Below are 62,862 nucleotides of genomic sequence, written 5' to 3' on the forward strand. Positions count from 1 at the left end.
TTCTACCACAACAATCATCGGGACAAAGATGTTTGTACTTTTATACTTTTATACTTTATACTACCATTATAACTGGTACCTCGGGCACTTCAAAGTGTTTGACACAGAGACCAACCTCTGGCTGAGCGCACCATCTGTACAGCAACTTCCAGACGTGCCCTGGATTCATTCAGCCTTTGCCTACAATGGAGAGCTGTACATAATTGGTGGTAGAAACTACTGTAGCCAAACCTCCAGTGATGTGTGGAAATTCAACCCAGAGACCTTCTCCTGGACGAAGGTTGAGCCCAAGGGGGAAGAACCAGGTCCAATGTATGCCATGTGCTGTTGCAACCGTGGGAGATCGTGTTGTTCTCTCTGGAGGTGATAACCTGTACATCTTAGACTTCAATCCTTGCATGAAGACGTTATGCAAGCTAGCAGTAATGTAGTACGGTCTGGAGCAGTCAGAACTCCCACACAACATCAGGTGGGAACTAGCAGCCATGCCTACCAACAGCAACAGAAATAAAATCAGTCAATGAATAATTATTGAGGATAAAAAGTGAGGACAGTAACTGCAGGACGCCAATGGTGATTGGCCGAAATGTGCTGATGTATGATGATAAGAGCGCCCCTCACAAGAGATCTGGCACTGATCTGGTGCAGTGTGTCAAGTGTCTTGATCGGGGAGACTTGTGACACAAATCCGGAGGAGGACCCGGGGATCGAACCAGAGAGGGTACCTTCCCGTTCCCAGATGAGTGTCCAGTGCCGTCCATCCTACCTTCTGAGCCATTGGCCGCCCCCTATAAGCAGGCCAAATGTCTCAGGTTCACAGTCACTGCCCCACTGACCATCTGTCCATGCATGAGTCAACTGGTGAAGCCAACTGACCTGCCTCTTTAAGCACTTTCAACCATGTTTTGGGAATGTCCTCATTAAAGCCAGAATACCAGATCTACAAGCTCACAAAGTGTCGTGCGGTAGTGATGCATTGTGTGAGCTTGTAAATCAGCTATATTTAGCTTATTTTATTAAATAGGGCTTAAGTGGTTAACAGTACTGCTCTGCCGCCTGTAAACCCTGATGAAAACAGACATCTTTGACCCGCTGTGAGAGGCCGATATGACTGCATTTAATGCAGACAGGGATTTCCTGCCGCCCACATTCTTTCAGTGTGATGGAAGAAGAAGGCGTTTGTGACCTCAAAAAACAAAAGGGTTGATGTTAAGTATCATTTTTTTCCCACCCTCTCTGCACATGAGAGTGATTTGAATGCAACGGGAGGCCGGTGTTGCCAGGTTTTGCGAGGGAATTAAACAAGCAACCCAGGTCTATGAGAACAATCCCAAAAGAAGCCCTTTCAATACTACAACACTGGCTATTTGAAAGTGCATGATGCATTGTTAGCTTGTAGGTCAGCCATTTTCAAAAGAAAATTTGAAAAACGTGGAATATTTTTTAAACATTAACAACACAAGTCGTGTATAATGGGGGTCCCTGTCACAATACATTTCCAGATGGGGGTCCGTGTAGTGGACAAATACATCAATGTGGCGTTGTTGGCTTGAAAATGGTTGATGAGATCCACTGGTTTAAAGAACACACACACACACAAACACAAAATGCAACCACCAATATTTACAAGCAACTTCCCAGAACAATAAGCCCAACGTCGCTCATAATGTGCGGTCATGGCAACGCTGAACGAGAGGTCAGTGCAGAGAAGAGTCACACAGTCAGCATACACTGCATCGCTGCCAAGCAGAAACCACAGCCGCTTCAACTCACCAGGAAATGACACAAGGGGGGGAGGGGGGGGGGGGGGGGGGTGGGGGGGGTGTCGTGTTCTGTTCTGTTGTGCACAGAGGCGGACTGAGAGGCTGTCGAGACACAAGACGCCAAAGAAGCCCTATGTGGTTTTGTTCACAGAACACAGAGCACCGTTACATGGAAGTCATGGAACTAACATTTTAAGTATCGTTGGCCACGCTCTACACGTGGATGGATATATCCCACGCTGCCTGCACTAGCACTGCAACAGTGGGAGAAAAGCATTGCAGTGGTATAGAATATGCTGCAAGGCCAACAAGCCTACGCAATGTCTTTATGCAAAACAGAATAAGCATTACCATCTGCCTTCTATAGTAAGTATAATATGTATCATGAGTGGCCAAAACGTGGCGATGTTGCACAGACACGTGAGCAATTGCCATTTATGTTTCAAATCGGAAACAGCCGTTGTTGTGGTCTACCGACAACACAACAATGACATCTGTATGATACAGTCACTGTACATCATCCATCCACCTGCTATAGCGTGCTTCCTGTTCCTGTTAAGGCGAGATGAAACAAGATGCCTTCCGTTTCAGACGGTTGGCACACAGTAGTTCGGTTCACCAGGCAATGACAGTGCCAGTATAACATCTGCACAGGCAAGGAGCGAATGGACAACAGCATTCCGACCGGCGATATCGCGCTAAAAACTGTCCTGATATGGAGCGTCAGCCGCTGCATTCCGACTAGAGATGTCCCGATACTGTATCGTTATTGGGAAAGTATCGTATCGGCACTTATTTGGTCATATCGGTATCGACAAATATGCCAGTCTAACCACCGATCGAACACAGGGTTAAGGGGTTGACACTATGGCAGGTAAATAAAATGTTGGGGCATGTGGAGTTTGCTTTCGAGTTGCCCAAACTGCAACTGCACGTTTGAGTGAGGAGTCTGCTATAAACACAACACGAGATATATAGCTAGATAACTATAATAAACACTATTCCCGGTCAGTGGACTACAAAATAAGATATTTATTTTTGTTATCATTATATTATTCTCTGGTATCGGTATCGGCCAACACAGAAATTGTGGTATCGGGATCGGATCGGAAACGAAAAAAGTGTATCGGGACATCCCTAATTCCGACATAGCCCGAACCAATCAAATTAACTAAAGGGGTGTATAGTCACAGACAATCCACTGACCACCGTCAGTAAATATGCCCTTTGGTTTCCAAATGGTGTGACGCGAAACCTCGCTCAAATAAGACTCTGCAAGCGAATATAGGAGGGGTGGACGACGTGGCTGCACGGCGCATTGTGACTCGCGGTACATCAGGACAGTCTCATTGAAAAACATGTCTTCAAATGAGATTTCATTGTTGGATCGCATCGCTGGCTGTGTGGATGGGGTGTAACCCAGACAGACACCAGGCAGGAAACTACTGTTTATGTTTGGTAAAGGGCTGGGCAACATGTGCACAAGTTGGTAATGAGGGGTTTACACTATACAGACAGCCTATATAAACACAAGATTAAGAATAATAAGACTAAAACTGCCAACAAATAAAATGAGCATTTTTGCACAGAAAAACTCCCAATCTGATGCTGCCTGGAAGCCGTGGGTCTACATCCAGGGTTTGGCAACCTTCATAGTCGGCATGCCACATCAATGTTAAGTTCAATTACGAAACCACGTCATCAACATTACATAATACATTTCCAAAGGATTTCGATTGTCCAAATATAAAGTACATAACCTTTAAATTGTTTCGTTTTGTGTTATAGTTTCTTTCACATCAATACATAATACATTTCCAAAGGATTTCGATTGTCCAAATATAAAGTACATAACCTTTAAATTGTTTCGTTTTGTGTTATAGTTTCTTTCACATCAATACATAAATAATAATAACAATAATGATCATTAGACTCAGAGCACTAGCCCACCCCAGTCAGAGTTCAGAGGTTGAATTAATGTAGAATTACAGAAAGAAGAATACAGATGCTTTGAATTAATGTAGAATTACAGAAAGAAGAATACAGATGCTTTGAATTAATGTAGAATTACAGAAAGAAGAATACAGATGCTTTGAATTAATGTAGAATTACAGAAAGAAGAATACAGATGCTTTGAGGGTTTGTGTAAACACAAACATTGAATTCCATTGACAATGAATGGCCAGCTTTGAGTGTTTGTGTAAACAAAAACATTGCCTAAACACAGACATTGAAGACGATGGTGAGGATGCAAATTGTGATTGGCCGGAATGAGATGATGGGAGAAGTGAAATTGGGTGGTTGGTCGAAATGAGACGATGTATGATGACGTAATGATGATAAGAGCGCTTGGCCCTCACTTCACACGGGTGTGATTTTCATTAGGATTATACCAGTGACGATAACCCTCCCGTGTGCCAAATAATGTTGGCAGTTTTCCACCCACTTCATGGGGCCAATCCAATGGCGGTTCTTCTGCATAGACTTCTATTGGCGAATAGTGACAAAAGGCCTGAACCGGAAGTTGACAGAATGTATTGGAGTCTATGGGCTTTATAGTGACAAACGAGTTTACATGAACCACGTGACCGGGCAGTTTTCTGCCCCCTCAATGTCATAACTCTGTCTTACTCTATGGCTCTGCCACGGTTGCCTACCCCTGGTCTACATCATGGCCGCGAGGGGGGGGATTGGAGGACAACACAACCGAGGCCAGAGCAGAAGCATTGATCCCCCGGCCTGCTCAGTGGCTCATGGCACGTGTGGCACAGTGGCATCATGTTGCTGCCAACAGTTGTATTGTCTTACAAAGAGAGGAGAGGAGAGGGAGGAGAGATGAGGGGGGGGGGGCAGTCCCATTGTGAAACCAAAACATGAAGGAAGGTCACCAGTAGCAGCTTTAATTCAAAGCCATGCTGGCACAGTGTGCTGCAGCTCACGCCTCACGTGCACCCAACCAGGCTGCTGAAGAAAGGAAAATGCAGGTCCTTCATAGTAAATAAATAAATAATAACCAATTGTCAAATACGGAGAGTTGACATTTCTGAGGAGTAACAAAAGTCCTGTTTGATATGGGCAGAAAGCCGTGGGTTGAACTCCAGAGACCCCGATTATTATAATGTATGTATTCCTCACTATCACCCCCCCCCCCCCCCCCCCTCCCCATTATGTATCGCCTAGCAACAGCTGCGTTGCTAGGGATATGGAACCGTGTTATCAGGCTGTCATGGGCTGGTTCTGTGGTTCATCATTCTTTTATACTTTAATGTTTCCAGCAGCACCAGTCCAGTCCAGATAGTTAGATTTCTCTCCATGCACTTCCCAAAATAATCTCTGCATTCATCAGAAGAACACAGTGACGTGGCATACATACAGTAACAGTACGAATACGAGGAGAATTTGAGGAGACCGTCATCAAAACTTTTAATCGGACGGAACACTGCCTGCCCTGTATCAAAACTGGAGTTCCGATCCGAGTGGATTGGAATATGATATCCATTTGAAACCAGACCCCACAAATAGCACAATATAAGGGTACTAGCCTATCTTATTTCTGTCTGAACTCTGAACACATTGGTGGTGGTGGTGGTGGTAGATCTCTGCGCGTGGCGCAGGCAGCTCCAATGTGTTTTGCTGTTGAACTTGGATGATAAACAAACAGCCAAACAAACTGCGCTGATCCAATTTCACCCATGCTCATGCAAAACAACAGAACACATTTTGGACCCGCAAAAACTACAACAATCTACAAAACTACAAACAACCGCTGCATGGCTTCCTCTCTGACAGGCAGCTACAATGTATCCAGATGCACACACAGCTCTATGTCAGGTTGACAGGCAGACAGCAGCTACAACACGACTTGCAACAAAGTAACCAGTCCAGTCCTCCAGAGCTGATCTCATCTGCTAAAGCGATCGTCAGCAGCGACGCACGCACGCAGCGGCACCTTGTCTTGTCATATTCTGTAGTACGATAGTGGTGTAGTGTAGTCGCTTGCCGAAAATAACTATCCCCAAGCCAACCTTACAACCGTCGCTAATGGTTGGCTTGATGTGATGTGGATAGTTCTTTTCAGGCAACCGACCGAACCGACACTGACAGCCCTGTCTGTCTACGCGCGACGGAGAATGTATTTACTATCATGACAACAACAAGCGATCGATCTTACTACTTACTTTTATGTCTGCCGACACCCCACGACTGTTTGGCTATACTGGGGCTCCGGATGATCGCCCTTCCAGCCGATTTTAAAGCGTCCATGGCGGCGGCGTTAAATCCACAACGGAGGGGCAAGGGAGCCCCGACAAGCGTCCGTCTGCGTCTCTCTCTGCCGCCAAACTTTTCCACTTGTTTCCCCCCTCGCCTCGGCTCCGCACACAGACAGACACGGCTCTTCTGGATCGATGGATGGATTAACATGTCCGTCCCCGACTCCCCTCTGGGGCGGTGTTATTTATGCAAATTAACCGGATAATGTAACGTTGACGCGTGCGTGTTGTTTTTTTAGTGAGGGGATCACGCGAGCCCGCAGCAGAGCTAGTGTGTGTCCTCTCAGGCGGGCGGTGCTTATACTAGTATACAGACCAAAACCATTCCATTCAACACGACACGATCATTTGAGCATCTCTGCCGGCTGGGAGATGTATTTTCTTTTTTTCAAACCCTTTTCTTTTTTTTCTCTTTTTATTTATTATTTTTTTAATACCTCAATATGTCATGTGGATTTATTGAGAAGGTTACTATTGTTATTTCTATTTACTATGTACTAGGCTTACTACTAGTTTATTACTTGTTATTTTTTTTATTTACAATTGTAATAAAACTAGTTTTATGTTGTATTTAATTGTTACCCTTATAATTATTATTAGGCCTACTATATTTTTCCCTTTTTTTGTCAATGGTGGTTGGTCTGGGGGTAGAATTTTAAAAATGAGGGAAGGGGAAAAGCCACTTATTGTAGTTGACAAAGAATCTGAATTAAGTTGTCTGTGCATTTTTGTGTATGCCTGTACCTGTCCCTTTCATCTTAAAATGAAATACAAATATATATATAAAAAATAAAGAAGGTTACTATTGTTTTGGTTCTTTCACAAAATACTGAAAATATATCTATAATTAAATAATAGGCTATACATTAAATAACCATCAGTAGTGACTGTATAATGACTGGCTTAAACAAAGCAATAGAACTATAGCTAGAACAGTCACTCAGTGAGTTCAGCTAAATACACACCCCTTACTGTAATGCAGGGCAGGTGTCTGCAACCTTTTTGAAATGAAGTGCCATGTTTTTATATTCCAGAATCTAGAATGTTGTCAACATACATTTAAATCGTCCATGAATATAACCTAAGCCATCTATCTCCCACTCCTCCCAGACTCACTCCCCAGGCAGAGTTTGAATTAATGTAGAATTATGTGCAGGATGTCATTTACATCCTACACATGTAATTATTTGACATTTTTTTAAATAGTTTATTTTAATCCACACTTACGCCAGTACTGTGCCAGTGACCGGTTTAAAAGTAAAACCAGGATAAGACGACAATTATGCCATATAGGAGGATATTCACAATATCACCATATCCAACAATCAGATGATATATATAGGCCTATAGGCCTACCGTAATAGCCTCATATCACAATATTATACATTATCCATATACGGCCCAGCCCTAATCCTATAAGTGTATATTTGTTTCCACCTGTTCACTGCGATAAGAGCAATAATGGGTTAGTCCAGTGGTTTTCAACCATTTGCACATCAAGCTCCATTATTTATTCGTCATTTGAGCCACGGAACCACCACTTGATGACATTTAGCCTTTCAGACCCAAAATGTAGAATATTTTGTTGTCGTCGGATACAATGTTGTCCCATGCTGTATTGAGGTTGGTACCATTAGGAGAGATAACAGGCAAACGTTGATCAAAATGGCAATTCTTCTCTTCTTTCTCTAATTGTGTAGACTTCTTGTAAATTAAGTAATGCAGATTGCTTTAACTCTTGAGAGCATAACATGAACCCGTAAGGTGAACCAAGGTGACAGGTCCATTTGGTTTCATGTTACGCTCTCAAGAGTTAAAGATCTATAAGGGTCCATTTGGTTACCAACTATTCCATCATTTAGCTGGGGACCACTGGGAACCTCCTCAAGAACCACTGGTGGTCCCCCGGACCACTGGTTGAAAACCACAGGGGTTTGGACCCTCGGCCGGGTCATACCAAAGACTGTAAAAATGGGACCCCAATGCCTCCCTGCTTGGCACTCAGCATCAAAGGAGTTTGATTGGGGGGTCAAATCAACTAATCAAATGATTCCCGAGTGCGGCACGGCTGCAGCTCAACCCTCCTTGGCTGCGGTTCGATCACCACTGGCTGGTGGCTGGCATCTCTCTTAGAGATAGGGTGAGAAGTTCAGTCACACGAGAGAGACTCGGAGTAGAGCCGCTGCTTCTTCGCCTGGAAAGGAGCCAGCTTAGGTGGTTCGGGCATGCCTCTCGGGTGTCTCCCTAGGGAGGTCCCCGCGTTGCCCCCGCGACTCGACTACGGATAAGCGGTTGAAGATGGATGGATGATACTGTATCTTGGTGTAACAATGTAACATGTTTCACCTTTGTTCTCTGGACTGGTTGCATAGACCCCCGAGATCTGGTAGAGCAAACTACCCGAGCCTCAACAAGTGGTAACTTTATTGTTCCCAGGTGTAACAACTCAGACAGTCTGCCTTCTCAGTAAAGGGGCCAAACCTTTGGAACTCCTTGCCTACGGTTCTAAAACTAGAGACGGACGGTCGGTAACGTGTTCTACAGAGGACTCAAACTATGGTTGAAGTCAAATCAACTGTGCTCACATGTACAGTATAGTGTCATGACTTGTTACCCGAATGATTATGTTTACTTTTGTATTGTTGTAGGATAATGTAATGGGTATTGTAATTTTGTTGTAAATATCATTAGTATGTATTCCCAAGTAAAGTGTTTTATAAAAGTCTCCTGTGGACAGGTGGTGTAAACTAGCACATGTGCTAACACACTGCAAACAATGCATCTACAAATTGTACAACTGTGCAATGAGCAATGTAATTGTCATGGCCAAATAAATAAACATAAACATAATTCAGGGGTGCCGTGTGGATTAAACAGTTATTTACAGGGGTGATCTGAGCCCAAAGGTTCTCAAGGGGGTTCTCAATGAGAACCCCTGGCCATGACATCTGTATCTGTCTATAATGAACTTCTCTGAGCTGTCATCAGCACACACTGTTAATGTCTCTCTCAGTAAGACGACAGTACATGACATATTGATGCATAAAACATTTGGATAAATTACCTTTACAGTATAAAGCAAAGCAAAACAGAGTTATTCTGTAAGGGACAAACTGATGTGCACTTACGATACGATACGATACAACTTTATTGTCAGCTTGCACTGACATTTGTTTTGCGTCCATGACGTCACCGTTCAAGATACAGACAAGACATACGCAATACATTACAAAAGATACATTACAGGACACAAATCACAGAAGCAGACAGGAACAAGAACAATAGAACATATCCTCTTGGTTTACCGATTTTGGTTTAAAAGCATAACAGACTGGTGTACAAAATAATTCTTTAGCCTGTTTTTCTTATATTCAGGGACTCTAAACCGCCTCATGGAGGTCTCGACTCTGTTGATTACTGTTTGAAAGACAAAATAATATAAATGTGCTTTCATTATTCATAGTTCTAATCTTTTGAAGCAGTTGTAGATGCCATTATTCTTTTCATTTCATTCACGTGCACACACAGTGGTTCACATGAATGAAACACCCTCTGAAGCCAATTTTATATTTGGTGATAAATAATTCATTTTTAATGGCCATTTCTCTGCCCTATCTCTGTTTCCAAAAGGAAGGGTGTTTGATCAGGGTATTTCCTACCGTCCTTAAACACGAAGAGAAAGTGGAGAATGACCTAGGGCAACTTTGACGATGGAGAGGGCCACTATATTTCCACACTCACTCCAGAGGGGCCACAGTGCATATTACTGTCATAGCAAAAGTAGCAGATCTACAAGCTCAAAACGCGTCGCACTGCGGCGTGTTTTGAGCTTGTAGATCAGCTATTTTTTGCTATATTTGAATTGAAAACCTGAATAATTCTTTGCTATTTTTGAATTGGAATCCTGAAAAAGTTACATTTTTATTTAATTTCAAATGCATTTAGTTATAGTTATGTTACCTTTATGAATTAAGTACAAATACATTGGACATAAAAAAAGACAATAACATTTTAATACTAGTAGTAATTAGCTGAAATCAATACTATATCAATGTTCGGATATTGACCTGCGGGCCGCATTAAGTGATGGTGAGGGCCGCATGTGGCCCCTGGGCCACCAGTTGCCCATGTATGTCCTACACACATACAGAATCTCTAAATTATAGATCAGATTATAGATTATCTCAGATGGAACCAATCACACAGTTGAATTTGATGTAGATTATTATTGCAGTGCAATGACCCTAACCCTAACCCTAGTCCAGACAAGTAGTTAAGAAAAACCTGTTAATTTTATAATTTCAAGTGCTAAACTCTGTCAAACAGGAACTGGAAAGTGAAATAAAACACTCAGGATAGAATGTAAAACCAGCACTGTTTATATTGTGACAGATTATGATTCATCTACAAACATGGAGAGAAAAGTGAGGAGTTTTCTATTTGTACTGTATGTCTTGCTGAAAACGTTAATTAAGGATATTTGGAGGGGAAACTGAGGGAATGCTGAGTTAGCCTTAATAGAAGGCATCTTTTATGCATTTAAATTGACTGTCGTCCTTGGCCCTTATCTCAGAACATTCGATGTATTATCATCCAACTCGAAATGAGCGACAGCTCGTGACTTTGTTTCTTTTTTATAGTACTTTGTGTATCAGTCCATCAAATCATCACACAGTCCGTGCGATATCTGTGCTGCCGGGGGTTGAAATATTCAGATTTTGAGAATGAGGGTTGACTCAACCCTCATTCTCAAAATCTGAAAAAGTTTGGGAACCACTCAGGGGTAGAGTGGCTGGATGGTAACCACAAGGTTGCCAGTTCGAACCCGGGCTCCCCCAGAGTTAGTGTCGAAGTGTCCTTGAGCAAGACACTGAACCCCTAATTGCTCCTGATGTGCTGGTTGGTGCCTTGCATGGTTTCTGCTGCCATCGGTGTATGAATGTGTGTGTGAATGGGTGAATGTAAATATGTAATGCACAATCTATGTAAAGCGCCTTGGATAAAGGCGCTATATAAATGCCCCATTTACCATAAAGAGCTTGCTCAACCCGGTTGAGCAAGCTCTTTATAGCAGTGCTTCCCAAACTTTTTCATGTCAAGGACCCCCAAATTGACACTCATTCAGCCCGCAGACCACCATTTGAAAACATATGCCAGGGACCCCCATAAGAGAATATTTTTACGGCTCTAGCAGTGATTGTCAACCCCCAGTTTGACATGATTGGTCTACGGACCCCCCATTTAATGGCATTTCTATCTCTGGGACCCTCAATTGATTTATATTGTAAAATCAATGTAAATTTAACTCAGAGTGTATAACCAAATGGACACTCTTAGAGTTACAGACCCATAAGGGCCCATTTGGTTCTAAACTCATTTAGCTGGGGACCCCCTGGAACTCCCTCAAGGACCCCTGCTGGGGGTCCACGGATCCCACTTTGGGAACCACTGCTTTATAGCATTATTTAATTGTTCAACAGCCGCAACACCGTTTACCTATAAGCTCCTGTGGCTCTGAGAGAGAGAGAGAGAGAGAGAGAGAGCCCAGAAATATGGTTTTCATGGCACGCTGCGATAAGATTGTGTGGCATTGGGAATTTATGTATGACATTCCTTTTGTTGGAGCCAAATAGGATGTTGTAATCATGAAAAGGACAAAGTGGTTCTCGGCTGAATTAATCACTGGAGAGTCTCCGTTATAGTGGAGGAGCTTAGGGGGATATTTCGCGCTAATTCGTCTAAAAGCGCCATATTTTGCACAAATGTAGCCCATGAAGGCCAGTATTTTAGACTAGGTTTCACTGTTAACAGGGGTTACAAGTCTTGGTAATGTAGGAGGTGGGTGTCCTTTCTTTTGTGATTCTTTAGTTGATGTTAGGTAAGAGACCTGTGTTTGTTTTGTGTTTGGACAAGGTAAGCATAGTTTTCTTTTAGTTCTGTAGTCTGTACAGGTGCCCACCCCTGCATTATATGTAACTGTGTAACTTGTAAAAAAAAGTCACTGTACTTTGGCTTTTCAACTGGTGTTGGCTGACTGTAAATGGTGCATTTATATAGTGCCTTTATCCAAGGCACTTTTACATAGATTGTGCATTACATTCACCCAGTCACACAAAGTCACACACATTCATACACCAATGGCATCAGAAACCATGCAAGGCACCAACCAGCACATCAGGAGCAATTAGGGGTTCAGTGTCTTGCTCAAGGACACTTCGACACCAACTCTGGGGGAGTTAGTGCCTCTCTGGCAGCGGTGGCCGAACGGTTTGCGGAGCGGTCTTGATACCGGAAGGTCGCCAGTTCGTATCCCCGGACCGGCACGTTAAAATTACCACCGCTGAAGTGCCCTTGAGCAAGGCATTGAACCACTACCATGAAATGTTCTATGAGCAGGGCCTGGCTGTAAACAAGTATCTGATGCTTAGTCCAGTTACCCTGGGTAAATATAGTAACTTTGCTTTGCTTTGCTTTGGTTAATGTGGCCCCACATTAATGGTCTTTCAGTGCCCTCTGTTGGCTGACATTGAAGTGGCAGCCAACTCAATTTGTAACCTCAATCTAAAATATCCAAAAATCCATTCTCTCGCACGCACGCTCGCACGCATTGGCACTGATAGTACATAGTAGGCTACAGGAAGAAAGGAAAATTATTAAAGACGTAGGGAAATGAAAAATACGTTTAGAGTATCCGTGGTCATCATAGCCTATGGTAGCCTATGATCATATCATGCTATGATGACCATTATTACCTATATGATTCATAGGTCATACAGGTCTAACAATATAATGGGACAATTTACATTTTTGTGTATTTTTTAAAGTCCAATTTGTTTGAATTACTTCCTTTGAACGAAAGTGTGCTATGACGTGTCGAGGCCAGAAAGAATCTTGATTTCAGGACTCTTGGTCCCTTATTGTATCTGTCCGCTTTTTCTTCCTCTCCTTCTTCCGCCAAAAATAGCAGTTTTTTGGGGAGCAGTGATTTTGGGCCCTAAAGATGAATACAAAATGAAAATCAACATCCTGTCCAATCTCAAGATAGGGAAATTATGACAGGCAGTTTCTGCTGTCAAAATATGACCCCCCCCCCAACACTGTGTTTGAAATAGACACTCATGCTTTCTAAGGTGTGATTTGGGGCCCTAAGGATGATTAAAGACAGTGTTTGAAATAGACACTTGTGCTTTCTAAGGTGTGATTTGTGGCCCTAAGGATGAATGCAAAATGAAAATCAACATCCTAATGCTGTCCATGACAGGCAGTTTCTGCTGTCAAAATATGACTTCAAAAAACAATATGACCCCCCCAGACATATGCACAACTGACTGGCAAGATAATTAGTTATTTGGCCACACCTGTGCGAAATACCAATAGTATAAACATAAAATATACATATATACACGCTTACATTTCTGGGTGTTAATTTCAATTAGTTAATACAAAATGAACATGAATTAATGGATGAATTAATGGATTCATTAATGATTTAATCAATGTTCGCACAAGGCCTCGCATTTTTCCCATGGACGCCTCTGCTTGTAGAATTGCTGAACGGGATTGTAGTGCGTGTGGGAAGCATCCTTATATTGTATTGTTGCCTTTACATATTGAGAAATATAATAAAGTATCCGTCCTGTGAAATTGTATATGGGATGTTCTGCCTCCATTATTAATGCTCACAGCAGAACTACTCTGTAGAGCGGGCTCTTTACATTTCTCTTACCTGAAACAAGGTTTATTACACTATACTAGAGCGGTGCCCACGCACAGGGCCTCTACAGCGGTGCCCGTTGCGCACTGGCCTACTTGGAACGATGCAAGTTGGAAATGCATGCCCCACCCAGATATTATGCATTGGAGCCTCTACAACGGTGCCCGTTGGGCACTGGCCTACTTGGAACGATGCAAGGTTGAAATGCACGCCCCTGCACCCAGATATTATGTCTGTCTCCATTTTATGCCCATATATGGAGTTCTTTGTAAGGCTTACCCAAATATGGAGTATATGCAGCCAGCTTGTGGAGTTCTGTGTCAGGCATGCCCAAATATGGAGTGTTGTGAGGTCAGAACAGGCCAGCTCCATATATGGTCGCTGGACAGGGGCCCGGTCCAGAGCCCGGGCAGAGGCCTTTTTGGGGCGGTTCTGGACAACCGTGGGTCCGACCGACTCGACACCGGGCACTGTACCCTCTGCTGTGGTGTGGAACGTGTGTGTCGAATTTGAAGTCGGTGGGGCGAACGGTTCTCGAGTTACGTGGATTATACACAGACAGACATACAGAGACTTGGTGCATTTATGGAGTGTTAGCTGACTATTTTAACAAGACAACATTCCACAGTTACATAGATGTCTCTCCATCCATTACAGGTGTTGATTTGTGGTCTTCGCAACATTGCAACAGGCAGTCTTTGCAGGATTCAGTTCGCCACTCCGGCCCTACGTTACAGACACTGGCATAGAGCCATGAGACACAGAGTGGCACACACGATGAGTGAGGAGTCTGGAATTACGCAGACCATGAAGGCACCGCAAAGAGCCCATGAAACAAGTATGGACTCTTCTGAGCATGAGCATTACACTAAAAGATGCAAGGCAGAATTGGAGAACACTGATGATGAGAAGAAATATCCCAAAAAGAAAGTGGTTCTCCTTTTGGCATACTCTGGGAAGGGCTTCTACGGAATGCAGAGAAACACTGGGAGCATACAGTTTAGAACCATTGAAGATGACCTGGTCTCTGCCCTTATTAAGTCGGGCTGCATTCCTGACAATCATGGCGATGATATGAAGAAAATGTCTTTCCAAAGATGTGCCAGAACAGATAAGGGTGTGTCTGCAGCTGGCCAAGTCGTGTCTCTCAAACTGTGGTTGATTGAAGACATTGTTAAGAAGATCAATGAGAATCTGCCGCCACAGATTCAAGTCCTTGGATTTAAGCGAGTGACCCAGGGCTTCAACTCCAAAAACAATTGTGATGCTCGCACATACTCGTACATAATCCCCACGGTAGCATTTGCCCCAAAGGACTATGATGTCCAAAATTCTGCTGCCTTCCGCGTGGAACCAGAGACACTTGAGAGGGTTAACCGTCTCTTTGCACTCTACAAGGGCACTCATAACTTCCACAATTTCACCTCTCAGAAAGGACCAAAAGACCCCAGTGCCCGCCGTTACATCACTGAGATGTCTTGTGGTCAGCCATTCAATCGTAGCGGTGCTGAATTCTGTGTGATCGTGGTACGAGGCCAGAGCTTCATGCTGCATCAGATTCGCAAGATGATCGGCCTCATCATTGCCGTGATCAAGGGCTACGCAAAGGAGGAGGTGATGGAGCGGAGCTGGGGTGAGGATAAGGTCGATGTTCCCAAGGCTCCTGGGTTGGGCCTGGTTCTGGAAAAGGTACATTTTGACAGGTACAACCAACGCTTTGGAGGGGACGGCCTTCATGAGCGCCTCGAATGGAGCCAAGAGGAAGAGGCAATTAAGACCTTCAAGGAGGACCACATCTATCCGAGCATTGTGGAGACTGAATGCCAAGAAGGCTCCATGGTTAGCTGGATGGCCACACTTCCTTGTCATGACTTTGAGGCTACTTCTACGCAGGAAGAGGACCAGAAACAGCATGATGAAGATGAGGGTAAAGGATCAGATTAGGTCTTCTCCTGATTCATAGATAAGCATCTTCGCAGATCTTTTGCCGCTGACTTATTCTGTATGAAATTATTGTCAAGAATGTCAATTTCGTGATAAATATCTGCACACAATTCTATACTTCAAAATCCTAACACTGACTGGGGACAGTGGGGAGTCTGGGACATAGGTGGGTTGTTGCTAGTCTAATTATCAGATCATACATCCTAATGCAAAAATATTTCTAAATGTTATATTATGTTATGTAGGCCTATAACCCATGGACAATCAAAAACAGTTGGAAATACCATCAAGAAAATTAAAACATGGCACTTCATGCCAAAAACGCTTGCCAAACCCTGTGTTAAAGTCAAGACAAGTATACTATGTTTGTTCAATAAGAGTACCACAGACGAAAAACAGTCTAAGTCCAAATTTCATTCTGACCCCTCCACGAAAAGGCCTCGTTGTCCTGAACCCTTATTTATCATTTATACATTATGGATCAATAGTGTGGACTTAGACTGTTTTTCGTCTGTGGCAGCTGGAACGCTTTCAATATTGATAATTGAAATAAGCACGTGGGGACACGGTGGCACAGTCGGTAGTGCTGTCGCCTCAGCTAGAAGGTCCCGGGTCAATTCCTGATGGGGAATCTGTGGGCACTGGGGCGTGTTCTCTCCTCCATCAGGGCTAATACCCGAGGCGGGGTTGGCGAAAGGGCCTGTCTGTGTGTAGGGTAGGTACCCTCACAAAACACATGCAGTAATCCTGGTAATCCATGCTCTAAAAATGTGGCGTCGCAGCCCACCCATGTGAAAATGTAAAACTAAGGACACAAACAAAACAAACAGGTTATCTTTGATCATCCATTTATTGAGAATACCACACATCCATGATAACATGATGGGGTGGAGGAATCCAGCAATTAAAATCAAATCAAACTAAAATCTTTCAAACAAAAGAAATAAGAGTGAAACTCATTTTCCAGATAGAAAAAGGGTCTCCTTCCTTAGCCACAAAATGAGAGAGAGAAGCCCCTCAATTTGCATTATTGCTTTTGGTATTCAGTTTAAAACTATTACAGAACTAAGAAAATTAAGTACTGTAATATTTTTCAAAATGTTCAGGTTAATTGTTTTTTTCTTTCTTCTTTTTTTGTGTGTATTTTGTTGGAGAAGTGTCTGGTGACTATGGGGCCAGTGCAGTGTCCTTCTCTCCCCATAGAGGTGACTGGTGACTGGGGACAGTGCAGTGTCCTTCTCTCCCCATAGAGGTGACTGGTGACTGGGGACAGTGCAGTGTCCTTCTCTCCCCATAGAGGTGACTGGTGACTGGGGACAGTGCAGTGTCCTTCTCTCCCCATAGAGGTGACTGGTGACTGGGGACAGTGCAGTGTCCTCCTATCCTCGCCTCCTGAAACAACAAACAAAACCTTTACTGACTCCCAGAACTCTGAGAGTGTACAAATGGAACCAAATTTGGTTTCATTTGTCATTCAGGGCTAGCTCTTTGTGTTTCTGGTAATATTAGTGTCCGCTCATTTTATTTTATGTCCAAAACTATTCTTTTTACTAAAATGTCCAGCACTAGCCAGCATGTCGATGAGATGGCCAGGGATCTAGACTGATTCGCTACATTCAGCGTTTTGCTTTTTTTCACCTGGCCTCTCGGTCTGGGAGTCTTCCTATTTGAAAGGGGCGGTTTCGATCACACCGGCACGGAGGATTCTGATTGGTGCTGTGATCTGCAATCAGCAAATGACGTGCCTATAAACGCAACGGGTGACGTTCGGAAATTGGGCTCAAGCGGAAGCTTCCCAGGCTGAGAAGCGACGCGAATAGACCAAGCGTTGACTCTAGCGCATATATGTCAAACTCAAGGCCCGGGGGCCAAATCAGGCCCGTGGATGAATTATCTTTGGCCCGCGGGATATATTTAATTAGTATTAGAACTGGCCCTCTGGTATATTGCACGGACCACCATAATACTACAAGTCCGACAATTCACTGCGAGTGCATTGGCACATATCACATACCAGTCAGTGCTTGGTGAGGATCATAGAACAGGAAACTGAGCTTAATAATAATGCATTTTCAGTTTTAAATGCATTTACTTTTTTGCTGTTTGCCTGGGACGTCCTCATGACCGTGCCCGTGTGTTGAAACACAGTCCGGCCCTCGACCTCGACCGATTTCTTTATTTTGGCCCACTGTGTATTTGAGTTTGACATCCCTGCTCTATCGAGTCAGCCTGGATTCCAGGTTAAATAAATCACTCCATATACCTGGGCAACTGGCGTAACCTGACTCCGCCAGATGGGGCAGCAGAGAGTACACTGGGTTCCCCCCTCCTGCTCGGAGGGGGGAACCCAGTGTACTCTCTGCTGCCCCATCTGGCGGAGTCAGGTTACAACTGGCGGCCCTCACCTTCACCTAATGAGGGTTAATATCGGAAAACTCATATACTGTATTATTGATTTCAGCTGTTACAATTCAAAACATGCAAACATGCTTTAATTACTTCAGTCTATATTAGTAGCTTAATGACTAGTATTACACTTTTATTGTCTTTTTTTTATGTCCAATGTATTTGTATTTAAGTTCAAAAAGTTAACATAAGTAATTAAGTACAACTAAATGCATTTGTAATTAAATTAAAAATACTTTCTATCAAAAACGAATTCTATCAAAATTGCTAAAATAGCATAACTACAAGCTCAAAACGCGCTTTGAGCTTGTAGATGGGCTATTTTTGCTACTTTTGTGTGACGTAGAATGACGAAGTATGGCATTAATTACGGAAAAAGTTCTGCCCGACAGTATGTATATATGCAATGTGGCCCTCTGGAGTGAGTGTGTAAATATAGTGGCCCTCTGGAGTGAGTGTGTAAATATAGTGGCCCTCTGGAGTGAGTGTGTAAATATAGTGGCTCTCTGGAGTGAGTGTGTAAATATAGTGGCCCTCTGGAGTGAGTGTGTAAATATAGTGGCCCTCTGGAGTGAGTGTGTAAATATAGTGGCTCTCTGGAGTGAGTGTGTAAATATAGTGGCCCTCTGGAGTGAGTGTGTAAATATAGTGGCCCTCTGGAGTGAGTGTGTAAATATAGTGGCTCTCTGGAGTGAGTGTGTAAATATAGTGGCCCTCTGGAGTGAGTGTGTAAATATAGTGGCCCTCTGGAGTGAGTGTGTAAATATAGTGGCTCTCTGGAATGAGTGTGTAAATATAGTGGCTCTCTGGGGTGAGTGTGTAAATATAGTGGCTCTCTGGAGTGGTGTGTAGATATAGTGGGCCTCTGGAGTGAGTGTGTAGATAAAGTGGGCCTCTGGAGTGAGTGTGTAGATATAGTGGCCCTCTGGAGTGAGTGTGTAGATATAGTGGGTCTCTCCATCATCAAAGTTACCCACCCTTGCACATCAGGAGGTAGCAGCAGTCGTGGTTGTGGTGACGCCGCTGACCTTCTGCGTGGCGTCCTTCTTAGCCTGATGGGCCTGCAGCACTGCAACCGCCTCCTCCACCTACACAACAACACAACCCATTAACACAGGGGTTTTCAATCAGGAGGTTCCAGGCGGCCCACAGCTAAATGACGGAGAATTGGTAACCAAATGGACCCTCATAGATCTTTAACTCTTGAGAGCGTAAAACGAAACTAAATGGACCAGTAACTGAAGAGTTAAATCATTGTTAGACATCTTCGTTACAAAATGTACAAGAAGTCTACACAATTAGAGAATCTAGAAGAATTGTTATTTTGATTAACGTTTGCCTGTTATCTCCGCTATGGTACCAACATCGATCGACACAGCATGCATGGAATTGTGGACAAATATGGTATTCAACCAACGACAACAAAAGCGTGCCTTTGAGCGCAGAGACTCGTGATGGTGAGCCTTAGCCTGGTTAATAAACCAGACCGAATCAGCCGTTGGCAAAAAAAAATTGCCTACCAGCGGATTACGGTCTGGCGAGGCTCAGTAGCACGCCTCTTTCCTACAACCGAGAACAGGTCGGGCCAATCGGGACACGGTATGCAATATGGGCGGGCTTTGGTACAGTGACGTTCAATGCTTGAGACCTTTTGACTGACAGTAGCTCTGACCAATTGCGTCAAAGAGACATTGTATGAACCCGCCCCCCGGGAAATGAAATCCAAGTGGAGCCAGCCCAGACTAATACACCGCGACAGTGTTGTGTGATATTAGTCTGGTTTATTAGCCAGGCTAGGTGAGCCTACCTTTGAGCGCAGAGACTCGTGCGACTCCAACATGTGCAGGAGCTCAGAGTTGTCGATCTCCAGCAGCATGCCGGTGATCTTCCCCGCCAGGCTGGCGTGCATCGACTGGATCAGAGGAAACAGACGCTCGCCTGTTTGTGCACGCCACACAAAACCCAAGAGACACACGCATGGATTAAAGCAGGAAAAAAATAATAATCTCATGACTGAAATCTTTGTTAACTTTGTTTCCTATGAATTGAATATGAAGGACCCCAATGGAAACAAGTCATAGGCTTTCGTGGGGTTTAAATCCTCTTAGCAGACCATGCATTGAACTGTACATTCCTGTGCTATGACGAAAAATGTTCGTCCAGTACCTTTTTTTTACTGACGAAAACTAAATAAAAACTAAGCTATGATGACTAAAACTAAAACTAAATACGTTGACAAATAGACTAAAATGTTAGGGAGGGACTATAGTGGAGAAGAGATCCAGTAAATGTTAGGGAGGGACTATAGTGGAGAAGAGATCCAGTAGTAAAGTCATTTTATGTTTGGTTGCGCTCGGGTGCTGTAATGCATGCAACCAAGAAGCAAGTATAAAATCAGTCATTACCAGATCAACTGTAAAACATCTGGCATTACTTAATTTTTCATTATTATTCGTTTATTTGGTCGGGACAGTGTATATTGATGAATATTACATTAAAAATGCAGTGTAAATATACCAGATTTAGCAAAACATGCTAATTTCCATCAATCCAATTTACAAGAAGTCTACACACAATTAGAGAATTGATCAATGTTTGCCTGGTGTCTCTCCTATGGCTACCTCATCACCACATCAACACAAATCCTATCCAACGACGACAACATTTTGAAAAATGTCTTCTACATCCTGACAGTTTTCTGAAAAAGCTAAAAAGTTTCTATGTCAGTCGTTCTTCGATTTTTCAAAAATAGCAGACCTACAAGCTCGTAGCGCGCCACTCGGTGGCGCGCTACGAGCTTGTAGATGTGCTATTTTTCAATAGCTAAAGCATAACATAATGCTAACATTATGGGTTAATAAGGTGCTCGTTATCAATAAAAATCACACCCGTGTGAACTGAGTGGTGTAAGGTTTTATATAGCATGATCAGCTGTGGTCTGATGTAATGTCTGACGTAATGAAATAAGGTAAGGTATTATGTAGCCTGATCAGCTCTGATCTGACGTAATGAAATCACACCCGGATGTGATTTCACAACTGGCTTTTTCTGTGCAGAGAAAATGACCATGGTTGCTACGGTCATCCAGTTCACCCGGGTGTGATTTAATTACGTCAGAAATTATTTTGAACATAGCAACCATGCTCATTTTTTTCTGCACACAAAAGCCAGTTGTAGGAGTGGTTTACACCACTCAAAAATGTAACAAGCTCCATCCCTAGCACTAGCCCCTCCTATGTCCAGCTTTTAGTGTGTAAGTAAACACAAACTTTGTCCTACACAAACATTAAACGCCATTGACAATGAGTGGACAATTGTGAGTGTTCGTGTAAACACAAACATTGCGTAACACAAACATTAATGACAAAAGTGAGGACACAAATTGTGACTGGCCGGAATGAGACGATGTATGATGATGTATGATTTTGTTTTGGGTCTGAGTGAGAGGCTAGCTAAATCTCATCAAATGGTGTCCCGTGGCTCATAAATAAATAATGGACCTTGATGTGAAAAGGGTTGAACACCACTACCCTAGTGCAATATACTGTACTTCCTCTGTAATGTACTCTACTTATGTATAACTCTTACCCAGCATCTGTTTCTGCTCCTGCGGAGGCGCGGCAGCCAGCATGGAGGCCGTGAGAGGCTCCTGGCCTTGAACGTGCACGGCTGGCTGAGTCTGGAACGCACAGAGGAGGAGGAGGAGGAGGAGGAGGATGGGGAGGAGGAGGAGGAGGGGGAGGGGAGGAGGAGGAGGAGGAGGGCGAGGAGGGGGAGGGGAGGGGGGAGGAGGAGGAGGGGGAGGGGAGGGGGGAGGAGGAGGAGGAGGGCGAGGAGGGGGAGGGGAGGAGGAGGGGGGGAGGAGGAGGAGGGGGAGGAGGAGGAGGAGGGGAGGGGGGAGGAGGAGGAGGAGGAGGGCGAGGAGAAGGGGGAGGGAAAACCATGAGGAAAAGGATTTATATTGATTGAGGAAGAAATTAATTATGTGACTGTTCTTTAAAAGGGATAGTTCACCTCCAAAATGAGAGCGCTAGCTAGGGATGGAGCTCGATAACTGATCGATAAGCTTATTGAGTACCCGTTATCAATAAGCTTTGGGCTTATCAAGCCTGTTATCGAGAATAGCGGCCCATGATGTCATGTTTAAACAATCAAGGCAAGAGGCGATCAAGAAATAAATGTAATCATCCATGCTACATGTTGTTCTAAAAGTGTATTGATACCTGCAAACCAGCACTGCCCGGGTAAACAAAATTCCGCATTTAAAGTGACGGCACACCAGTTAACAGTTTCTTTAATATTACTTTACTGGTAAAAAAAGGTCCATTTGGTTCCGTCTGTTAGAAAGGTTTTGTATTTGAAGGCCCGATGGTAAAAGATACTGGTTCTGTTCAGAATTTATTGTCTCTTGTCTTTCCGCAAAATAACAGAAAAAGCTTGATAAGAACCCGGCTCGATAAGCCTGATTAATAAGGTGCTCGTTATCAATAAAATCACACCCGTGTGAACTGAGTGGTGTAAGGTCTTATATAGCCTGATCAGCTGTGGTCTGACGTAATGTCTGACGTAATGAAATCACACCCGGGTGAACTGGGTGACCGTAACAACCATGCTCATTTTTTGGTACGAACAGACAGACAGACAGACAGACAGACACGTAAACTAACAAAGCCAGTTGTAGGAGTGGTTTACACCACTCAAAAATGTAACAAGCTCCATCCCTAGCACTAGCCCCTCCTATGTCCAGCTTTTAGTGTGTAAGTAAACACAAACTTTGTCCTACACAAACATTAAACGCCATTGACAATGAGTGGACAATTGTGAGTGTTCGTGTAAACACAAACATTGCGTAACACAAACATTAATGACAAAAGTGAGGACGCAAATTGTGACTGGCCGGAATGAGACGATGTATGATGATGTACGATGATAAGAGCGCCCCTCACTTCACATGGGTGTGATTTTCTTTTCCCCTATCGATTACTCACCCCATGGTGAGTAAATGTCCGCCAAATGTCCGCCAAATATGACGCAAATGTTGTCCCCTCACGTCTCGTATTTGCCATTGACGATGAAAGGAGAAATTAGGTACTGGTAAAATGTCCGCCAAATATGACATAAATTTGTACGATGAGCGCCCCTCACTTCACACGGGTGTGGTTGGGAGTCCCTGCTTTAACCCATTTCTGAAAAACCTGTTTCTATATCAGTGGTTCTCAAACTATTTCATGTCAAGGACCCCCAGAATTATATGTAATTGGCTACCGACGCCCATCTGAAAATATGTTGTTTCAGGGACCCCCCAGAAGCAAAGATTTGAGTTGAAAACGTTTGCGCTGAAAGAATATATATTCAAAGATTTGCGCTACATTTTTGCGATTTTTGAAAAATAGCAGACCTACAAGCTTGTACGACCTACGAGCTTGTAGATCTGCTATTTTTCAATAGCTAAAGTATAACATAATGCTTAAAACACCAAAAGGGGTTCCCGCCCAAAATGGGTTAAGTACATACCTGCTGCAAGGCAATAGGTTGCACCACCTGGGGGTTGGGGTTACGGACGCTGGTGGCATACTTGTAGGGTGGCATGGCCCGGGGGCCAGGGACCCCCATGGAGGGGCGCGGGCCCATGGTCTGGCCAGCACCTAGAGGTCGGGAGGGGATAAGGAGCACATGGTTGTATGGTATTACCTGAATCACTTGAGTTCTGCTTTGATTTATATTTAGGTAGTAGAGTAGCTTATTTAAATCAGTGAAGAGATATGCTCTCCAGCCTGAATCCAACCGGATTGGGATTGTGTGGGCGATGGATGCACATGTGGTCATCCACCAGGTGGCTTCATTCTTAAGATCAAGCAGCTGATAATCAATGCGATCCCATTAAAAAAAAAACATAAACTTGCATAAACTTTGTATGACAAATGGATGAACTTGGAAGGAAAAAGTATACTTCATCATAAAGTACTTCAACATTTATAGATTGTAGCTGAATCTCACAGATACCCAAATTCACACCGGCAGCGGTATGCCACTTCCACGTTTTAGAGAAAGTGGTGCGGTTCCATGCGTTGTTTATGGTGAGGAGCAACCGCTGCTTTCTCTGCTGCAGCAGGAGCCAGCAAAGCGTGGCCTGGACCGACAAAGCGTGGAATAGGCGTTCACACGAAGGTGGGCGTTTCAAAGGTTTTGTAAACACCATAGATAGACTGTAGCCTCATTGGTTTCTACAGATCGGTTTGAAGCCACCCGAGTACACTTCATTCAAATGTATTCAATGCTTTCACATTGAGGCGTTCCGAATCCGTGGAGACTCCCGAGACTACCTCTATGCGGTCCCAAGAACGGTTAAATGGTAAATGGTAAATGGTGCATTTATATAGCGCCTTTATCCAAGGCGCTTTACATAGATTGTGCATTACATTCACCCATTCACACACACATTCATACACCGATTGCGGCGGAAGCCATGCAAGGTACCAACCAGCACATCGGGAGCAATTTGGGGTTCAGTGTCTTGCCCAAGGACACTTCGACATGTAGCCAGGAGGAGCCGGGATTCGAACCGCCGACCCATGGATCATTGGACGACCTGCTCTACCTCTTGAGCCACAGTCGCCCCGAACGGTTGGGTGAACGGTACGCAGCATTCACACTACCACAACATCTGCCAACGCACTCGGGACCAGATGGTCCCGAGTGCGCTCACCGGGACCATAGTGTGAATCTGCCCTTAGAGGGAAACCAGATCGGTAGAGATCAACACTGCTGCTGGTGTGAATTCAGCATTGGAGTTGGAAACTGCTACAGATGTACAGATACACACCTCTTGGGCCCTGCGCTGTGCTGTTGGGAGCCATGTGTCTCATGTTGGCGCGTGGACCTGGCTGGCGTAAGGAGTTGGCCATTCCCTGGAATCCTTTGGAGCAGCGGCGTAATTTCAGAAAGACATAGGGTGTGGCAAAAGATAAATAAGTTACAATAGCAATAATACAATAAGACTTCTAAAAGAGCAAAACGTGTGGATCTGCAAGCTCTCAATGTGTCACGTGGCTAGCTAGATCAATATTTCACTATTTATTTGAGGGCAAATACAGAAAATGTTTGAAAATGTTCGCCTATAATGACATTCTCAAAATAGGGATGCCACGTTGAATGTGGTTTATAAATGGATTGTTGCACACGTATATAAAATGCTCTAAATGAAAACACACATGAACAACGCATGTGTCGCATGCACAACAACGCGCTGTGAGCTTTGTACACGCTATAGTATTTCTGCACGATGATGAAGTATAAATAGGGCTTCAGAGGGCATTAAAATACCATAACATTATACTATTTAGGACAGTGGTTCTCAACCAGTGGTCCGGGGACCACCGGTAGTCCTTGAGGGGGTTCCAGGTGATCCCCAGCTAAATGACGGAGAGTTGGTAACCAAATGGACCCTTATTAGATCTTTAACTCGACTCGAGTGTAAAATTAAACCAATGGACACATTCATTTTACGCTCTCAAGAGTATAAATTGTTAAACGTCTGCATTACTTAATTTACAAGAAGTCTACACAATTAGAGACTGTGGAAGAATTGTTATTTTGATCGTTTCCCTGTTACCTCTCCTAATGGTACCAACATCAATACAGCATGAAATTGTGGACAAAATCTTATGCAACGATAACAAAATATTCGTAGTTGTGGATCTGGAGAGGCTAAGATCTCTTCAAATGGTGTTTCCGTGGCTCCAACGCCGAATAAATAATGGACCTTGATATGAAAAGGGTTGAAAACCACTGGTTTCTAGAACACATCACACATGGTTTATGTCAAAGAGAGATTATTTAAAGAAATCACATGATCTCACTGACCTTGACCCCTCCCACCTTGCTGCTGCCAACGAGGGTTGGGCCTCATCTGGGCCATCTGATTGGGTGCATAGTAAGTGGTTCTGTTCTGGGCCTGGGGGACAAAAACATATATATATATATATTGTAATTTTTATAGAATCATACTTTCATTTCAGCACCATGCAAGACCTGCTTTGTCTCTTTATATTTTTAACTTTTTTTTTAGGCCTGACGTCGAAGTCCTCTGGAAGAATATATATTCAAAGATTTGTGCCACATTGTCACGATTTTTCAAAAATAGCAGACCTACAAGCTCGTTATGAGCTTGTAGATCTGCTATTTTTCAATAGCTAAATAATGCTTAGTTAAAACACCAAAACGGGTTCCCGTCCAGAATGGGTTAAAACACACACGCACGCACACACGCACGCATGCACGCACGCACGCACGCACGCACGCACGCACACACGCACACTTTAACAATGTCTTTCCGTTTGTTGCTGACAGTGTTTTGTTTCTTACTAGGTTATCTTTTTTAGTTGAGCTGCAAAGCCATCGTAATGAGGCTGACGGTATTGAGTTTGTGCTTGAAATGTACCGTAATTCTGCAAACTGTTAATAAATATTTCAATCAATCAAAAACTGCATTTTGTCAGTCTGCCCACCAGAGGGTGCTGCTCACTCAGGTTTGCATCTGTGCCTTGTTCTCAATGCCTTGTTTTATGTCTCATTGTCTCTCACTAAAAGCCGACAGGACAATGTGGTGCTTGTGCATAACCGTATGCTAGTAGAGGGGCGGGAGGTTATAATGTTCCATTAATACCACGCGCTACGTCATCTGATCTCTCTTTAGAAGCGTTAATATTCCAAACGAGATGCTTGGGTGAGTCAGAAATAAATGGTAAAAATAAATGGTGCATTTATATAGCGCCTTTATCCAAGGCGCTTTACATAGATTCACACACTAATGGCGGCAGAAACCATGCAAAGTACCAACCAGCACATCAGGAGCAATTAGGGGTTCAGTGTCTTGCTCAAGGACACTTCGACACTAACTCTGGGGGAGCCCGGGTTCGAACTGGCGACCTTGCGGTTACCATCCGGGAACTCTACCCCTGAGCCACCGCCGCCGTTATGAGAAATGAGGACAGAACATCGCCGTCCTGATCAAAGCCATGCAGAGCGCCGTAGATTTGGAGAGAATAGACAGTTTTGTCGTGCCGTAAACAAGGCTGCGCGGCGCATGGGCAAAACATGTCGAAGAGCGCTGCACCAGGCGTTCCCTAGCAACTGCCCTGTCGTGTGGGAACGTCTTGGGCACTAAACCTGTTAAAAGACTACACCTGATTTGGAGAATTACAATAAAGAAATCATGATATTTCCATTTCTCTCCTCTGGAATATTTTACATATATATAAATGTATTTTTATAATTTAAAAAATACCCTTTGCCCCTCCAGCGTTGCCCCTCCAGGGCAAAGCCAGGAGGGGAAAGAAGCGTACGACCTATGTAGACGTGCTGCGGCGCGACAGCTTGGCTGACAACACTGCAGAGCTCAAGAACCTGATGTTGGATAGGAATTTGTGGAGGGCAGCGATCCAGGAATCCTGAGTTGGTGTTGGCTAGACCTCACTCTCGCAGCAACAACAACATAATTTTACAACACAAACACGCACACGCACGCACCTGTGGCACAGCGGGCATGAAGTAGCCGCTGGCAGGCTGGAACTGGTTGATGATGGCGTTGGCGGGCATGGCCCTCATGCCGGCGATGCGCTGCATGTACTGGTTGGTGAGGTGGGCCTTGCGCTCCTCCTTGCGCTGCGCCAGCGCCACGTAGAGCGGCTTGGAGCCCACGATGCGGCCGTTCATCTCCGTCACCGCCTTGGTGGCCTCCTCCGGGGACGAGAAACACACAAAGCCGAAGCCCTTGGAGCGACCCTCCTCCAGCATCACCTAGAAGAGATAGATTGATTGATTGAATGAATACTTTATTAACAGTTTGCCAAAAAAGCACAGACAGTACAGTTCAATGTGAGCTTGTAGATTGGGTATTCGCTAATATGTTTGCCTATTTTCGAGGGCCGCTAGCCCCTCCTATGTCCAGCTTTGAGGGTCTGTGTAAACAAAACCATTGAAGGCAAAAGTGAGGACGCAAATTGTGATTGGCCAGAATTAAATGATGTATGATGACGAGTGATGATAAGAGTGCCCCTCACTTCACACGGGTGTGATTGTTTATGTAATATTAGACCCCCAGTTTCGAAACCACTGAATTAGAGAATGTAGGCCTTTAGGCTCTTCTTGGCACCAGGATTACTGTGGTTAAGGTAGCCTAAGGCTTGTGATTTCTAAAATGCCCGATATGGCGACATGCTGGAGTTATGATGTCATTACACACACCTTAGCACTTGTAATGGACCCAAACGGAGAGAACTCCTTGCGCAGTTTCTCGTCGTCTATGGTGTCGTCCAGGTTCTTGATGTAAAGATTAACTCCCTGAAAACAAACCCAGACATGGGTCGTGATTTGCACTGAATACACCTCTCATGTTTCAAAAACACCAAAAAACAACGATGTATTCCTGCAGTCTGCCGACCTGGTAGCGACTGATTCTCTCCTGTTTGAGAAGCTCAAACTTTCTCTTCAGCTCCGCCTGGCGTTCCATCTTCTTCTGAGCGCGGCCAACGAACACGGTCTTACCGTTGAGCTCCGTGCCATGCATGTCTTCCACAGCCTGTGGGTGTGAACGGGTGCAGTACTTTAGTTTAGACAGTTTTTGGTTTAGACGAGTCATTGGTTAGACCAGTCCTACAAGTATGCACTCAACTAAGTATGCACCCCGTGTGAACATACTGTAACAACACGCTGGAATTAGCCCTTTGCCAAGTCCCTCCCCAACCCGCCCTTGTCCAATAGGCACGTTAGCAGTGAGGAGACAAGGGCAAGCTCTCCTTCTCCCCCATTGAGATGCATGTTAAATGACGGGATTTCTCCATATAAATAATCAATCATTTCAGTAGCAAGAGCATCAAAGTGTCTTCTAAATCTAGTCAACCAGGCCTGCAGTAGGCTATGCACTGACTGGACACATTTGCATGACATTATTTAAATTAACTAGAAATACGAGAAAATGACAGAGGGAGAAATCAACTTTTAACGACCACCCGACAGGAGTTTTCATGTTGCACAGTAAGACTACGCTCATTAGTATTATTGCCATCACCTGGGTGGGTGAGTCCTGTAACCTTTTCGACGTTAAGCCGTGTATATGTTCAACAACACAGCCATGCAAAATAACATTGACAGGGTGGGATTTAGCGAAGGGCTAATTAGAAACATTTAACGGGCCGACGTGAAACATTTTGGGCAGAGGTTTTTACTTGGCATCCAAGGGGTATGCATGCATGCAAAGTTTCATGCCGATCGGACCTACCGACAGACAAGGGGGCGAAAAGCCGAACACATAGGCCCAATCCCAATCCGCTCCCTTGCTGACTCAATGAGCCCTCACTGACTTAGCTGCGCGTTCATGTGAAGTCTGCGAGGGCTTGAGGGATGTCCCATTTGAAATCGGTAAGTCAGTGAGGGCTCAGCTCCGCCCCTTTATGTGCCCTTTGCCAAAGTCAGCATCGATGCTGACTTTAGCTGACTTTGGCAAATAAATTACCCACAGTTCATAGCGTTACCAGGGGAATGAGGGGGATCCTCCGAACGTCAATCATTTAAGTATGCAAATGAGTTATGCATCGCGGTTGGAATGTCAACAAACACAATAGCGCTTTCTCACTGTTCTCAAAGGGAGACGGAATGGAAGGATAGGCTATATATTTAATAACAATAATAATAATAATAATAAGGGAAACATGATGAGAAATGACTGATGAGCAAAGTAAAATAATATGGAAATGCAATTTATAATGCATATTATTATATATTAATATTACAACCCCTATCACACAGGAAAGTGTATTTATGAAACTAATAATAAAACGATCAGCTTAAATACTAAAATAGACGTGATAGACATGTATAAATAGGCGAAGCATGTAGGTAGGCACTGGCTGTGAATAAGGGCAGTTTTTATAAAGTGATGCAAAGTGTCATGAATGGCGGACTCATCTTCAAAGTGCTGTCCCATTTCTTTCACAACAATTTGGAGCCCTTGCAGCCTCTCACCCTCAAGCACTTACAGCTGACATCACTAAAGTCAATGAGGGTTCAGGGCTCAGGGCTTGAGGGAGGCAATTGGGATTGGGCCATAGTCTCAGCCACGCCTTCGGCCTGACGGAGACAAACTAATATGCATGACTCCGTTGCAGCTGTTGCACATTAATTACCTTGTTGGCGTCTTCGTGTTTCTCGTAACTCACAAATCCAAAGCCTCTGGATTTGCCAGTGGGGTCTGTCATCACCTTAACGCTGAGGGTTTTACCTGCAGACGTCACAGAGGAACAGCGGTTCACAACGTTTCAGCTAGCGCTAATTGATTTCATCAACACAGGTTGTTTTTTCACAGACAAAAACTAAATGGAAACGTAAATGAAAACTAACCTATGATGACTAAACTAAGACTAAATATATTGACAATTTCGTCAACAAATAAAAAACTAGACTAAAATGTTAGGAAGGGACTAGTGGACAAGAGATCCAGTATTAGTATTAGTAAGTATAAGTAATTTTACTCTTGGTTGGCATGTTATGAAAATAGCTGTCGCGCTGCGACGCGCTGTGAGCATGTAGATCGGCTATTTTCAACAATGTAAAATCAAGGCCTGCCAAAATACATTTTAGTCGACTAAATCAACTGTAGATTTAGTCGACTCAAATCTAAAATGTGTAAAACTAAATGCAAACTATTCAAAAGACTATGATTATGATTTTGACTATAATATGCTGTCAAAATCAACACAGTTGGTAGTTAAAAAGAACTGGCATTCCTTCACTTGCAGACAGCTCTAATCCAACTGATATAATTACTGCTAATATGTTTTTTTGTTTCTCAATATTCTGATCATTGCAGTGTTTGTTCACTTTACAGTCAACAGAAAATGCATTTTCAAGTCGGGATACCACTTTTATCCAATCAGGAGAGAGAACTTATACAGGTTACTGGATAAACAAGTAGGGGTGCACGATTATGAATCATTTGCATGCAGGGACATATCTGCCGATGCCGATTCTGACCGATTCGAATATTATACAGAGGACCACAATGGAAACAAGCCTAGGCCCTATAGGGGTTTGGCCCAAAGTGTTAAAAAAAAGTATTCAATCAATCGATAAATATACTCTTTTTCCTGAATGAGATGAGTATACAAATTAACTGTAGAATTTAGCCATTGACGGTCACATTATTATTGCGTCATCAATATCAGTGAAAATAATCTGTACAATCCGATACCGATATGGTATTTTTATGGCCGATTCTGATTACACTACAGATTATATCGATAAACAAGTGAAATTGGAAGTGATGACACAAAGAAACGAGCAGAAAAAACAGGAGTTTGAACCTGATCAAATGTTGAACCTGATCAAATGGTTGATCTCTCTTGATTGGATCAAATTGGCAACCCATTTATTTTCTCTTTCAAAAGCTGTAGAGACGGGGAGGGAGACCCCTGCTATTGGATAAACTCATAGCAATGATTAGAATTTGAACATAGCACTTTCCGTTCTAACAAAACAATGTCACTTACATGGCTTTAAGGAGAACGCACTGCTTAAAATGTCCACTAAGTGTCAGTATTAGACCACAGAGAGCATGTACTGTGTAGAGTAGACCAGTGGTTCCCAAAGTGGGGTCCCCAGGGGTCCTTGAGGGAGTTCCAGGGGGTCTCAGGCTAAATGGCATTGATGCCGTCGTAATGGCAGATTTTACACTTGCTGAAAATAGCCGATCTACAAGCTCACAACTGCTATTTTTCAGCATGCAACCAAGTTAAGACCTGGACTTATACTGGATCTATGGTCCACCAGTCCCTTCCTTACATTTTAGTCTAGTTTTTATTTGTTGATGAAATTGTCAATATATTTAGTCTCAGTTTTAGTCACCATCATGGCTTAGTTTTCATTTAGTTTCCAGTTAGTTTTTGTCAGTGAAAAAAACATTTTTCGTCTTAGTATTAGTCGACGAAATCAACACTGGTATGCAACCGTATCGGTGCTGCGAATGACGCGGTGGTGAAAAATAATGCGGGTGCAAAATGTTCCTTCAATTTACCGTATTTGTCGAAGAGCTCCTTCAGCCTCTCGTCGTTCATGTCATCACCAAAGTTCTTGATGTAGACGTTGGTGTACTCCTTGGCTTTCGCCCCCAGCTCCGCCTCGCGCTCCTTGCGAGATTTGAAACGACCCACGAACCTGAAGACGAGGGCAGAGAGGCAAACGCACATTCTTACAAAAACAGAATTATAAAGACAAAAACAGTCTGGAACAACAAAAAACAACCACAACAACAAGAGCAAGATGACCCAGAACTCATCTCTCTTGACTTCCATCTTCAATCTAAAGAGACTGGCTTTAAACCAGGCATCCGATGCGGCGGGTAGGTGTTCACCACACTGACACAGAGGGAGACCTGACCGCGCCACACCGCTTACAACATGTGCTTCCATTCCGTTGCAAAAATAAAAAACATATAAGGACAAACAACATTCACGAGACATTCACAGCCACAACTCTGTACGAGACTGCAGGATAAAAGAAATAAAAGAAAACGATGAACGACCACGTAGCTGTTGTTAATAACAATAAATATCACCAGAGGCAGGCAAATAAGTAGGCATGCTATACACAGAGAGAGAGAGAGAGCACAGTGAGTGACGACCATCTTATAGTTCCTGGTCCAAGACTTGGTGAGGAGGAGGTTGATGGGAAGGGGATGAAGGGAAAGAGGCCCGCAGGACAAAGGAAAGCTGAGGACGACCAAATGGTCTTTATATACCTTGCTACGACGACCTCTCCCACTCCGCCATCCAGTATGCATTCCTGCTTTCCATCTGTCACTAAAACACACAAGCTTGGTTATACACACACACACACACACTCTGAGGCAGGCCAACCGGCATGGTGGTGGAAAGATGGACACACACAAAAAACAACACATCTGGTAGGGGAAAAAAAGATACTGTCTTTTGCAGGGGTCATCATCGCCAAGCTGGATTGTGGTGGAGACTTTTGTCACTATATAAAAAGAAATCCACAAACATACATACCTAAAGAGCTATAGCCCTGAATGACCATAACAGATCTGAAACTCTGAGAGTGTTCAAATGACGGGTCAATTTGGTTCCATTGGTACGCTCTCAGACCCCTTTTCCACCGGTTGGTTCCCAATGGGAACCGGTTCAGTTCTTTTTGGTTTTTAGTCCATGAGCCAGAGCTCCAAAATTGGTGGGCAAACTACACCCTATATTAAATTGTTTATAGGATCAATACAAGTAAATTAATACATGATAAGCCTTCCACAGTAGTAGCATTTTCATATTTTCGATTATTTTGCATATTTTCCTACATAATGCCTCATTTGCATATTTAAAAATGTAAAATGTGTAATACAATAAATCATTGTCTTCGTGTAAGTACTCAATTGGGGAAGTTTAATGGTGATAACAATCTAATATAGGTATGGTTTTGCCCACTCAATTCATAATTAACGTTTCAATTTTGGAGCTCTGGCTCATGGACTAAAAACCAAAAAGAACTGAACCGGTTCCCATTGGGAACCAACCGGTGGAAAAGGGGCCTCAGAGTTAAGGGGGTCTAGTACTAGTGGACTGCTGGACTCCTAATGTGCCTCCATAGTGAGAACCACTAGTACTAGTGGACTGCTGGACTCCTAATGTGCCTCCATAGTGAGAACCACTAGTACTAGTGGACTGCTGGACTCCTAATGTGCCTCCATAGTGAGAACCACTAGTACTAGTGGACTGCTGGACTCCTAATGTGCCTCCATAGTGAGAACCACTAGTACTAGTGGACTGCTGGACTCCTAATGTGAGAACCACTAGTACTAGTGGACTGCTGGACTCCTAATGTGCCTCCATAGTGAGAACCACTAGTACTAGTGGACTGCTGGACTCCTAATGTGCCTCCATAGTGAGAACCACTAGTACTAGTGGACTGCTGGACTCCTAATGTGCCTCCATAGTGAGAACCACTAGTACTAGTGGACTGCTGGACTCCTAATGTGAGAACCACTAGTACTAGTGGACTGCTGGACTCCTAATGTGCCTCCATAGTGAGAACCACTAGTACTAGTGGAAAACCTGGATATTCGACATTCAATAATTGGGTATTATGATCAAGATAAGAACATTATAATGGTGTGTAAAAAATAAGAACTAAAATTTGCCACAGACAACGCCAAGTCTTTGCCACGGATACATTTGTCCGTGTACGACGTCAATATTGATGACCCCTGCTCTTTTGTTGTTATGTACGTTCACGTTCAACTTTGTTTCAACTTTTATTTTATTTTTCAAAGCTGCTCAAAGTAAGAACTCTTGCTGGTTAGTTGTATTATTCACACACACACACACAAAAACCCTTATCATTCAACAACAATGCAAGACTCACAATAAGGTATGACAACAGATGAACAAGTTACAGTACATAGACACTTTCTAACCACATCTCATGTCAGTCTGACGGAACACATACGGCAGTTCAGGCGTCTTCGCCATAAAGCCAAAGTTGTACTCCATTACTACTTACTACTAATACAAGTAGTGCGACGGTGTCACCTGCCAACAGGGAATTGATGTTCAAGCTCTGCATGCGTTATTACTAGTTATTGTTGACAAGCAACGCCTTCGCATGATTGCATCATTTAAAGGTCATGCGTTGTCTTTGTAGTTGATATCTTAGAGACCATGTATTGACATGTCATGTGGTTATGCACCTTGAGGGAAACTCCACCAATCCTTGTTTTTCTCATCTATTTATTTATTTATGTGTTTATTACATTTTCTTTTACCAGCGATAGTTAGGACCAGACGCTGAAACAAAGGATGACACTTTAACCACTTGAACCCCAGCATCCAGATTCTGGGGGGAACAATTCGGCAAAAACAGCCATTCCACAAACACACAACGTGTGCTTGTAGATCAGCTTTTTATTATTTTGGCAGAGAGATTTGAAGAACACACTGGTTACAGTGCAAACTGAGGTCCGTGTTACTAAGTTTAGAGAGTCTAAGTGGTTAAAACGGAGAGTAAAACAATGGAGTTCGAGGTGCACTCCTCCTCCCGAAACTGCTCTCCCGGTGAGGGATGATTGGATACTCACACCTTGCGGTCGTTCAGAAGCATGCCGTTCATCTTCTCGATGGCGCGGTCAGCCGCGTCCTGGGTTTCAAAGTGAACAAACGCGTAGCCCTTGGAGCCATTTTCATCACAGACCACCTGGACCGGAGAGGACGAGACTGACATCACTAACAAACAGGATAACGAGGAGCATACTACCTTATACGGTAGTTCCTTCACGAAGAGCCAATGACGGAATCTCCTCTATAGCAATGGTTCCCAAAGTGGGGTCCGGGGACCCCCAGGGGTCCTTGAGAGAGTTCCAGTGGGTCCCCAGCTAAATGATAGTTTGGAACCAAATGTACCATTATGGGTCTGTAACTCTGAGAGTGTACAAATGGAACCAAATGGACCCGTTAGGGTCAACCAGTGAAATTACACTGGTTGAGAATGCTAGAGCCGTAAAAATCTTCTCTTATGGGGGTCCATATATTTTCTAATGGGGGCTAATGAGTGTCAATTTGGGGGTCCTTTAAAATAGAAAGGAGAGGTCGCACAACTGGTAGTCCCGATGCCAAAAAACGTTTTATTTACCAACGTTTCGACAAACAGGTTGCCTTCTCCAGGGTATGAAGGCAACCTGTTTGTCGAAACGTTGGTAAATAAAACGTTTTTTGGCATCGGGACTACGAGTTGTGCGACCTCTCCTTTCTATTTTAAAGTTTATCTCCCGTGGTCAGCACCTCCCTACTCTTGGTGTGCGCTCCTACCTTTCTGTTTAATTTGGGGGTCCTTGACATTAAAAGGTTTGGGAACCACTCCCTTAGGGTGCCACAGCAGCACCCACTTTGAGAAACCCTGTGGACCTGTAGTGTTCATGGCCCTTCAGTGACGTTGTGTGTTTTGGTGGTCGTACCTTGCAGGAGAGGATGTTCCCGAAGGCAGAGAAGGTGTCATAGAGAGCCTTGTTGTCGATGGACTTGTCCAGGTTCTTGATGAACACGTTTCCCACCCCGGACTTCCTGAGGGAGGGGTCTCTCTGGGACCACATGATCCTGATCGGCTTCCCTTTCACCACGTCAAAGTTCATGGTGTCCAGGGCTCTCTCCGCTGGGAAAAAGTACTCACATGTTTTAATTAAGTAAAAGAATCAATGTAGAAAATAGTTACGTTAAGTAAAAGTCTGGAAATGTACACAAGTAAAAGTACAAAGTACTGGCATCAAAATGTACTTTAAATACCAAAAGTAAAAGTATTCATTGGGCCTGGGCCATGGCTCAGTGGTCCAGGCACCTTGGCTGGTAACCCAGTCTGGCAGTGTGCTGCGGGTTCGACTCCCGATCCCGACGGCCTTTACTTCATGTCTTCCCCCACTCTCTCCCCATTTCCTGTCAGCCTACTGTCTGTTCCTCCATAAAATATATAAAATAAAGGCGAAAGCCACAAAAAAACTAACATTTAAAAAAAAAATTCATTGTATTCATTGTGCAGAATGTCCCATTTCAAGTTTTTAAATGTATAAAAATAATCTCTGTCCAAAATGTATATAGGGCTGAAGTGGTAAATGTATGTTATGTAATAATAATCAAAATCTACAATGTAATGTAGTGGAGTAGACGTACAATATTTGGATCAGATATGTATAGTGGAGTAGATGTAAAAGTAGGGTATTGGGAATGGGGGGGAGGGGGGCAGTCACAGAGGTAAGGAAGGGTGTCAACTAAGACTTAGTTGCATATCACTGTCAGAGATACTTAGTTACTAAGTATCTCTGTCAGTGATATGCACACTCATGGCCTATGCATTGTGCTGTGCAACACACTTTTATACCCACCAACACATAAGTTGCATCTTAACAACTTAACGTGTGTACTAACGTGCTCAATGAGGTTAAAACTATAGCAAATGTTTGGGTCCTGGGGACCTTCGTCAGTGCTGCTATATGGGTGGATCACACGAAGACCCGAAGGGGTCGAAACGTTGTTTTCTTTTCCTTAAATAAAAGTTTGGAGCTCAAGACCGGTGTGGCGAACTTCATCTTCTCTGAATCAGGCTCAGCTGCTGAGGATCAATACAAAGAAATTCTATTTTCTTAAGTCTCTGTCTAAGGAGTCTTATTTAAACCATTTATGCGGCGAGCGAGTCTTTTTCTGCCATTTCTCCTTTATGTTTTTGAGACCACCGCAACAAAAGGACCAAGAAAGGGCGCAACAGTCAGTACAATGCAAGTACTGACTGTGCAGTGGAGGTGGTTGTAGTAGTGCTGATCTATCGACCTGCTCTTCTGAGAAATATGTGTCCTGTGTCGTCGGCTAGGACCACTGCTGGTCGACAGCAATGTAGCCTATTGCTCAAAATGCAATTCCTCTTCTGCCCAAATGTTGTTTGAGTATTATTAGCTCAAAGGTAGAAATTTCCCACGGTATAACCCGGGTATAGGATATGAAAGTTATGGATTTTTCAGGCAGTTTTTAAAGCCCAAATGTCTTCTTTTCTACAGATCTCACAACGCATCGCATCTTGACAATTTGTGAACTACTTTTGAAATAGAAAAAGTACATATAATTATTATATTTTAATCTTTTCGACATGCCCAAAATAGAATTGCCTTAGGTGGTTAAACTAGTCACCAGTGATCATACCACAGCTCTTCTATGATTTTTAACTAAAACATCACAAACTGGAGTGTAAAGCCCATGACACTAGACTGTGTCTAGTGTCACTAGACCTCCTTGCAGCCTATCTTAGAAGATAATGCTGCAGTGGAATGTCACACAAAAGATTCGGTGCTCTTGCATGATGTCGGCATGCCGGTGAATCCCAATTTCTGGCCCTTATCGAGAGACACGTGGGAGGTATAGTAAAACGCGGTATGGTAGTAGACCATGCGGCACGGAGCAGCTGTGTCAGTGTCGGGGCAGCTGCGCGGGGGGCGAGCACATGGTCCTCTCACTCAACTCAGGGCACCCATGATGGGCTGCAGTATGCTGCCCAGCCAGGCCTTACAAAGGCTGGACAAAGCTTTGGGGATATGTGGCGGGCTACTGGTCCATTGGATAGATGGAATTAATTGACACTATATTATAATGTAGAAATAATCGTAAACTTTTGTCTAAGATATACTAGTGATCCATAGTACTAACTTAGCAATTCTCTTCCAAGCCCAGTTTAGTGTGATTATTTGTAACAACACACTACTTTATCAGTTCCTATTCTTCTGTTTGTGTCTCTCTCTCTCTCTCTCTCTCCATGCACTGTATGGCGCACTCTCTCTCTCTCTGTCCAACTGGGCACGAATGCCAACTAGTGAGCGTCCTTTTGTTCGATTACTCCACAGTGACACACACACACACACACACACACACACACACACACACACACACACACACACACACACACACACACACACACACACACACACACACACACACACACACACACACACACACACACACACACACACACACACACACACACACACACACACACACACACACACACACACACACACACACACACAGAGGGCTTTCCAGCTAAAAATGTCTGGTAAACAAAACGGAGCTGCCTTGTGTCTGCTGGCATCAGCAGTTTGCCCTGCAATTGTACTTCGCATGTGCTCCAGAGAAGGTGCGTGTGATGACAATCACACGCATGTGGGCCTGGCTCTGGAAGGTTCTGACAGGGCTTCTTGATTTAAGATTGATTTAAGAAAATACAACAAAGATCACAGACAGACTTCAACTGCAATACAATGATGACGGTTTTGAGTTATAATATCATGTCAAACTCTTTGCTTCATCATTTAGAAGTTAGAACCAAGTCATGGATCACAGCAAACCGCACGCCAAACCCCCTGATAACCAAACCATGCCTGTCATCTAGACTTTTATTATCTTATTAATAAATTTGTCTTATTAAGACAAATGTTTAGATACTATAATAATGCACAGGCAAACTTTGGGCTGCCTGAAAGAGGATCTATATTTAGAGAGGGGTCCTGTCATGTGAGAGGTATGTGCTGGCATGGACTGTGAGCTGTGGGCATTCTAGTGGAGAGACACATTCAACAAGAATCACCATCTCACATATGGCACCATTTGAATCCAAAATAAATGATAAACCTGCTAGGACTATAGTCGCTTGTCTATAGGTATGAAATCTGGAGGCCTGACATCAACTAGTAGACACAAATCAGTTTTAGCGGAATACAGATACAACTTATACACCAACTATCTACACGTCTATAGTTTGTATAGACTTGTAGACTATAAATACGTGTTTTCAGCTTAGCATTGCTCTATAACAGCACGATGTAGCTTCATGTAACACCCAATCGTTTCCATCCCCCCATGTCTGTACCTCTAAAAAACTGCCAACAAATGGTCTCTTGTGTCTCTTATTACCTTCACCCTGGAATGAATGCACGTCAGTTGTAACCCAGTCATTGCCACAGGTTTTGCTAACGGGCTCGAGTACAGATGAGATGTGACAGGTGTGTAATGTTGATACAACAGCTCCAAAACCCCACGCCGTGTACAGTTTTGTTTTTGTTTTTTGGGGGGGGGGGGGGGGGGGGGTGACTCCGCAGATAGGGCGCTCGCCCATTGTTGCTCAATGCTTTGATGGTCCCCAAAACAGAGAAAACACCTTCTACTAATAGCACTGAAATAACAAACCATTCGTCTTCCGAGTGCAATGTAGGGCTATAGTGGTCAATATGGATGGAATCAAATTATATCACGATATTTCTCGACCAAATACCTTGATATCGATATTGTACTAAGTCAGGTTTTTTTTTTTTTTTTTTTTTTTTCAAACTGCTTACATTTTTTTATTGAATAGCAGATCTACACGCTCGCAATGCCCCGCGTCGTGGGATTGTGGATCGGCTATTTTCGTTATTTCTGAAAATGAAGTACCTGTATAAAAATAGGGCTTCAAGCGTCACCATGAAGAGGCAATACTTATGTCATATCACAATATTACGATATGCAAAATCCCAGACTTTGTGACTAGTAGGGCTGTATTTTGCGTGTCTTAAGTACCAGGTCTTATTACTTAACTTAAGACCTGGAGGCGTGATCAATGCCATTTGGCTATTCTGAGTGGCCAAAGAGCATTGACCACGCCTCCAGGTCTTAAGTTAAGTCATAAGACCTGGTACTTAAGACACGCAAAATACAGCCCGTAGTCTCATATCACAACAGCGTTATAATATCAGCCCTAGTGCGTTGTTTTGTTTGTATATAGTTCATGACCCCCCCCCCCCCCCCCCCCCCCCCAGGATTTCATTGACGTCTACCAACAAGTTATGTTGAATTGATCAACATTACACACACATCTGCGAATAGATGGATACCACGGCAGTTAAGACCTGTGTCAGCTGTACTGTAGTACTGTAATTAACAAGTAGACAAGTAATTACGTACATTGTAAACAAACTGAACGATAATGACGTTCATTTAGTTTTGTGATCTGATTCAAACGCAAGGTTGAGAGTTAACTAAACAAAGCATGTTATCGTTGCATTAGACACGCACATACAGTAGGCTATGTCATGCCAGGGTGACAAACACAAGCGCTATTGTTCAGCTGTGCCTGTTACTGTGTGTGTACCTGTAGTTGTACTGTACAGCAGCAAGGGGAATTAATTTCACTACAGAATTATCCCTCAGTGGCCCTTTAAATAGGAGCAGAAATGGGTCATTTTGGGTTAGGCTGACAGGAAACTAACTGCTATACAAGTTGAACTGCACACAACAACCGCAGTGTTACTGTGAGGTGAAAAACATGGTAGGCCTACATATTAAGAGGACATGGTTTTCAACACAATGTCAAGCATACATGACAAACTAAACTGTACTGTGTGCTCATCAGCCTAGCATTATACTGCAGCGTGCAGGAACTGGGACATGCACTTGTATATGGGTCAAATGGTTACTCTAAAAAAAAATGACAATTGTCATGCTTCATTCTCTGGCTATAATGCCTCCATGTCTCAAAGAAAGCTAGTCTCAAATGTGGCTTAACGAGAGAAGTAAAAACAATATTTGTAAAATAGTAAAACAATGCAGAACTCTTTAGTGCACTTTAAATGGCAAAACATTGACTTTCCTTCGCCATGCATTTTCTAACGTGACATCAGTGGCATTTACAGTGAAGTGAACATGCACGTCCAATCATGTACGTGAGACACACACACACACACACACACACACACACACACACTCACACACACAGCCACTTGATTTGAACGTTGCATAAATTAGCATTCATTTGCATTAACAATTAACGAGGCAATAATGTTTCATATTTTCAACTCTGCTCAAGGTGAGCAGGCTATTATGCTGTGTGCCAAATCAGTGCCAACTGCCAAACCAAAACATTTAATGCAGCAGCTGCATGTATTCCAGCTGCTGTTCAGTTTAATAGCCTATATAATCCGTGCCACTGACTGCATATAAGGCTGCATTACATACACAGATACTTGAATATTTATCAATGTGTGCATGTTCTGTGTTTGTTCTTCCTTCCTTACCGTCAGCGGGCTGGGAGAAGTTCACATAAGCATATCCGAGAGAGCGCCGGGTGATCATGTCCCGACACACTCGAATGGACAGCACCGGTCCGGCTGGGCTGAATTTCTCATACAGCATAGCCTCCGTGATGTCTGGGTGCAGGTCGCCAACGTATAGAGAAGCCATCGGATAACTCCCCGCTGTGGCCGTGTTCATAACTCGGGGACTTCACTATTTAGTAGAAACGCGCCGCTCGCTCTCCTCCCCTCAAAAAAAACAAACAAATCCAGCCAGAGAAACGGTGATTATTCCACAATCCAAAAAAAATCCGTGCGTAATAAGTGTGACCGTCCTAAACGGTGAACGGATCCGATTCCGATCGCCGATCTGTAGAGGTTTTCCACGCGTTTTGTTGAATTAAGAATGAAAAGACATGACAAGCCTGAGAGAGAAAAAAATATATAGGCTACGGGATAATTTGGCGTATTTGCTTAAGGGTTTCTTGCCTTTATAAAGTAGAGTAGTAGACGCCAATTAACTTCGGTTAAAATCCCGAGGCCTCCTGTTCCTTGTTTTTGTTTTAAAATTAGATTTTGCAATTTTTTTTACATTTGTATTTTTTTTATTTTATTTTTTAATATTACGGTACTTATTTTTATGAAGGTTTTTTTGGAGATTTTATATTTTTTTATGATTTTTTTTTTCTTAAGTTTTTCAAGAACGGTGAGTTAAGACACTCACGGTTGTTTTGTGACCGGGGAAAGAGACTGCGCGAGAAAGGCATGGGCACTTTATAGTGAGAGAGAGAGAGAGAGCGGTGCGCAGAGGAAACACATGCAGGGTCAAACTTGGGTGTAGGGGAGAGGAAAAACACACGCACACACACACACACACACACAGAGCGTTCCGTTTTAAAAGGGAGAGCGCACATTACCGTCACAACTACCCTGGCCAGCTCCCCACAGCGACATCTGGGTGGTGGGACAGTAGGAGGCTACAGTAGCGATATATCTATGAAAATCAATAAATCACACCTGTGTGAAGTGAGGGGCGCCCTTATCATACTTCATAGTAGCCTCAGTGAACAAGGTGAACCCTCTTGTAAACAAATGTAATGGTGTATTGGGTCGTCCACACAGTTAAGTCTTTGTATTGAGTTATGCTTGAATTGTACTGTAATTCTGCAACAATAAAAAAAACAAAAAAAAAACAGGCTTAAGGACGCAAATTGTGATTGGCCAGAATGAGATGTAAATGATCTAATTTCCGGCCAATCACAATTTTGTCCTCACTTTTGTCTTCAGACTTTGTCTTCAATGTTTGTGTATACACAGATCCAAATATTGTACTTTACTCTACATTTGAAACTTGAGTTTGTAATTTTGATTACAAAAAACTGTTAACTACTTCAAAGCCCTATACATTTCAGCCATGGCTGATCTACAAGCACGCAAGCGTGCGTAGTTCTGCCATTTTCAAAAGATTTGAGACATTCTGCATAAACTTATACTTACAAGCCTACTTTTTCCACCACTAGTCATAATTTGTAATATTGTGGTTCATGTGAAGGACCCACATTGAGATGCATTTGTAGGAAGACATATTTCAAACTAGTCATCATTAACTTTATTTTCCAAAAATAGATTTTCATGAAGGCATCATGCTTTGCTGTAAAGTATTGGTAAATAATAATGATGTGCCCCGAAAATGCTTGATTTGTTGCATCAAGCAATTTGATGTCATTTATTGAAATGTGCTAAATAATCATTGTCATTCACCATCTAGTTAGTGTTGTGCGTGTGTAGACTGCATATCGTCTGTAGCCCTACCTATGCAATATTTTATCTATGGGGGTCCCTTGCACAACGTGTATCAAGTATCAGTCCTTGATTCTGAAAACATTTTCAATTTGAGGTAGACATGAAAATGCAGAGAACCTCTCAAACCATCAGATTCAATTTATACTATAAGAAAACATTGGAGAACCAATTGAAAAGCATGAAATCCTTTATTTTAAACTTACATTCAATAACAATAATAACATTCAAAAAAGTATTCTTTTAGTGTGATCCCATTTATTCTCTTTGGTCCAGTTTCCTGAGGAGAGAAAGACAAAGTTTTATAAAATCGACATGCAACAGTAACATGTTTTGTATTTAGTCCAAATTATGATGAACAATCTTTAAGAATAAAAAGTTGCAACAGATGTTACCTCAGCAACTTCAGGAATGTGGAAAGCAGTCGCCTCTGCCCTGTCGCAGTTCTCTTCTCAACAAAATCTTCATCCTTCCCCAGTGTTCTGGTCCTCCTGTTCCCGTCACCAGGCTTCACAGTCTCTTCCTCATAGCTCAGCGTCTGAGACCCATCTGCATCCGTTTCAAACTGCAGCCTTGAGCGGAGGATCGGTTGGCCATCGGCAGTTGTTCCCGCTTCATTATCAGCCTGCTGTCCGCCCATATTCAAGTCAAGACCACTTCCACGCTGGTTCAAGTCATAAGCTGGCCAGGGCTCGTTTAGTGCTTGGCCGTGACGCATCCTTGATAGTCCACCCCATTCTCGATTTCTTATAGCTTCTTCCCTCAGAAACGCTTCTCTCTCCCGCAGAGCCTGTTTCCTTTGAGATTCTTCCCGGATTGCCCTCAGAGCCTCTTCTCTGCGCCTCAGACCCTCTTCTCGTCGAGCTGCCACTTCATGATATGGAGGAGGGATCGGCCACCCGTACAGCATAGGAGGAGGGGGGATTGGCCACCCATCTAGAAGAGGGATTAAGGGAATTAAGGGAACACCAGTTGTTACAGCATCACTTCCTATGGCATTGAACCTCATCCCACCCAGTCCTTTCAAAGGACTTTGAAGTGGGTGGTGTGTGGCTGTAGGGTTCCATTTTGTGACATCATTGGTGCTCGGCACATTAGTGACCTGCACCTGACCAGGCAGCGTCAGGGTCAGTATAGCTGCAGGGCCCTCCTGACTTGAGACCGATGCACCAGCTGGCACGGGAAGCCAGTGGGATCCAGGGATTGCATTTTCAGATGAGATTGTGCCTTCTTGCGCTCCAGAGGCAGACTGAGAGGTTGATGTGTCGTATTTATTCACTTCAGGAGCCGGTTCATCAGACTGCATGAAGTCGAGATAGAAGTCAGCATCTGGGGCTGAAGGGTGATATATCACCCTAGGTTGTGGGGCTGGAGGGTGAGACAGCACCCTAGGTTGTGGGGCTGGTGGGCGAGATCCCACAGGTTCTCCATTTACAATGTAGGGGCTGACTAAAGCTGGCCAGGGCTCGTTGTGCTCTTTTAGTGTTTGGCCGCGACGCATCCTTGATAGTCCACCCCAGTCTCGATTTCTTATAGCTTCCTCCCTCAGAAACGCTTCCCTCTCCCACAGAGCCTGTTTCCTTTGAGATTCTTCCCGGATTGCCCTCAGAGCCTCTTCTCTGCGCCTCAGACCCTCTTCTCGCCGAGCCCCCACTTCATGATATGGAGGAGGGATCGGCCACCCGTACAGCATAGGAGGAGGGGGGATTGGCCACCCATCTAGAAGAGGGATTAAGAAGCCCTCTGCCGTTAAGGGAACACCAGTTGTTACATAATCACTTCCTATGGCATTGAACCTCTTCCCACTCAGTCCTTTCAAAGGACTTTGAAGTGGGTGGTGTGTGGCTGTAGGGTTCCATATCGAGACATCATTGCCAGTGCTCGGCGCATTATTATTAGTGACCTGCACCTGACCAGGCAGAGTCAGGGTCAGTATAGCTGCAGGGCCCTCCTGACTCGAGACCGATGCACCAGCTGCCACGGGAAGCCAGTGGGATCCAGGGATTGCATTTTCAGATGAGATTGTGCCTTCTTGAGCACCAGAGGCAGATTGAGAGGTTGATGCGTCGTATTTATTCACTTCAGGAGCTGGTTCATCAGACTGCATGAAGTAGACATAGTCGACAGCATCTGGGGCTGGAGGGTGAGATATCACCCTAGGTTGTGGGGCTGGAGGGTGCGATATCACCTTAGGTTGTGAGGCTGGAGGGTTAGACAGCACCCTAGGTTGTGGGGTAGGTAGGTTGTGAGGTATGTAGGCTGGTGGGCGAGATCTCACAGGTTCTCCATTTACAATGAAGGGGCCAGCATCTGGGGCTGGAGGGTGAGATATCACCCTAGGTTGTGGGGCTGGAGGGTGCGATATCACCTTAGGTTGTGAGGCTGGAGGGTTAGACAGCACCCTAGGTTGTGGGGTAGGTAGGTTGTGAGGTATGTAGGCTGGTGGGCGAGATCTCACAGGTTCTCCATTTACAATGAAGGGGCCAGCATCTGGGGCTGGAGGGTGAGATATCACCCTAGGTTGTGAGGCTGGAGGGTTAGACAGCACCCTAGGTTGTGGGGTAGGTAGGTTGTGAGGTATGTAGGCTGGTGGGCGAGATCTCACAGGTTCTCCATTTACAATGAAGGGGCCAGCATCTGGGGCTGGAGGGTGCGATATCACCTTAGGTTGTGAGGCTGGAGGGTTAGACAGCACCCTAGGTTGTGGGGTAGGTAGGTTGTGAGGTATGTAGGCTGGTGGGCGAGATCTCACAGGTTCTCCATTTACAATGAAGGGGCCAGCATCTGGGGCTGGAGGGTGAGATATCACCCTAGGTTGTGGGGCTGGAGGGTGCGATATCACCTTAGGTTGTGAGGCTGGAGGGTTAGACATCACCCTAGGTTGTGGGGTAGGTAGGTTGTGAGGTATGTAGGCTGGTGGGCGAGATCTCACAGGTTCTCCATTTACAATGAAGGGGCCAGCATCTGGGGCTGGAGGGTGAGATATCACCCTAGGTTGTGAGGCTGGAGGGTTAGACAGCACCCTAGGTTGTGGGGTAGGTAGGTTGTGAGGTATGTAGGCTGGTGGGCGAGATCTCACAGGTTCTCCATTTACAATGAAGGGGCCAGTACTGACTAAAGCCATGGCATCTGGAAGAAAAAAAAATGACATCATAATGAGTCGTATTGTATCAAGTGATCAGAAGGACAATCTTGCAAGGAGGAAACACTCAAACTATCGACATAGCATCATCAATAAAATACTGTCACTGACCAATGTGTGAAATCCCACGAGTGTGATCTTTACACTTTGATCTACAGCAGATGCAGACCATTGCATTGTCAGTCAGCTCCTCCCATCTGAAACAAAATCCACTAAAATCAGTAGTGTCAAAAAGAGAAATGTATTGAATAATTTGTGATCGTAGCTGCAAATACCTGGACCGGAGTTTATTGTAGTTGCAGGACTTAGAGCCCACAGTGATGCCCTTGTCTGAAATGACCACACTACAGTGCATGTACATCTGTAGACATAAGATCCAGTTCATGTTTAGCAGCCTTCATTAACAACGCACTGGTCAATGAATGACGATAACAAACTCACTGGTCAGTTTATGCAGCAGGTAAACAAATCATTGGTCAGTGTACATGCAGATAAACTCACCCCAGATTTCAGCGGTGAAGTGTCGAGAATTAAATTGATTGCATCCTTCCTCCCAGAAGGCACAAACTGTGCAATGGCATGGTTGGATCGTGAAGGGACTGTGCACCTGACAGAACAGTTAGTAGATAATTGCCTGGTCGTTTTGTTTTTGAACCATAGTTCAGTACAGAACTGGGCACTGTAGCCATTGCTTTTGAAATTGCATCATATGGCAGCCAAGTCTATGGACTTTAATGTTTGTTTAGCACTTTTAAATAGTGGCAGCCGAGTCTATCCCCTTGTTGTGTACTCTAGTGTATGTAGCCATATAGGATATACATGATATAAATGTAATGTTTCAATAGAAGAGAGATAGAAGGGAGACCAAATACCACCCCAATTGTATAAGTTCTATTGTAACAATTACACAACTTTAGTTATATTAATGTTAGACATTTTCTTTTAAACTTCTTACTTTAATATGCAACAGTGCCCGGCATGGCATGGCAGCAGATTATAGACTTTAAGCTGCAAAACCTGCACCTTACCCTTTATTCAAGATGACTGCATGCCGAGGTCGAGTCTCAGGAGCAATGGATTTAGACAGCCAGCAGGACTGGATGAAAGGCCGCTGCTCAGTTCCACATTTAGCCAACACCTGCAGGTGGATGCTCTGGCCTCTCTGATAGAGGTTGGACTCTGCCGTGCTGGTCCAGGATGCTGCAGACATTATATTACACTTTAGGTTTGCAATCTATAGTCATGAAGAATCTTACTTTACAGGAAGAGATCTTTAACTCACATTTCATGGCATTTATGGTAAAGCTCCAATCATTCGACGTGCTTGGAAGAGGTACGGAGAAGGAAAAGTCTGTGGCCCCCCTTTGCGCATGAAAATGTAAAAAGTTTGAACTTGCATCTCCTACTACAAAATTTGAAAATCGTTCATTTACACATTTCAAAGATAGTGATTACAAGCTTCAAAGCATCATGACTGAGATTGCAGATAGTAGTAGAAAAGTAGTTGAAACCATATTAAAGTCAAGACATGGGGCCTACCTGTTTGGGACACAGGAGACCGGCACAGTGAATGGTGCGTGCCACCAGGTAAGAGGACTTCTAGGGATGAAATGGAGCAAATTGTAGAACACGTCCAAGCCATTCTGAGTCTGTGGAACATAAATGATAATAATTACAGAGAGGCACCAAATTACAGAAACTGCAGGAAATACAGTGGCATTCCATTTGACATACTCACCACCACATGATTTGTTCCACACCGAGCAAAGTCATAAGTGAAGACAAAGTTTTCCTTTGAATCTCCATTATGGAAGCAGTCATCACCAAGCTGTAAATCCTCTCCACTCAATAAGACACCATTGAATCTCTTCTCAACCAGCAGAGTGAGCCGAGATCCAGTACAGGACACCTGGATTCTTGGAACTTCCGTGGGAGGCGCGTTAGATTCAGGGCCAATCTGCCAAGAACTTAAAGATGGGAAACCATTACTGTCACTTCCAACTGGAGAGCGGTAAACATCTTCGATGAAATGGCGAGCAGAGAACTTTCCAAACGGCTCCTGAAAAGCAGCTACAGCAGGAGGACACGTTGCAATAATAAAGCACAGTCTCAACAGCTTCAGAGGCCCCATGGTGAAGCTCATCGAGTTGGCTGGCTTTCATTTGACCAAGAGGCCTGGCTTTTTAAAGGGCTGAAGAGGCACCCATGCACAGGTGCTGGCAATTAACTTAAGTTAAAATAGTGTATGCCTACATCTATGAGTTGGCAAGCAGCAAGTTTGGAGAACAAGATCAGCAGGCAGTATCACACACTTTAAATGTCTTGATGAATTGAAAATGGAGGACCCTGATGTAAAGAAGTCATAGTGCTTTTTCTGGTTTTTATCAGTTTTTGTATTGACCTGTCCTGTACTTTCTTTGAAATGTACCCATTCTACAAGCTGTTAATAGGCTACCATTTTCAAGCAATCAAGCACAGGCCTAATGATAAATTGATAATAATTGAATTTGCAGATTCAACTTTTAGAAACTTTAACACTGGTCAACCCATGTGTAAAAGACAATTTGCTGCTCAGGGGCTCACATCCGGCCTAGAGCCCGTCCACTGTATCACACTCCACACGCACACATTCATGCACGCACGCAGACCGTTTCCCTGTCCGCTTTAGACCGGATCTGCAACCCTCAAAGTGAATATTCGTCTCAGTAGTAAATAATAGTAATGTCTGTCAGTCAGGCAGCCTCAGGGGGGATTGTGGGCGGGGCAAATAGATCTGGTCCCTCCCACTACGTGACGACGACCATCCACAGGTGAGCAGTGAGGGAAAGGAAGGAGGAAGAGACACCAACACACAAAGACAGAGGTGTACAAAACAAATATCTATAATAATAGATAGAAATGGCTTTATTACCGCGACTGTTATTGGGCTGCATGTGATCAACTCATAATAATCACAAGAACAAGTTCATCATGTCATCCTTGGGTAAGTTATAATATTTACAATGTGATTGACTGTGTGTGTGTTTTTAAAACTGAGCTGAAGTGAATGCAAAGAAGCCAGAAATACGTTTTTTTAGGTGTGGCCACACTGTCAGGTAAAACGGGGGCTGCTGCTCGTGAATGATGCTTTCTTTCTTTCTGGTCTTTCTTGTTTCAACAGCCTTTATGTTCTTAATAACTGAACCTGTGGCGGTAATTCACATCTGTTGTCGCATTCTAGTAGAATATCTTTATTGAATTTATTGTGAAATGTTTGTTCATGCTCGGATGAGTTTATGCAGAGGTTAACATATAATAATTGTTGATTGTAGGCCTACAGATTATAAGTTATAACATTTGTTTGCAGTTTGTAGAATGGGTACAGTTAACACGAAAGTACAGGTCAATACAAAAACTGCTACGAGGATAATCACAAAACCAGAAAAAGCACTAAGACTTTCGTTTACATCTGGGTCCTTCATTTTCAATTAATCAGAAGACAGGCACTATTACACGTGTTACACTAAACATGTGTTCCTTATTGCTTTAGTCGCTCTGGATAAAGTCTGCTAAATGCCTAAATTGTATTGCAAATGTCCTGCTACTATACAGTATACAGTATACCCCTCCCGCATGAGAGATTATTATTTCTTCTGCCACAGTCGTCCAGGCAGGCTACTTTGCGCAGAGCTTGGTCTACTAACTACCCGACTTTCTCAATGGAAGTGTGTATATAGGCAGGCAAGACCACCTCCAAACCAAACCACTGCAGATGTTCTAGGTAGTAGGTGTATTCTATTGTAACATAGCTCTGTTATAAACGGCATGTTGGGACTACAAACAGACATAATCACCACTGAATGTATGGGTCAGTTTACTCTGTAAACACGAGCCCTCAGGCCAGCATTCATTGAATGTTTGAGCATCTATACCCACCCTGACCCCACCCTGAGCTTTGTCCCCTTCCCTTTCAGGTGGGTCTTAAGCCACCTGCACACACACACACACACACACACACACACACACACACACACACACACACACACTTGTCAGATAGCCTATGGCTATGGCTATGCAGTTGTTGAAGGTTCCCAAACCTTTTAGGTCATCACCCAAAAAATAAATTAGATGTCTGCGTTGTGAGCTTGTATACAAGCTCACAACGCAGACATCTATAGATTCATGGAATCACTGAAAAAGTAATCATTGAATTTTGTTTCATTTTTGCTTTTTCTGAAAATGTTTTGAAATCATATAATAATTAAAAAACAAAATGTATAGGAGATACCAAAATAAAGGGACCCATACAAAATTGTGCCCCTCAAGTGGTTCCCACACCCCAGATTGAGAATCACTGCCTTGGCTGGTTGGGTGGGAGATGTAATGGGTGCTCTGATCTCATTTATATGTCCTAGCTCTGGTCCATAGCCTCCTGCACTTTACTGCCGTTGCATTGAGGCTATGCGACCGTTCTATTTCCTGGCTCGCATGAAACGCGGACCAACCTCTCCTCTGTTACGAAAATAAAAAGAACGTTTCACCTACTCACCAATACAAAGGCGGGTTGTGTCATTAGAAAGCCTACTTTCCTTAGTGGACTCACTCTGAGCCCCCCACCCACCACAAGTATAAAATGTACTTTTTGGCCAGAAAGGGATTTGTTTTCCACCGGGAAAAAAATTACTTTTATCTACCGATATTGCCAAGAGAGAACCCTCATAGAGAAATTCCTCCGGTGAAAAAAAATCCCTTTCTTGCCAAAAAGTACCTTTTCATACGTGTAGAGAAACACTGCCTTGGCATGGGAGATGTAATGGTATTGTTGGGTGCTCTGCTCTCAGGCCCGGATTGGACAGTCTGGCGATTCTGGCAGAATAGAAGCCAGGGCTGGGCAGTCATGGGGCCAGGGCTGGGCAGTCATGGGGCCGGGGCTGAGCCAAAATAAAAAGCAATCAAAAAGACATAGTAGGGCCGTCTTTGGGCCGGTGAAGACCGCAAATGCCAGGGCCGACTTTCTGTGCCAGTCCGTGCCTGTCTGCTCTCATGCTCCCATCGCTGCAGCCATTCTCGGCATGCTCCTGGCTGTAACACTGTCCATCACTCATCTCTGCTGGGTCAATGACATTTGTGATTAATTAGCTAGTTGTTAATTAGGCGCTGTCTCTCGGTGTGGTTACCTTGCTGTGCTGCTGCTGAGCCCACAGCCCCCCCTCCCCCCAACCTTTCCCATACTGTACCATACTTTACGTAGCAGTTTTTGTATTGACCTTCGTTTGAACTGTACCCAGTAGGACTATGTTGTGTCTAATGTGTTTTGGGGGGGCTTGCGGTAGGACTATGCTGTGTCTAATGTATTTTGTTAGGGGCTTGCGGTAGGACTATGCTGTGTCTAATGTGTTTTGTTAGGGGCTTGCGGTAGGACTATGCTGTGTCTAATGTGTTTTGTTAGGGGCTTGCGGTAGGACTATGCTGTGTCTAATGTGTTTTGTTAGGGGCTTGCGGTAGAACTATGCTGTGTCTAATGTGTTTTGTTAGGGGCTTGCGGTAGGACTATGCTGTGTCTAATGTGTTTTGTTAGGGGCTTGCGGTAGGACTATGCTGTGTCTAATGTATTTTGGGGGGGTTCTTGCTGTAGGACTATGCTGTGTCTAATGTGTTTTGTTAGGGGCTTGCGGTAGGACTATGCTGTGTCTAATGTATTTTGGGGGGGCTTGCTGTAGGACTATGCTGTGTCTAATGTATTTTGGGGGGTCTTGCTGTAGGACTATGATATGTCTGTCTAATGTATTTTGGGGGGTCTTGCTGTAGGACTAGGCTGTGTCTAATGTATTTTGGGGGGTCTTGCTGTAGGACTATGATATGTCTGTCTAATGTATTTTGGGGGGTCTTGCTGTAGGACTAGGCTGTGTCTAATGTATTTTGGGGGGGCTTGCGGTAGGACTATGATGTGTCTAATGTATTTTGGGGGGGTTGCTGTAGGACTATGATGTGTCTAATGTATTTTGGGGGGGTTCTTGCTGTAGGACTATGATGTGTCTAATGTATTTCGGGGGGGCTTGCTGTAGGACTATGCTGTGTCTAATGTATTTTGGGCGGTCTTGCTGTAGGACTATGATATGTCTGTCTAATGTATTTTGGGGGGTCTTGCTGTAGGACTATGCTGTGTCTAATGTATTTTGGGGGGGCTTGCGGTAGGACTATGATGTGTCTAATGTATTTTGGGGGGCTTGCGGTAGAACTATGCTGTGTCTGATGTATTTTGGGGGGGTTCTTGCTGTAGGACTATGCTGTGTCTAATGTATTTTGGGGGGGTTGCTGTAGGACTATGCTGTGTCTAATGTATTTTGGGGGGGTTGCTGTAGGACTATGCTGTGTCTAATATATTTTGGGGGGGTTGCTGTAGGACTATGCTGTGTTTAATGTATTTTGGGGGGTTGCTGTAGGACTATGCTGTGTCTAATGTATTTTGGGGGGGCTTGCTGTAGGACTATGATGTGTATAATGTATTTTGGGGGGGCTTGCTGTAGGACTATGATGTGTCTAATGTATTTTGGGGGGGCTTGCTGTAGGACTATGCTGTGTCTAATGTATTTTGGGGGTTCTTGCTGTAGGACTATGCTGTGTATAATGTATTTTGGGGGGGCTTGCTGTAGGACTATGATGTGTCTAATGTATTTTGGGGGGGCTTGCTGTAGGACTATGCTGTGTCTAATGTATTTTGGGGGTTCTTGCTGTAGGACTATGCTGTGTCTAATGTATTTTGGGGGGGGTTGCTGTAGGACTATGATGTGTCTAATGTATTTTGGGGGGGTTCTTGCTGTAGGACTATGTAAATGAGTCCGTTTGAATGAGGGCTAGGTGAACAGAAATGACACTCCAGAGATTTAGAAAATGTACTTTTATTCTTCTTTTGCAAGCTGTTCAAAAATAATGTTCAAAAATCATTCTTCCGAATAGGGTTTCACAAGAAAGGTAGTTCACGAAAAAGGAAACAAAAAACATACAGACCTCTAATCAAGCCTAAGTTTAAAGCCGAACCTTTCACTGAGGGTGTGTTTAAAACAACACGACAGTCTAGCTACCCTCTATGCTACTGACTGTTCACTATAAGGGCAGAGCTATCCAGCATTGTGCCCTTCTCCTCCCTCTACTACCTGAAACTGGAATCCCTTCCCCACCCACAATCTGGGCCTTTCAATTGTTGGGTCAAACCAACAGTCTTGAGCTCTGGTTGAAGACTATAGTTTCACCAACCTCTCTAGCCAAAATAAACACAGCTGATTCCGGGGATCCTTTTATAGGCTGGTGGAGGGACCTAATTGGGACTTACCACTTATGGGGTGTGTGGGTGTGTATTTGTATCTTTATATTATGAATTATGAATGAAGAGTTGTTTGCTAAAAACATGATTATAGTTACCTTGTGGATTATGATGTCTGTAAGGTTTGGGAAATGTTTTCTGTGTTTATTTTGGCTAGAGAGGTTGGTGAAACTATAGTCTTCAACCAGAGCTCAAGACTGTTGGTTTGACCCAACAATTGAAAGGCCCAGATTGTGGGTGGGGAAGGGATTCCAGTTTCAGGTAGTAGAGGGAGGAGAAGGGCACAATGCTGGATAGCTCTGCCCTTATAGTGAACAGTCAGTAGCATAGAGGGTAGCTAGACTGTCGTGTTGTTTTAAACACACCCTCAGTGAAAGGTTCGGCTTTAAACTTAGGCTTGATTAGAGGTCTGTAAGTTTTTTGTTTCCTTTTTCGTGAACTACCTTTCTTGTGAAACCCTATTCGGAAGAATGATTTTTGAACATTATTTTTGAACAGCTTGCAAAAGAAGAATAAAAGTACATTTTCTAAATCTCTGGAGTGTCATTTCTGTTCACCTAGCCCTCATCCAAACGGACTCATTTACAGACTATGCTGTGTTTAATGTATTTTTGGGGGGCTTGCTGTAGGACTATGATGTGTTTAATGTATTTTTGGGGGGCTTGCTGTAGGACTATGATGTGTCTAATGTATTTTGGGGGTTCTTGCTGTAGGACTATGCTGTGTGAACCTGAAGGACAACAAGGCCCTGATGAAGATGGGCCTGGGCCTGGTTCTGGTGGGACACGTGAACTTCCTGCTGGGTGCCCTGGTGCACGGCGCCGTCCTCAGGCACATCAACGTCCACGACGTGGCCCGGGCCATGGTGTACGCCATCGCCAACGTCATCGCCATCGTGGCTGGCCTTTTTGTAAGTGGCACGCCCCCCCTGGCTGACGACTGACGAGGGCTACACACAACACGCATCGGTGTTCATTTTGACAGCAAATTCTGATTTAGACTCAATTCTACCCCAAATTACTGAGATGTGGATTCACACGCGATTAGTATTACCCCGGGACCCCGGTGTTTGTTGAATTATGGTAGGTAATTTGGCCTGTAATTATTACAGCCCAAATCACCGACATGGTCGATTCGCACGGGATTAAAAACACAAACGTCCTCCGTGATTATTCTATATTATCTGAGGTCCTGGGGTAATACTAATCCCGTGCGAATAGGGCTTTAGTCGACTAAATGTCTAAATTAGTCCTTGTCTTGGTCAACAAAAGTAGCACTGCTACACACATACACACCCAATGTAGAGAATGAACCTGAAGTGAAAAACATTAGCAGTGGATTATGTTTACAAGATTCAACAAAGGCCATTGACACAGTGTTATTAAAAAACACTTTGACCAGTGCCATCTGATTGATTTAATGTGTACTTTAATTGTTTTTTTCCCAGGGCATAATAAGTGGAATCACTGCCATTGTCTTGTCAAAAAACAAGAAAAACAAGGGACTGGTAAGTACCGTTACTCATTCGTCTGCTTAGTTCTCAAATGAACTTGAGTCCTGTTCTGACTTCTGAGTGTTGATATGAGAGCAGTCAAACTGACGACTGAAGTCACACAGAGGACGACTTGAATCCTGTATTCAAATATGGAAGCATCTGAGCGCACACACACACACACACACACACACACACACACACACACACACACACACACACACTGATAATAAAAATAATACCTTTTGCTGAGGAAATAACGTTTGATTTGGCTACTAAAAACATGGGTTGGTCCAGCTACATAATAATCATAATGCATTTTATGTATAAACCACTTTACATTCTCACGAATCTCAGAGTGCTACATGGTTGTTGTTACAATTCCAAACATGCAAACATGACCCGCTGTAATTACTTCAGTCTAAATTAGTAGCTTAATAACTAGTATTAAATATTGTCTTTTTTATGTCCAATATATTTGTATTTAGTTCATAAAGTAAACATAACTATACTTAAAAGCTTTTGAAAGGCATTTGAAATTACATGAGAATGTTAATTTTCAGGAAATATCGTCAAAGTTGCCCACCCCTGTTTTAAGGCCATCTGTGTTGTGCTTCTGTTCTCTTTGCAGAAGTGGATTCTGTTGGTGTTCAGCTTCGTGGCCGGTCTCCTGGCAGCTGCCTCCACTTTGGGCCTGATGGTCTCCATGGTCAAAGCCATCATTCACGGCGGACGCAGCCTGCTGACGCACTGCAAGAATTTGGACGCCCTCATCATTGTCGATGCCTTTTCCAGCATCACCAACGAATGTCCCTTTGACCCCACCCGCATCTACGTAAGTCAGAAACGTAAAAACTGTCCCTTTGACCGCACACACACACATACGCAAGTCGGTAACATAAAGATGGACGTACAGCTAGAACCACTGGAACCAAGTAGTATATTTGATAAAGTAGTAAACGAGGTGCTGGCCCCCTCGATGCCACGGAAAAAGCAGAGCTAAACAAACTCAAACAAACATGCGGATGTTTGTGCAGACGACAATTATTGTTACTTGGATGTCTCCTCTCCACCAGGTGGAAGGCGTGGTCGAGCCTATGTTTTTGACCGATCAACGTGAAACTGCACACACACTCCCTGGGAGACCAGAGCAGGACCTCTCCCCTAACATTTTCTCATCTAGCTGTTATACTGCCACCAGGAGGCCATTATTTGCAAAACATATTTATTAAATGACTCCTACAGATTTCGTCCAAACATAACGCAAATTGGTGCACATTATTTCTATAGTCATGTGATCAAGACTTCACAAGTAGACTTCTACTGGCCTGGCAGAGACCTGTGCTCCGAGGAGCACGTTTTTCAAGTCGTATATATGTTTATTATTGTTATTAGCCTATTAATTCTGTTACATTGTCTGTGGAACCAGAACAGTCATTTTACTCTGTGTACACGATGGACAGAAACATTGGAACGTTGAACTGGGACGCTGCTGTATTTTTATTTGTTGTTTGTGACATCTTTCTGCTCTTTGCCTCTGCCAGGGAACCACGGTGATCCTCTGGGTTCCTCTCATCGTGATGTCCGTGGTGGAGATGGTGTTCTCCTTCCGCTGCTTCGCAGCCTGCACCTCCTTCCTGCGCATGTGCAGACGAAGGAGGCCCATCCAGGCTAGACGAGTGAGTTATCGTCCGTGGGTTCTTGTCATGTCAGTTGGTTTTCAACCCAATTTCATTTCAAGGCCCATTATTTATTCGGCGTTTGAGCCACCAAGGACCGCCATTTGATGACCTTCAGCCTATCAGACAAAAAAACATATTTTGTTGTCGTTGCATAAGATTTTGTCTACAATTCCATGCTTTTGGAAAACGTTGACCAAAATAACAATTCTTTTACATTTTCTAATTGTGTAGACGTAAATGAAGTAATATAATGCAGATTTTTAACAATAATTTTACTCTTGAGAGCATAAAATGAAACAGACTGGACCCGTATGGGTCCATTTGGTTTCATTTTACGCTCTCAAGAGTTAAAGATCTACAAGGGACCACTTGGTTACCAACTCTACATAATTTAGCCTCCAAGGACCACTGTTGAAAAGTAAACCACTGTTGTATGTGATTGCAGATCACATAAAATATAATTAATAAAATATGTAATGTAAAAATAATGCGTCCCTTTCAAACAATGTAAAGTCTGCTCACATTCGTCTATGCTTCCTTTTACACTGGCATGGTTGTTAAGCAATACGTCTGTCATCTGCTAGACCAGTGGTATACGTTAGTGTCGGACGATAATTATCTACAATACCTTCTGCGTTTGCTCCACCAGGTGCGTATCCAGAGACATGACGAAGTGGCATCATCATCGTCGCCACCGCCGGCCACTCCGCCACCAGAACCAGAACCCGAGACGGAGACGGACGCCGAGGCCACAGAGCAGCACGAGCTGCTGGAATGCAACGCTACGTCAGAGCGCAGTGACTGGCTCTGACCCGGCGGCGCAACCCAGAGGAACCACATTTCAAAAAGTACTGGAACTTTACAGTTACATGGGTTTAGAGAGGTATTGGAACCTATAGAACCACACGGGTTTAACCTCTGGTCTTATCGGTCGCTTACCTTACACCTCTTATACGGTAACTGTGATTCTGGGTGCAGATGCAGACTTCCCAAAAGATACGACATCTTTATTAGGCCTACTGAACACTATACTCTGTTTCCAAAGTGTCTGCTTTCATTACTTGGAAGGAGATGAGTATAAATTACTTCAAACAACTTGGCACGCTCAGTGCGTTGCAATGTTACTAATGCATTTCAAATGTACTGCTACTTTCACGAGCACATACATGTGTCATATCGGCACAAGATATCAGGATTCTTTTATATCAATTCGATAGCAATAGCGCATTTTAAAGGTATATTCAGTGATTTGACTTCATTCAAATATCACTTATTTTTTCTTTTTTTCTGGATAATCCTCCCTACTATAGAGTGTGCTGACCATATAAGGAGTTCCTCCCTGTCCCCAGTGAGCCCCTGGGGTCAAAAAACCCTAGTTTCAGTTTTGGTGGCGGGTGGCAAAACCGTCATCCAATCAGGATGAGATGGGCCTTCCTCCAATCATGATCGAGTGGGGGCGGGCCTTGGTGCACATGCTGTTGGCCTGTTGCACTTCCCCCCACTGTAGAGCGTGCATGTGCACATTTTGTTACCGGGGCGGACTGGGTGGTTTTCCAAATCACTCAAATCACTGAATGCTCCTTTACCAGTTGAACACTAACATGAAGAAGGACATATGCATCCCACAGAGTGACATACTGTACCCACAGAGTGAGGTCTGATCGTGGGTAGCTACCGGGACGTAAGTCGGGACTTGATCACCCCGGCTGGGTCACCTGAGTGAGGGGTATGATGTTCAATATACCCGAAACCCTGATGACCTTGGGATACATCAATGAGGATACGTCCCAGGCAATGTTTTTTTACTGTACTTATACACAGATATTGAGTCAACTATGACGTTTCATGGCCTTGTGTTGTGATCAGATGTTGATGCAGTGTATTGGGCCATTACAATCACTTCTAGGGGTGCAACGCTTATTGGAACTAATTGAATTCATCAATTATAACCATTGATTTTAACCAAATAATACATTTTCAAAAATACGGACAATTGGCAGACATAGCCTTGTGGGCTTGTAGGTCTGTTCTTTTCTGTGTCCTTGTATGGCCAAGTGTATATAATTAGGGCTTAAGTGGTTGATCAGACTGATGTACAGTATATGACGGGTCAATTAGTATTTCTTTCGCATGATTTGTATGATGTGGCGTGTGTACTTGAATTCCGCTAGCTCAAGTGGGCAACCATTTTATTATTATTATATAATGGAGGCCTTGCCCATATTTATACGGCTTTCTTTCTTCTTTCTACAGGATGCCTGTAATCGTTAGTAACCACTTTCCACAGAAAATGCATATTTCTGTGCAGTGGTTTGAGTAGAGTAGCGTTTGTAAAACATTCGAAAAGCCTGAAATTGCTGTTCCACGTATCGTTCCATGCTCGACTCTGGAGTCTTTTAAGACACCTATTCTCTCAGGCTACTAGTTTGATTTGATTTTGTGCCCAAAAATGTGGACGTCTTTGGTATTACCGCACGGGCATAGCCCAAGACGTCTGTGGACGTCTTTGAAAAAACAAAAAAATATATATATCTTTTTATTTTATTTTTATTTGGTTTTATTTTTTATAAAAAAAAATCAAAACAATGATTTTTTTTCTTTATACGTGGTGCCAAAGTTTGTGTTTTCGCCATTGAGAATGCATTGGGCGTTTAAATTAAATAACTCAGAAACTATAAAACATTTCAAAGTAAAAAGTTCCAGCATGTGTCTCCACAGTCAGCTGAATTATAAAAAATGTGAATGGATTTTCTAGGTGAAAGTGATTTTTGGGCAGTTTTGCGTGGGCTCTCAATGTGTTAATTGTTTGTTTGTTTGTTGGTTTTTTGTTTTATGTAAGGCGTCCTTTGGGGTTCATGAAAGGCGCTATATTAATTCAAGCTATTATTATTGCAGTATATATACCTTGTCATGTCAACATGGGGTCAAGGGAGTGGGTCAGGGACCCCCCCATTGGTCCTTGAGTGGGTTCCAGGGTGTGCCCAGCTAAATGCTTAATTGGAAACAAATGGAGGCCAGTTACGGGTCTGCAACTCTACACCGTGTACAAATATTTTTACACAGTTTTCCAGTTATATAGCTAGCTTTTGGCACATTATGAGCTAATTGTAAACCTCTAGATATCAAAGTCTTTCTCCTCCTTGAGTGACTCCATGCGCATGAACAGCTCCTTCATATTGCGGACGGTACATAACCCCCGGTTTATCTGGGGAGCCTAACATCGTATGCGTTGTGCCTGCTCCAGTTAGCCTGACACTTTACTTTTCGTTTCACTTCTGAATCGCCAGGACATTCTTTTTTTTAACCCATTTTGACCTGAGATCAGATTCTAAAAATGTCTTCTACATCCTGACAGTTTTCTGAAAAAGCTATGGTTTCTATGTCAGTCGTTCTTCGATTTTTCAAAAATAGCCACTTGGTGGCGCGCTATGAGCTTGTAGATCTGCTATTTTTCAATAGCTAAAGCACAACATGATGCTAACACCAAAAGGGGTTCCCGCCCAAAATGGGTTTTAATGGTAGCGATTCAGGGCTGGAGCCAGGCTATGCTTCAGGGGCACCATAGGTACCGCGGAGTAGAAGCAACCACCAAATATGTCCTCACACAAGCAACGTAAACACTGTGCAGTTATGTTATCGCAGCTTTGGAAAGGTCAGAACTTGAAATGCTGTTTTTGTTTCCAAAATACTGCAAAACATCGTACTTGTCGTCATGTATCACTTGATGTGTCCAGATACGGAAGTCTAGGTGGAGCTACAGTATGTTGCTGAGAATCAACATTTTCCTTTTCCATTTAAAGCATAACCGAGAACCAGCCCAGCTGATGGCTGCTCAGCTGGCTTTTTGACTATGGACTAATATTACACTTAAATGTACAAAGGGAGTCTACCAACGCGCCTCAAGCCTAAAACGGCTGATCCGGTGCTTCACAGGTACAAGGACAAGAGTTGCAGAAGGAGAAGAGCCTTTTATTAGGTGCTAAAGTATACAAAAGACCTTGCGGTCTTCATCAGAGTCATCATGACTCCTTGCAGTCTTCATCAGAGTCATCATGACTCCTTGCAGTCTTCATCAGAGTCATCATGACTCCTTGCAGTCTTCATCAGAGTCATCATGACTCCTTGCAGTCTTCATCAGAGTCATCATGACTCCTTGCAGTCTTCATCAGTCATCATGACTCCTTGCAGTCTTCATCAGAGTCATCATGACTCCTTGCAGTCTTCATCAGAGTCATCATGACTCCTTGCAGTCTTCATCAGAGTCATCATGACTCCTTGCAGTCTTCATCAGAGTCATCATGACTCCTTGCAGTCTTCATCAGAGTCATCATGACTCCTTGCAGTCTTCATCAGTCATCATGACTCCTTGCAGTCTTCATCAGAGTCATCATGACTCCTTGCTTCATCAGAGTCATCATGACTCCTTGCAGTCTTCATCAGAGTCATCATGACTCCTTGCAGTCTTCATCAGAGTCATCATGACTCTGACTCTGATGAAGACCGCAAGGTCGAAACGTTAGTCTTTTGTATACTTTAGCACCTAATAAAAGGCTCTAAATGTCCGTGCTGCTCCAGTCTCTTCTCCTTCACATTTTGTGCCCAAGACGTCTGTGGACGTCTTTGGTATTACCGCACGGGCAGAGCCCAAGACGTCTGTGGACGTCTTTGGTATTACCGCACGGGCAGAGCCCAAGACGTCTGTGGACGTCTTTGAAAAAAATATATATATATTCTTTTATTTTATTTTTATTAAAAAAAAATCAAAACAATGATTTTTTTTTTTAATACGTGGTGCCAACGTTTGTGTTTTCGCCATTGAGAATGCATTTGGCGTTTAAATTAAATAACTCAAACTATAAAACATTTCAAAGTAAAAAGTTCCAGCATGTGTCTCCTGTGTCAGCTGAATTATAAAAAATGTGAATAGATTTTCAAGGTGAAAGTGATTTTTGGGCAGTTTTGCGTGGGCTCTCAATGTGTTAAATTAAATGTACTTGTATGTTTGACTAGTAAGCGGGAACAAAAGTCGCTGTTTTTTTTTAATGTTTCTTTTTTTATTTGAGGTTGAAAAGTGTGGTCAATACAGACTGATATGTCACATGTTTGTATGAAATTTGCAAGCACTGGTGGAATAACTTTCCTCCAAGTTGCAGAATAAAAACAATATGTACAAACATTGAATGAATTGTGGCAGTTTTGTCTACTTCCCATTTTACTGGGGAAGACAACATGTACTGAACATTACAAGCAACAATCCGGGACTTATTTCAGTGAATAAAAACGTTTTAACTAGGGTTGTCCCGATCCGAACACGTGACCGGAAATCGGGGGTCCGATATCATCCCGATATTAATATTAGACTGGATATTGTCTGTGATTTTGGATATTGTGATATGGCGTAAATGTGTTCTAATATAAATATCGTATCGGGAAAAATCTGTATCAGCAGATACTCAAAATCAAATGATCGGAATCGGATTGGGAGCAACCCTAGTTTTAACTCGTCTGTATGGTAGAGTATGTTAATAAGCCTATCTCACAGAATTTCCCCGCCCCCTTAATACGCCCCCTTTCGGGGTTAGTGGTGATAGCGTGACGTCACTCCATAGACGCTACATGTTAACAGAGGTAATTTAAGAAGTCTACAACTTTTGTTTTCTCAAGGTAAGGTTTGTTCTATCTGTTCGAGCTGATTGACCATCTTGTTTGCTTCATAATA

General features: G+C 43.5%; 5 protein-coding genes across 11 annotated transcripts in view; 2 read left to right on the top strand and 3 right to left on the bottom strand.

The window, feature by feature from the left end:
• Nucleotides 1-6,208, bottom strand: part of ldlrap1b (low density lipoprotein receptor adaptor protein 1b) — a 93,647-nt gene extending 87,439 nt beyond the window's left edge. For 2 of the 3 annotated variants that reach the window (XM_079528141.1, XM_079528140.1), the window contains exon 1: nucleotides 5,942-6,207. In XM_079528141.1, coding sequence (XP_079384267.1) covers nucleotides 5,942-6,185 — 244 coding nt within the window. In that variant the 5' untranslated portion in view covers nucleotides 6,186-6,207. Of the gene's footprint in view, nucleotides 1-5,941 lie in introns of all 3 variants that reach the window. The other variant, XM_079528142.1, reaches the window with a different exon arrangement.
• An 8,380-nt stretch (nucleotides 6,209-14,588) lies between these two features.
• LOC306941756 (pseudouridylate synthase 1 homolog) lies at nucleotides 14,589-15,692 on the top strand (the record flags this gene model as incomplete). Its single annotated transcript, XM_079527400.1, has 1 exon — nucleotides 14,589-15,692. The coding sequence occupies one exon, from the start codon at nucleotides 14,589-14,591 to the stop codon at nucleotides 15,690-15,692; it is 1,104 nt and encodes a 367-aa protein (XP_079383526.1).
• An 831-nt stretch (nucleotides 15,693-16,523) lies between these two features.
• pabpc4 (poly(A) binding protein, cytoplasmic 4 (inducible form)) lies at nucleotides 16,524-42,463 on the bottom strand. Of its 3 annotated transcripts, none has more exons than XM_079528119.1 (15): nucleotides 41,731-42,463; nucleotides 36,109-36,302; nucleotides 35,236-35,351; nucleotides 32,167-32,306; nucleotides 30,281-30,375; nucleotides 28,540-28,677; nucleotides 28,344-28,439; nucleotides 27,627-27,896; nucleotides 25,962-26,052; nucleotides 24,922-25,014; nucleotides 23,613-23,743; nucleotides 21,687-21,777; nucleotides 19,906-20,036; nucleotides 19,076-19,186; nucleotides 16,524-17,049 (listed from the first exon to the last, which is right to left on the bottom strand). In XM_079528119.1, the coding sequence occupies exons 1-14, from the start codon at nucleotides 41,924-41,926 to the stop codon at nucleotides 19,085-19,087; spliced, it is 1,884 nt and encodes a 627-aa protein (XP_079384245.1). In that variant the 5' UTR covers nucleotides 41,927-42,463; the 3' UTR covers nucleotides 16,524-17,049; nucleotides 19,076-19,084. The 3 variants fall into 3 exon arrangements, with proteins under 3 accessions (XP_079384245.1, XP_079384244.1, XP_079384243.1); XM_079528118.1 differs by having other exon boundaries at nucleotides 16,524-17,084; XM_079528117.1 differs by having other exon boundaries at nucleotides 16,524-17,042; nucleotides 19,072-19,186.
• Nucleotides 42,464-43,699: 1,236 nt separating this feature from the next.
• LOC306942443 (uncharacterized protein) lies at nucleotides 43,700-48,843 on the bottom strand. Its single transcript, XM_079528323.1, has 9 exons — nucleotides 48,408-48,843; nucleotides 48,209-48,318; nucleotides 47,952-48,031; nucleotides 47,698-47,869; nucleotides 47,171-47,276; nucleotides 46,945-47,030; nucleotides 46,781-46,866; nucleotides 43,923-46,656; nucleotides 43,700-43,807 (listed from the first exon to the last, which is right to left on the bottom strand). The coding sequence occupies exons 1-9, from the start codon at nucleotides 48,810-48,812 to the stop codon at nucleotides 43,786-43,788; spliced, it is 3,801 nt and encodes a 1,266-aa protein (XP_079384449.1). The 5' UTR covers nucleotides 48,813-48,843; the 3' UTR covers nucleotides 43,700-43,785.
• Nucleotides 48,844-49,519: 676 nt separating this feature from the next.
• tmem54a (transmembrane protein 54a) lies at nucleotides 49,520-59,526 on the top strand. 3 transcript variants are annotated; one of them, XM_079528144.1, is made up of 7 exons: nucleotides 49,520-49,652; nucleotides 54,683-54,879; nucleotides 55,417-55,476; nucleotides 56,093-56,296; nucleotides 57,006-57,140; nucleotides 57,793-57,991; nucleotides 59,397-59,503. In XM_079528144.1, exons 1-6 carry the CDS (start codon nucleotides 49,640-49,642, stop codon nucleotides 57,952-57,954), a joined length of 771 nt encoding a protein of 256 aa, XP_079384270.1. In that variant the 5' UTR covers nucleotides 49,520-49,639; the 3' UTR covers nucleotides 57,955-57,991; nucleotides 59,397-59,503. The 3 variants fall into 3 exon arrangements, with proteins under 3 accessions (XP_079384270.1, XP_079384269.1, XP_079384271.1); XM_079528143.1 differs by having other exon boundaries at nucleotides 57,793-59,526; XM_079528145.1 differs by lacking the exon at nucleotides 49,520-49,652 and adding an exon at nucleotides 54,258-54,376 and having other exon boundaries at nucleotides 57,793-59,526.
• Nucleotides 59,527-62,862: the final 3,336 nt, after the last annotated feature.

The sequence above is a fragment of the Electrona antarctica genome (genome assembly GCF_951216825.1).
Source record: "Electrona antarctica genome assembly, chromosome: 18".
Lineage (NCBI taxonomy): Eukaryota > Metazoa > Chordata > Actinopteri > Myctophiformes > Myctophidae > Electrona > Electrona antarctica.

Coding starts and splice junctions, on each gene's coding strand:
- pabpc4 (XM_079528119.1), bottom strand. CDS start 41,926: ATGAACACGGCCACAGCGGGGAGTTATCCGATGGCTTCTCTATACGTT. Junction 30,376..32,166: donor GGAGCTCTTCGACAAATACG/GTAAATTGAAGG, acceptor TGACGTCTGCAG/GTAAAACCCTCAGCGTTAAG. Junction 28,678..30,280: donor AACACGAAGACGCCAACAAG/GTAATTAATGTG, acceptor TCACACCCACAG/GCTGTGGAAGACATGCATGG.
- LOC306942443 (XM_079528323.1), bottom strand. CDS start 48,812: ATGAGCTTCACCATGGGGCCTCTGAAGCTGTTGAGACTGTGCTTTATT. Junction 48,032..48,208: donor GTCTCCTGTGTCCCAAACAG/GTAGGCCCCATG, acceptor TCATGCGCAAAG/GGGGGCCACAGACTTTTCCT. Junction 47,870..47,951: donor TACCATAAATGCCATGAAAT/GTGAGTTAAAGA, acceptor TAATGTCTGCAG/CATCCTGGACCAGCACGGCA.
- tmem54a (XM_079528143.1), top strand. Junction 54,880..55,416: donor CCATCGTGGCTGGCCTTTTT/GTAAGTGGCACG, acceptor TTTTTTTCCCAG/GGCATAATAAGTGGAATCAC. Junction 57,141..57,792: donor GGCCCATCCAGGCTAGACGA/GTGAGTTATCGT, acceptor TTGCTCCACCAG/GTGCGTATCCAGAGACATGA.